Source organism: Carassius carassius, chromosome 22 (assembly GCF_963082965.1).
Source record: "Carassius carassius chromosome 22, fCarCar2.1, whole genome shotgun sequence".
Lineage (NCBI taxonomy): Eukaryota > Metazoa > Chordata > Actinopteri > Cypriniformes > Cyprinidae > Carassius > Carassius carassius.
This window is the reverse complement of record NC_081776.1, coordinates 20,366,227-20,438,315: the sequence shown is the minus strand read 5'-3', so window position 1 is coordinate 20,438,315 and position 72,089 is coordinate 20,366,227. Positions and strand designations below refer to the sequence as shown.

General features: G+C 39.2%; 1 protein-coding gene across 1 annotated transcript; it reads right to left on the bottom strand.

Annotated features, from left to right (window-relative positions):
* Nucleotides 1-35,894: 35,894 nt before the first annotated feature.
* Nucleotides 35,895-54,210, bottom strand: LOC132098590 (potassium voltage-gated channel subfamily A member 1-like). The gene is made up of 3 exons (XM_059504651.1): nucleotides 54,202-54,210; nucleotides 50,530-53,208; nucleotides 35,895-36,049 (listed from the first exon to the last, which is right to left on the bottom strand). Exons 1-2 carry the CDS (start codon nucleotides 54,208-54,210, stop codon nucleotides 51,439-51,441), a joined length of 1,779 nt encoding a protein of 592 aa, XP_059360634.1. The 3' UTR covers nucleotides 35,895-36,049; nucleotides 50,530-51,438.
* Nucleotides 54,211-72,089: the final 17,879 nt, after the last annotated feature.

Below are 72,089 nucleotides of genomic sequence, written 5' to 3'. Positions count from 1 at the left end.
TGGGACTGTGCCATCGATCTGCTGCCAGGTGAACCAGTGCCTAAAGGAAGGATATACCCCCTATCCATTCCGGAAGAGAAGGCCATGGAGGAATACATCAAGGAGGCGCTGACCCAGGGTTATATTCATCCATCTACCTCCCCTGCTGCTTCGAGTTTCTTCTTTGTGGAGAAGAAGGAAGGAGGTTTAAGACCATGTATTGATTATCGGGCTCTCAACAACATCACTGTCAAGTTCAGGTACCCACTTCCCCTCATCCCAGCTGCCTTGGAACATCTCCGTGGTGCCAATGTATTCACCAAGTTGGACCTCCGCAGCGCCTTTAACCTCATCCGGATACGAGAGGGGGACGAGTGGAAAACTGTCTTCATAACCCCTATTGGCCACTATGAATACTGCGTGATGCCGTATGGACTTGTTAACGCCCCCTCCGTCTTCCAGGACTTTATCCACAAGGTGCTCCGGGAGTTCCTCCACAAGTTCATCCTCGTCTACATAGATGATATCCTCATATACTCCTGGAGCCTGGCAGAACATCAATGCCACATTGCGGAGGTCCTGCAATGCCTGAGGGCATTTCAACTCTACCTCAAGGCAGAGAAGTGCTCTTTCCATCAGCCCTCAGTGCAGTTCCTTGGATACAACATTAGCAGCAGTGGCATCCGGATGGACGAGGGGAAAGGTAAATGCCGTCAGAGATTGGCCCACTCCTACCACCATCAAAGAGTAACAACGGTTCCTTGGCTTTGCCAACTTCTATAGACGGTTTATCCAAAACTTCAGTACCATCACCAGCCCTCTCACCAGTCTCCTCCGTAACAAACCCAAATCTCTCTCCTGGACTCCTGCTGCCACAGAGGCCTTCCACACCCTCAAAGAGGCCTTTACGACCGCCCCACTCCTGGTCCATCCCGACCCCGACCGACCCTTCGTCGTGGAAGTCGACGCCTCAACTACCGGAGTGGGAGCGGTCCTATCTCAGCAGCAGGGGAATCCCAGTCGCCTCCACCCATGTGCCTTCTTCTCCCGGAAACTCAACCCGGCGGAGGTCAACTATGATATCGGCAACTGGGAGCTGTTGGCCATCAAGGAGCTGTTACAGGCCTTGGAAGAATGGAGGCATTGGTTGGAGGGAGCCAAACACCCCTTTCTGATTCTCACGGATCACAAAAACCTGGAGTATCTTTGAGTGGCCAAAAGATTAAACCAAGACAAGCCCGATGGGCATTATTCTTCACCCGCTTCCACTTTACCATCTCATATCGCCCAGGGGTGAAAAACATAAAGGCTGACGCCCTGTCCAGGAGTCACGCCCCCGAAGAGAATCTCGAAGAACCCGAAACCATTCTCCCAGAAAAGGTCATCGTCTCTCCTATTACCTGGTCTGCTGAGACCCCTTCCTCCTACCAATCCTACTACGAACAACCCGCCGTGTTGCCCACCGGGACATCAGTATATTCCCAGAACACGGCGCACTCCGCTCACACATCTCTTGGCACTGGTCAACCAGGGGGTCAATGAAACCCTCTCGTTGCTTAAGGAACACTTCTGGTGGCCCAACATGGCATCGGATGTCAGGAGGTATGTGAACGGATGCACAAGCTGGCCAAATCCAAGAGCCCTCGCCATCTCCCATCAGGCAAGCTCCATCCTCTGCCCGTTCCCAATCGCCCGTGGTCACACCTAGGGGTGGATTTCATTACCGATCTTCCTCCTTCAGATAATAATACCTGCATTCTTGTCATAGTGGATAGATTTTCTAAATCATGTCGTCTGTTCCACCTGAAGGGTCTGCCCACGTTGTTATTTAACTATGTCTTCAGGTACTTCGGCATCCCAGAGGATATCGTCTCGGACCGAGGTCCCCAGTTCATCTCCCGGTTATGGAAGGCTTTCCACTCACTCCTAGGTGTGGCCATCAGCCTGTCCTCCGGATACCATCCCCAGTCGAACGGGCAGACAGAGAGGAAGGTCCAGGAGATTGGACGCTTCCTCCGTACCTTCTGTCACGGCCACCAGAACTCCTGGAACCAGTTCCTTGGGTGGGCCGAGTATGCACAAAATTCCCTTCGACAACCTACCACCGGACTCACTCCATTCCAGTGCGTACTCGGCTACAAACCTCCTCTATACCCCTGGTCAGGTGAACCCTAGAATGTCCCCGCCTTTGACTACTGGTTCCCGGAGAGCGAGAGGGTCTGGGATGCGGCACACCACCAACTCCAGCGGGCCTTACGCAGACACAGAATGACAGCTGACCTTCGCTGATCTGAGGCCCCAACGTACCAACCCGATCAGAAGGTCTGGCTGTCCACCCGGGACATCCGCCTGCGCCTGCCCTGCCGCAAGCTAAGTCCCAGATTCACTGGCCCATTCACCATCCTCCAGAAGATCAATCCGGTCACTTACAAACTCCAATTACCCCCTGAGTACTGGATTCACCCCACTTTCCATGTGTCTCTCCTAAAACCTCACCATCCTTCTGTGTCTCCTTCCACAGGACCTGGCAAAACCAAAGCCCCCCCTCCACTCCTCCTAGACGACGGCGCGGCCTATGAAGTTAGTGACATCCTGGACTCCCGGCGGCGTGGTGGACAACTTGAATCTCTAGTGGACTGGGAAGTATATGGTCCAGAGGAATGTTCATGGGTCCCACGCAACGACATCCTGGATCCTAACTTACTCAACACCTACCACTCCAATCATCCTGACCGAACAGCTCCCAGGGGAAGAGAACGTCCACCACGTCGTCGGGGTCCTCGGCCCTCAGGAGCGGGTCGTGGGGAGGGGGGTACTGTTACAAACACGCCAGGTTCCACCTCCACTCATTCACAATGCACGCCCTCACCTGAGTACTGAGCACATCCACCTGACCCTCATCATTACCCAATCACATCTGCACCATAAATACTACAAACACGCACTTAATCAGCGTCCGGTCTCGTTCGCGACAAGGTCTTACCTGTATGCTAACTCCAAGGACTAACTCTTCCTTTACTTACCTCTCTCCAGCAATTCTCCGAAGATCAAGATCCCCAGTGTGCATGTGTGTGGTTCACCTCCCTCCTCTGACGTCTTCACCCAGCTATCACAGATCCATTCATCACTCTACCCAACACTACCTGCTCCTCTGCTTGTGTCTAAAATAAACCTATCTTTCTGTTACTCCTCAGCCTCCCGAGTATTCCGTAACACATACAAACCTGATTCCAAAAAAGTTGGGACACTGCAAAAATTGCAGTGCTTCTTTTTTGACCTATTCAGTTTTAGCCTGCAGTGGCGAATGGCACGGTGGATTGTGTTCACCGAAAATGTTTTCTGGAAGTATTCCTGAGCCCATGTTGTGATTTCCATTACAGTAGCATTCCCGTATGTGATGCAGTGCCGTCTAAGTGCCCGAAGATCACAGGCATCCAGTATAGTTTTCCAGCCTTGACCGTTACACACAGAGATTGTTCCAGTTTCTTTGAATCTTTGGATCAGAGGTGGGTAGAGTACCCAAAAACTGTACTCAAGTAAAAGTAAAAGTACTTCTAGAAATATTTACTCAAGTAAAAGTAAAAGTACTAGTCTTGAATAGTTACTTGAGTAAGAGTAAAAGAGTATCGGATAAAAAATCTACTCAAGTAGTTAGTTACTAGTTACTTTGGGTCATATATACTGTACTGAGCCTATTTTTATTTAGATATATAGATAAAATGTATGTAATGTATGTGTGCGTGTATAAATGTATATATTTCATCAGCCTTTACTCCAATTTATGTAATTTATTATAAAACCCTGTCTGTTTACTTAAGTAACAGATATAGGTGTCATGCCATAACATATTTTTAATACGACTGACTTTATATTAAATGTGAATTTAACATTGAAAGTTAATGTGATATAAATATTGCTACTAATCTTTCATTGTTCAGAAAGAGAGCAAATAACATTTACATTATTAAAGATAATTTTCACTGACAGTCTAGATTTCAATCACTCTCAGAAACTCCCATTAAAATCACTGAAACTGTTAACACTGTGAAATCAATATCTTAATTAAAGATTCGTACACACATCTGCACTTTGTTGTTCCTGCGAGAGAATTCGCCAGAAAGAGGTCTCCAGTCAGTGAGCGAGTGAAGGAAGCACCGGCATTTTAGCGATGACTCATCGGAACACCTCTGATTGGCCAATGCTTTAATAAGCTCAAAAGAATCATGTGTGATTGGTTATAATGCGCAGCGCTGTATAAACGCATCTATCTCTGGCTAAGCGCCAGCAAGCAATCACAGATCTGAATTTAGCAGCTGATAATATGACTCGCTGAACGTACTTGCACAGGTGTGATTGTATTAAAATTAATAAAATCTTAATCGGCTATTTTTTGTCTTTTGGAAGCTGCATTCAACTTGACTCCCCTCTGTTATAAGCCACACACGTACAACAAACTAATGTCACAGTGGTATCGTGTACTGTAATCGAATGTAGCCCAAGTTATTACCTGTTAAACAGTAGACAGCACACGCGGTGTTCATCTAATAAGGATCTCCATCGCTAGCAAATAATAGCCTTTGCAGATTTCAATTCAGTGCAGTTCCAGCCACGTTTTCAACGCTCTTTCTGTTCTTAAACGTTACAACTCCGAGTGAACCACTTCAGATGCTCAGCGCGTCGGGCAGGGAACTGAACGACTCATTCAAACTGATTCATGAACCAATTCACTCGTTTGCCAATTGGTTTGATCAAGCCTTTGAACAGAATTGACTCAAAAGAATGAATCATTCGCGAATGGGCATCGCTCATTGCCCAGAGAAAAGTAGACGGCGCGTTTGGAATAAACTGAAGCATTATAACATTTATTGCATTAAGATAAAGTAACGAGAGGAGCGTAACACACAGTAACGAAGTAAAAGTACAGATTTTTCCCCAAAAATTTACTCAAGTAAGAGTATAAAGTACCCATCTTTAAATATACTCCGAAAAGTATTCGTTACCCCAAAAAATTACTCAAGTAAATGTAACGAAGTAAATGTAACTCGTTACTACCCACCTCTGCTTTGGATATTATGCACTGTAGATGATGATAACTTCAAACTCTGCAATTTTTCTTTGAGAAACTCCTTTCTGATATTGCTCTATTATTTTTCGCCACAGCATTGGGGAAATTGGTGATGACTTCTGAGAGACACTGCCCCTCTGAGAGGCTCTTTTTATACCCAATCATGTTGGCAATTGACCTAATAAGTTGCAAATTGGTCCTCCAGTGGTTCCTTATATGTACATTTAACTTTTCCGGCCTGTTATTGCTACCTGTCCCAACTTTTTTGGAATGTGTAGCTCTCATGAAATCCAAAATGAGCCAATATTTGGCATGACATTTCAAAATGTCCCACTTTGAACATTTGATATGTTATCTATATTCTATTGTGAATAAAATACAAGCTTATGAGATTTGTAAATTATTCCACTCCATTTTTACTCACAATTTGTACAGGGTCCCAACCTTTTTGGAATCGAGTTTGTGTGTGTGTGTGTGTGTGTGTGTGTGTGTGTGTGTGTGTGTGTGTGTGTGTATACTGTATATACTGTGTATATATATATATATATATACATATACATTTTTGGACTGAGTTTTTGTTGTAGTTACACAGTTTTGACCAGATCATTATCATCTTGGTTCAATTGATTTAAATCTTCAAAAAGTTTTTTCTTCCATAGCTTTTGCATAAGTTAAGTCTGTTTAGCTTCAGTCACGCTACACGACTGAGTGCATGACAGCTTACAGTTTATTCTGCATTTGTTGCTCTTAGGAGTGAATAAATTACTGCTATAAATGCTGATTATTTTTCTCTAGGTGGACTTAAAGGTTAGGGATTCTGTAAAAAAAAACCTTCCTCAGCATTGCGTGGCCACAACATAGAGTTACTTTCGTCTCAAAAAAATGATCTTGTGGCCACAACATATTATCATGTTCCCAAGAGTAAATGTCGTGGCCAAGACAAAACTAATGAATCAAAAATGTTCCATATTTTACGACCTTTCAAATAAACCAGGTTTGTGATTAGACATTTTTTTAATCAGTATGTTAAGAGCATTTCATAATTAACAATGCTATAACTGGGAAAATTATTTGTAGATGGCAAGGAAAGACAAAAAAAATTAAATAAATAAATAAAAAATAATAATAAATAGCATTTTTTAAATAATGATGTACATTGTTTGTTGGGTTTTAGTAGATACTTATTTTAAGCAAAATATGGTCCAGACTTCAAGGGGAAACACTGACTGAACCCCACCATACAGTATTTTTTGTCACATGGCCTACTGCAGTTCATATGAATCAAATAATAATAGCTTAATAAAACATCTGAGCTTACCTTTTAATATTCATATCAAATTGGGCTAAACTGATGATTTTTTAAAATATATTTATAAAATAGAAATATTTATAAAATTGGAACTTTTTACAGAAACAATATACAATACCGTTAAAAAGTTTAGGATCAGTAAATGTTTTTCTTTTGTTTTTCTAATTAAAATACTTAAAAATGAATACTTTTATTCAGCATGCATGTGTTATCCAGTAATGACTGTGTCGAAGCAGATTTTAATTAATAATAGGCATGCTATGCAACTAGTTAATAGTGAGAATTGGTCTCAAAAGTGTCTTTTTTGCTTTTCTTTTTTACTTTTAATTCATCAAAGAATCCTGATTAAAAAGCATCACAGGTTCCACAAAATATTAAGCATCACAAATGTTTCCAACATTGATAAAAAAAATCAGCATATTAGAATGATTCCTGAAGGACTGTGTGATAAATAATATATTAAAGCAGAAAACCATCATTTTAAATGTTAAATTATATTAAATCTGTGTATTGGATCAAATAAATGCAGCCTTGATAAACATGGACTTAAAAAATAAAATAAAACGTTCTAAATCTCACTGATTCCAAACTTTTAAATGGCAGTGTATGTTACTGACAAACAAAATAACAATACAAAATAGGCCTACACACTCACCTGAAAGCAAAAATAGCATATGAAAGTGTCTGTCCATGGGTGATGAATCTAAAATGTGCATGGAACTTGAAAAAGTAGAAACACCTTTTTTTCTGATCACAAGCAAACTTTCTCTTCTATACTACAAGAAAAAAAACTCTTCTGAATCAATTAAAGAACAGATCCCAACAATTATCTGCTACAGCTGACTGAATGGATATCAAACAGTCACCTTCTTTATGCACTTCTTTCAACTATGTTCACTTTTCACTCACTAAATGTTGACTTTTATTTCTTATACTAATTTTTACATATTACCTTTCATGCAAAGCCTCTCATATGCAAATTGCTTTGAGACTGAAATTAATACTGATTTTCCATTCGGCCTTTGCATGCAATACAATGCTCTTCATTCAAATAGCTGTACACAGGATGGAAATACTCAATGCTCATAAAGGATGTGTATATCTCCAGGATGTCTGTTAATAAGTGCATATTATTAATATTATTATTTTTTTTTTTTTTTTTTGAGTAAACTTAACAAACGGGGACTAAAGTCCACCCAACTTAAAATAATAACTTAATATCACAAGTTGTCACAACATAAATAGTCATGTTAACCTAAAAAATATCAGAACAAAATATTTTTTGTTTACTGAACACAAAGGCCTATTATCTATAAGCATACACAATTTTAAAGTGAAATGACATTCAGCCAAGTATGGTGACCCATACTCAAAATTCATGCTCTGCATTTAACCCATCCAAAGTGCGCACACACAGAGCAGTGAACACACACACAGAGTGAACACACACCCAGTGTTCATCATTTATGCTGCGGCGCCCGGGGAGCAGTTGGGGGTCCAGAGCCTTGCTCAAGGGCACCTAAGTTGTGGTATTGCCAGCCCGATGTTCGAACCCACAACCCTAGGGTTAGGAATCAAACTCTCTAACCACTAGGCCACGACTTTATATTATTCAAATAGTCTAAATAAATAAAAGACCATACCACGGGTCAAATACCTTTTTTTATTATTGAATTTTGTGTCCAAAGCACAAGCACATACCAAGTCTTGTATATTAACTTCTTTACTCAATGCATTTTACACTGAACTCAATACGTGGCACATAATGCTTGTTAAATAAATCCAGTGTTAATTATACCTTCATACGTTAGCAGTCTTGTGGCATGAAGTCACATGTATTTAACATTTTTGTTTGTTTTTAAAGGAACTTTTACGTGAAAATTACTATATTGCGTATTTTAACATCAATCTAATCCACTGGGCAAAGTTACGTCCAGTGGACGTCTTTTTATGTCTTTGCAGACGTTGAAAAGACATCCACTGAGGAGACAGAATGTTTTTATGACGTCTTTTTTTAAAATGTTTTTTATGTCTTCTGTACGTCCAATATAGACGTTCACAGATCCTCCTTACAAGGTTTTGTGACTTTATTTCTGTCAGACATCTAGAGAAGCTCTTATTGAGAATTAACAGAGGTTTAAATGTTGATTCTTGATTCAGTGTTTGGTTTAGTTGGGATCTTGGTCCAGTTACTTCTTGTGTTGGCTTGTATTTAAACAAGCTTATATTTTAATAAGGACTAAAAACAATGGCAAAATTACAGTACAATGGCATGACTTAAGAAAAAATTTATATTTCTCTGAATATTTTACTTTCTTGAGTTTAGTACATGTTTTCGTGTGTGTGTGTGTGTGTGTGTGTGTGCTTGTTTGTATTTGTTAAAAATGTGAGGGTAAACTGCTTTCACAGTAAAATTGTCCGATCAGGATTTTCCTACACTGTGTGACATTACAAGGATAGTTAAAGCTGAAATCAGATGCATTGTGTGATGTCGGGTTCATTATACTCTAACATCCATTTAAGATATCATGTTTGTGTTTATTACTGCAAATATCAGAGGTCACAATTAGGGGCGGTTTCCCGGAGAGGGTTTAAATTAAGCCAGGACTAGGCTTAATCTTTGTCCAGAAAACCGCCCCTTAATGTGTACTACAATTCCCCAAAGATGTATTGCTCCTTGATAACCACATAGAGACAGGTTGTGTTTTGTTGTGTTTGTTATTTATTTAAAATCTGTGTTGTTTGTCAACATTGTGAATTGACATGCTACTAAATTTTTGTATTCTATCTGTTATCTTTTCTTTTTTATACAATTAACAAAAGCAAAAAAAGACCTAACACTAGCTTGCTCTATTCTTTTTCTATTCTACCTTTTTTCTTTATGTTTTAGTATTTAAAAGCCTTTGCTATGTGTTAAGCTAACTGAGAATTGTTATAGCACTTGTATATCATTGCTCTTTTGTTGATTGTCCTAATTTGTAAGTCGCTTTGGATAAAAGCATCTGCTAAATGACTAAATGTAAATGTACTCACCATATCATGTGAGTCCTCCAAGGAAGGGTCTCCCTCCTTGGATCTCTCAGGAGGGGGCTCAAGATAACAGCTTAACTTTTGGTGATATGGACATGAAGAGATGTCTTTTCATGTTGGTCAATATGTCATGATCTATGGTGTTGAATGCAGCACTAAGATCAAGTAAAACTAGCAATGGGATTTCCCTCATACTTGTTTGCTGGTTGGACTGATTACTGTGATTTTTGACTTCTTGGCCTGTGACCATGACTCTGATTTCTGCCACACATTTTGGATTGTTAAACCGTTTGCTCATTAAAATTCTGCAAATGGATTCTAACACAGCCTCTGCCTCACCCTCATTACAGTGCAGTGATAAGTTTATTTAGCTTCCTGTCCTATAGTTGTAAAGCAATGCAGTTTATCTGTGGGTGTGAAACTGAAGTGTTAGACACTGTAGAATCCACATTCGCTATTGTATTTCTGATGTTATCTATTTTATCAGTGAAGAAATTCATAAAGTCATTACTATTAAATGTTGGCGGAATATTTGAATCAGGTGGCGTCTGGTAATTTGTTAATTTAGCCACTATGCTAAATAAAAAAAAATAAAAAAAATGTTTTGGTTATTTTCTATGAGTTTGTGTATATGCTCTGCCCTAGCAGTTTTTAGAGCCTGTCTATAGCTGGACATACTGTTTTTCCACGCAATTCTAAAAACTTCCAAGTTGGTTTTTCTCCATTTACGCTCAAGTCTTCTAGTTTCTTTTTTGAGAGAAAAGGAATTACTGTTATACCATGGCACAGTATGTTTTTATCTAACCTTTTTTTTTTTTTTTTTTTTGATGGGGCAATAGCTTCTAATGTATTAGAGAAAATAGTGCCCATTTTTCAGTCATTTTGTCTAGTTCATGTTTATTTTTGGGTACAAATAGCAGTTGAGATAAATCAGGCAGGTTATTTGTGAATCTGTCTTTGGTGGCTGGAACAATAGTTCTGCCCAGACGGTAACGCTGAGACTTACAGTTAATATCAGTGATATGCAGCATGCACGATACAAGGAAATGGTCAGTAACATCAATACTTTGAGGTATGATATCTATATCAGTAAGATCGATTCCATGCGATGTGTATGATTGAAACGATGAGTGGGCCTGTTGACATTTTGCCTGACTCCAAAATAGTTTATTAGTTTATATCATGATGTTACGGAAGGAAGGGCGAGGAAGTAATTGCAAGTGAATAATAATTTAATAAGAAGATGGACAAATGAACAGTAGTAAACCAGCAGGGCAACGGGATGGAGAGAGATGAAGTCACAGGTGGCCAGGACATTGCGGTGAGATGAGCCGCCCCTAATTGTGACCTCTGATATTTGCAGTAATAAACACAAACATGATATCTTAAATGGATGTTAGAGTATAATGAACCCGCCATCACACATTGCATCTGATTTCAGCTTTAACTATCCTTGTAATGTCACACAGTGTAGGAAAATCCTGATCGGACAATTTTACTGTAAAAGCAGTTTACCCTCACATTTTTAACAAATACAAACAAGCACACACCCCCACACACACATATATACACACACACACACACACACACACACAAGAAAACGTACTAAACTCAAGAAAGTAAAATTTTCTGAGATATATAACATTTTTCTTAAGTCATGCCATTGTACTGTAATTTTGCCATTGTTTTTAGTCATTATTAAAATATAGAGTGGCACATTTGCAATATTGTACTAAACTGTAATGTTAGTCAGACTTAAAAAAAAGTAACCTAAACGTAATGAATAATCTTTACCACAAACACTGTTATTTAGTTCTGGGCATCAAAAATGCAAATCTAAGTGCTAAAAAAAAAAAAATTACACAATAATAATAATAATAATATTATTAATAATAATATGCACTTATTAACAGACATCCTGGAGATATACGCATCCTTAATGAGTCTTTTCATCCTGTGTACAGCTATTTGAATGAAGAGCATTGTATTGCATGCAAAGGCCGAATGGAAATCAGTATTAATTTCAGTTTCAAAGCAATTTGCATATGAGAGGCTTTGCATGAAAGATAATATGTAAAAATTAGTATAAGAAATAAAAGTCAACATTTAGTGAGTGAAAAGTGAACATAGTTGAAAGATGTGCATAAAAAAGGTGACTGTTTGATATCCATTCAATAGGGCTGTTCGATTCCACAATTTTTGGAATCGATTCCGATTCCAATTCCAATTCCAATTCCTGTTCCTGGAATCTATTGGAATCGATTCCAAGAATCGATTCCTCAGTGTTGTTTTCGATTCTTTTCCAATTCCAAAGTTTTTTTGTTGTTGTTTTTTTAGATTAAAAGGATCCTAATCTCACCATGATGACTGTAGGATAGGTCGTATAATGTATCCTTCCTATAATATGAAGCTGAAAAAAATAAAATGTTTATCGCATTAATTAAATAAGACATGAAGTGTCTAAAATAAATGTACACAGTTCAGTTGAATGATGAAGTTTACTTTGTATACTTTGCACAATATTAACAAACCGTACACTGAAACAAAATAACCAGACCATTAATGACTGATGGAGCTCATGGTTTATCTGTCAATCAGATGCGCTCTCATCCACTGATCTATGCTCGTGACGTGTTAGTCATAATTATCATTGGCTGATAGAAATGTTTTAAAATATATATATATTTTAGATGGTAATAAGATCAAGACTCTGTGACGTCATGATCTATTCTGTCATGCTGCGCTCAAAATTGTGGACAAGCCAGTTCCACCATAAAATAATCTCTGAATAGTTTTTTTTTTTTATATTTATATATAAAATTGAAAATAATCTTTTATCTCACAACTGTTGTAATTATGGCTTAGGTGAATTGTGCTTCTAAAACGACAGGCTATATCCTAAAATTCAAATGGTCAGTACCGGCTCGTTTTCTTTCTGTTTATTTTCGTGAATTTAAATGTGTGCAGCCTTTGTCGGATGTAGCCTTCCGTTTGAGAGACTCCCATAGACAAGCTTTGTTGAACTGAAAAAGACTCTAAATGAGGAGTCAATTCCCCTTGATGGAATCGACTCTTGATTCCCAATGCCTCGGAATCAATTCTTTTTGGAATCGATTCCCAGCCCTACCATTCAGTCAGCTGTAGTAGCTAATTGTTGGGATCTGTTCTTTAATTGATTCAGAACAGTATTTTTCTTCTTGTATTATTCTTGTATCATCAAGGAATTCCAGGAGGCATTCCTAGGGCGGAGGGAACTGTCACGGTTGGTAGAACCGTTGTCTCTGTTGATCACTATGTGGGTGGAGTTATGTGTCTCTCTCGTCTGCACTGATTGTTTAATTTGAGCTTCATCAGCTATAGCTGCTCCCCACTTTATTGCCCTGCCCTTCGTCTTGTGTTTGTCAGATCGTTGTTTGAAGCTCCCTGTGTACATGCCTGTTTTCTCACCACGCTGGATCACTTCACCACTGGAACCCCATCCACTTACCTCTCCACTGGATTGCCCATCTCAGTTCCTGCGTCATGCTCTCCTGCTGTCTCATCTCACCGCAACTTCCTGGCCACCTGTGACTTCATCTCTCTCCATGCCGCTGTCATGCTGTTTTACTACTGTTCATTTGTATATCTTCTTATTCAATTATTATTCACTTGCAATTGCTTGTGACGCAATTGCAGGTAATGAGTGGCAGCTGTAACTGATGACGCTCACATGAAACAATCAGTGCAGAAGAGAGATACACATAACTCCACCTACATAGTGATCAACCGAGACAACAGTTCTACCAACCGTGACAGTTCCCTCCCCCCTAGGAATGCCTCCTGGCATTCCCTGATGATCCTACCTGTCGATTGTAATCATCAATAAGGGAGTGATCCAGTATGTCCCTGGCAGGAACCCAACTCCTCTCCTCCGGACCATAACCTTCCCAGTCCACCAAGTACTGGAATCCTCGTCCCCTCCATCTCAATTCCAGAATACGATTTACAGAATAAGTTGGTGCCCCACCTACGAGTCATGGCGGGGAAGGAACCGGGGTAGGCGGATTAACGCAGTAGTAAAACACAGGTTTGATTTTGGATACATGAAAGGTGGGATGAATCCTCCCGTACGCCAAAGGAAGTTTGAGGCGGACTGTCACCGGACTAATGATTTTGGTGACAGTGAACAGGCCAATCAATTTAGGAGCTAACTTGTTGGAAACGGAACGGAGCGGAATGTTGTTGGTAGAAAGCAGACCTGTTGGCTCCAGGATGAAGGATTCTTGGAGACCAAACATCGCAACGTTCTCTCCAAATCTTGGTTGGCATGCTCGGACTGACCCTTGCTCTGAGGATGATAACCCGAAGACAGTTTTTGGAATTGCGTGTAAAAACAGTATGTCCAGCTATAGACAGGCTCTAAAAACTGCCAGGGCAGAGCACATCCACAAACTCATTGAAAATAACCAAAACAATCCAAGGTTTTTATTTAGCACAGTGGCTAAATTAACAAATAACCAGACACCACCTGATTCAAATATTCCATCAACATTTAATGATAATGACTTTATGAATTTTTTCACTGATAAAATAGATAACATTAGAAATCATATACAATCGCGAATGTAGATTCTACAGTCTCTAATACTTTAGTTTCATCCATCGCACCCAAAGATAAACTTAAGTGCTTTACAACTATAGGACAGGAAGAGCTAAATAAGCTTATGACAGCATCTAAACCAACACCATGTTTATTAGATCCTGTACCCACTAAATTACTGAAAGAGTTGTTACCTGTTGCCGAACAACCGCTTCTCAATATTATTAACTCATCGTTATCTTTAGGTCACGTCCCAAAACCATTCAAGCTGGCAGTTATTAAGCCTCTTATTAAGAAACCAAAACTAGATCCTAGTGAACTGGCAAATTAAAGTCCTATTTCAAATCTTCCATTTATGTCTAAAATTTTAGAAAAAGTTGTGTCTGCTCAATTGAGCTCCTTCCTGCAAAAAAAATGATCTGTATGAAGAATTTCAGTCAGGTTTCAGGCCCCACTATAGCACTGCACTTGTTAAAATTACAAATGACCTGGTTCTTTCGTCAGATCAAGGCTGCATCTCATTGCTAGATTTACTTGATCTTAGTGCTGCGTTCGACACCATAGATCATGACATACTCATAGATCGATTACAAAACTATACAGGTATTCAAGGGCAGGCTCTAAGATGGTTTAGATCCTACCTGATTGATCGCTACCATTTTGTTTATTTAACTGGAGAGTCATCTTATTCATCACCAGTAAAATATGGAGTGCCACAAGGATCCGTCCTAGGTCCCCTTCTATTTTAAATATACATGTTGCCCCTTGGTAATATCATTAGAAAATGTGGGATTAGTTTCCACTGTTATGCTGATGATACTCAGCTATATATCTCAACGAGACCAGATGAAACTTCTAAATTATCTAAGCTAACAGAGTGTGTTAACAATGTAAAAGATAGGATGACCAATAATTTTCTCCTATTAAATTCGGATAAGACAGAAATATTAATTATTGGACAAAAAAACTTGTCTTTTGAAAACCATATTTCCCATGTTACAAAAACTGCATTCTTCCATCTTACCAAGCTCCAAAACATGTAACCTGTTTCTGATGCAGAAAAGCTAGTTTATGCAATCATGACCTCTAGACTGGACTATTGTAATCACTTCTAGGTGGTTGTCCTGCATCTTCAATAAACAAGCAACAGGTAGTCCAACAGCTAGTTCAGCAGCTAGAGTTCTTACCAGGTCAAGAAAATATGATCATATTACCCCAATTTTACAGTCTCTGCATTGGCTACCTATTAAGTTCTGTATCAGTTACAAATTATCATAACTTACCTATAATAATAATTGGTTTAGCTCCTGCGTACCTAACTAGCCTTATACCACGCTACAACCCATCACCTTCCCTAAGGTCACAAAACGCTAGACTTTTGGTAGTTCCTAGGATAGCAAAGTCCACTAAAGGAGGTAGAGCTTTTTCGCCTTTGGCTCCCAAACTCTGGAATAGCCTTCCTGATAATGTTTAAGGTTCAGACACACTCTCTCTGTTTAAATCTAAATTAAAAACACATCTCTTTCAACAGGCATTCGAATAATGGATCTCTTAAATTGTGACTGCAGTTTCATCTGATCAAATGCGCATTCTTATTCTTTAGCTTGGGTTAAACTAATTAATTTAACTTTGTTGGAACAGCAGCTATGGTAATGACGTCTCTATTTGTTTCTCTGTTTAACTAGGATTTACACAAGCTCCAGTCTGGATCCAGAACAACTGAGAAGAGATGATGCTGACCCCTCAGAGGACCCAGATGATGCTAACCCTGAAACAACAAACAGAATGTCACGGAACAGAGAAAGAGAGAGAACCCAGGAGGCGAATGGCAGGTTAATCCTCTTTTAATAGAAATAAGGCAAAGCCGCAATGGCCGAAAAACAAAGGCAGAGTACAGGGATAATTCCTGGTCGAAACAAAGAAGCCTAAGTGGCTGGTCCGAGAAGCCTCTGATCAGCGAGACGGGGTACAGGTGAGGCAGCGGACTCTTCGTTACTACTCATGGCAGTAAACTCGGCGGAGAACAAGACAGGTAACAAAAAGTCCACACAGACTCTCCATACGACTTGACAATACTAGACAGGACAGGACTAATGGTCTGTAGGAAAAGCACAAAAACGTCAGAAACATCTGAAGTGGTTAGTAATAATCCAACAGGGAATGGAAAGAGACAGAGCTAGAAATAGAGAGCCTAATGATAGTAGATAGAGAGCAGGTGAGAGGGAGAGAATGAGGAACAGCTGAAGATGATGCGAGTAGAGATGAGTGAGCGCAAAGGAAAAGAAAGAACCAGCAGATGGAGACAGAGATAGAAAAGAGAAAGAACTGGGATCATGACAGTACCCCCTCCTCAACGTGCGCCCCCTGGCGCACCCAAGGAGGAGGACTGGCGGGAGCGGTAAAAGTCGTCAATGAGCGAGCGGTCCAGGATGTCCCGGGCGGGGATCCAGCTCCTCTCCTCCGGGCCATACCCCTCCCAGTCAACGAAAAACTGCCGACTACGCCCTCGGGGACGAACATCAAGGAGTCTACGGACTCGATAGACAGGGGAACCCTCGATGCGGACGGGAGAGGAGACGGGACGGGGGGGAGGGTGGACTACAGGTTTAAGACAAGAAACATGAAACACAGGGTGGGCGACGGAGATTAGTTGGCAACCTAAGTCTTACCGAAACAGGACTGAGGACCCTAACGACGCGGTATGGTCCAATAAATTTGGGGGCCAATTTACGAGATGAGAACTGGAGTGGCAGATTCTGAGTCGATAACCACACCCTTTGACCACGAACATAACGAGGGCTCTTGACGCGGCACTTGTCAGCAGTGTGGCGAGTGATGGCGCGAGCCTTACACAGGGCGGATCTAACTAGAGATCGATATGGGTTTTTCTATAACCGATCCCGATGCCGATGTTTAGAGGTCAGGGTCAGCCGATGGCCGATATGTGCTGCCGATTTTTAGGGCCGATATCTTGAAGTTTTCCCCTTCATTTGCATGCTAAAATGAAACACTAATAATAAGTGGATGCACAACATTTCTAAACGTATCATCATTTATTGAGCACTGACTTAAACCATCTCTCGAATCTTAATTTTGTGCACTGCACAGTATTAAAATAAAAAATGTATCCAAAGTTAACCAAACAAAATCAATAAACTGACCAAGTATTAAATATATAAAACAGGTAATATATATATATATATATATAAATATATATATATATATAAGTCAATCATTTGCATTAAAGTTTTAGAGCATTTATCAAGTAGAATTTTTCAAGTTTGTTGGAAAATAAATGTAAACTTAAATATACATTTAAATAAATACAATTTTAGAAATAAAAATCAATTAAACTGAAAAATATAAAAAAATAAATATATAAAAAATAAATAACAGTAGTGCTGCAAACACACTAGCAACCAGCAACATTTGTGTTTGGTATAAATGACACAGAACATCTAAAGTGCATTCTAATTTCAAACTTACATCGCAGTCTGTTCATTATTAAAATAAAGTACAGTCAACCAAACATTTAAAAGGTTACACTGGTCAGTTTAAATAGACCGTAGTATACCGGTCCACTCTTCTGTTATGCCAAGGAGGTTTTTGCTCATGTGTAGAGGATGATCTTTCCGTCTAGTTTACATTAAATAAATAAAAAATATTATAGTTTAACATTCAGATACATTGCGAATATGGAAACATTTGGATATGTGCAGAACTAGAGACGTTAGCAATAACCTCCAAATACATCTAGTCAAACCCGCGCTCGCTCGTCCTCGAATTTATCGGATCATTTTTCGGATCAGCAAAAAAAAAAAAGGCCAAGACAAATAAACATACGTTTTGTCTTTTTTTATTAACATTAAATTATTAAATTAAAATATATGAAATCAACTTAAAGTGCACATAATATCTTCTTTTTAACATAATAGCCCGACTTCTCATTTTCCAGTGTGCAGTGATGAAGTGAGCAGTTATCGTCACATAGCTCTCCGTCCCCCTGGACGTCCACCCGTCTGTCGTGAGTGTAACAGAGCACATTGTTTAATGCGAACAAGATGATAGGCATTGCGGAGGTCTAGTTTTGTGAAGAACTGCGCCCCCTGCAGGATCTCAAAGGCAGATGACATAAGTGGCAAGGGATAATGGTTCTTAACAGTTATGTCATTTAAACCTCTGTAATCAATGCAGGGGCGTAAAGAGCCGTCCTTCTTCACAAAAAAGAACCCCGCACCAGCAGGAGAGGAAGAGGAGACAATGGTACCTGCGTCCAATGATTCGGAGAGATACTTCTCTAGCGCCACGCGCTCGGGGACTGAGAGGGAGTAAAGTCTACCCCGGGGAGGGGTAGTGCCAGGGAGAAGCTCGATGCTGCAATCATAGGGTCGGTGCGGAGGAAGAGAAGCGGCCTGGGAACGACTGAAAACCGCTCAAAAATCGTAGTACTCCTCCGGAACTCCTGACAAATCACTTAACATGACAAGAAAGATTACATGAACGAATGGAGCCCATAGGCCAGTTAATTTGGGGATTATGCTCAACGAGCCAAGGATGGCCCAAAACAATGGGAGTATTAGGGGAGTGAAACACCAAAAAAGAAATAGTCTCACGGTGCCGGAAACGGTGAGGCTCAAGGGGGCAGTAGAACGGCGAACCCTGGCGAGAACCCGACCATCCAAGGCAAAGACAGTGGAGGGATCTTGAAGATCGACGAGAGGAATACGGTGCTCAAGAGCCCATGCTTCGTCCACGAAATTCCCCTCAGAACCGGAGTCTAAAAGGGCTTGACAGGAGGTGGAGGAGTTGGACCAGCGCAGGTGTACAGGAAAGGTGGTGCGTGGGCGTGACGGAGGGTCCAGAGAGGATGCGCTCACCATTAACCCTCTCTCTACTGGTGAGCTTTGGCTTTTAACTGACAGCTGGTGACAAAGTGCTTGTCAGAGCCACAGCAAAGGCAGAGCCAATTGATGATGCGGTGCTGGCGCTCGGCAGCCGAGATGCGGATCCCGCCAAGCTGCATGGGTTCTGGGACTGCCATCGAAGCGAAGGGAGAACTGGTCCCAGGAGGTAGAAGGAGTGTGGGCTCCGTGTTGCGAGTGCATCCTCGCAGATCGAAACGCTTCTCAATGCGCGGCGCCAAATCGATGAGGGGATCGAGGCGTGAAGGAGTCTCGTGGGCCAGAACCTCATCCTTGATCTCAGCATCCAGCCCCTCGATGAAACGCGCCACGAGCGCAGGCTCATTCCATCCACAGGTGGTGGAGAGAGTATGGAACTCCACGGAGAAATCCGCGATCGAACGCCTTCCCTGGTGGAGGGTGGACAGCACACGTGAGGCTTCGGGACCATGAACAGATCGGTCAAAAACCCGTAACATCTCCTCCCTAAAACGGGTGTACTGGCTAACACAGTCTCCATTGGCATTCCACATGGCCGTTCCCCACTCACGAGCCCTTCCCTTGAGCAGAGAGATGATGTAGGCGATACAAGTGTGATCCTGGGCATAGGTGATAGGCTGAAGCGAGAAAACAACCTCACACGGTGTTAGAAAAGACATACACTCTGTCTGCTCACCCGCATAGCAGGGGGGATTGTTCACACGGGGCTCAGCGGCGTCCGCCGCCTTGCAGGCAGAGTCCATGCGGAGAAGATGGAACTGTCTGGTAAGGTCGACCATCTGGGCGGCTAGGGTATCGACGGCTTGACGAGCAGCGGAAAGTTCCTCCTCGTGCTTGCCCAGCATGACTCCCTGGATCTCCACCACGGCCTTGACTGGATGCTCATTCGCCGGATTCATGTTGGTGGGTTATTCTGTCACGGAACAGAGAGAGAGAGAACCCAGGAGGCGAATGGCAGGTTAATCCTCTTTTAATAGAAATAAGGCAAAGCCGCAACGGCCGAAAAACAAAGGCAGAGTACAGGGATAATTCCTGGTCGAAACAATGAAGCCTAAGTGGTTGGTCTGAGAAGCCTCTGATCAGCGAGACGGGGTACAAGTGAGGTGGCGGACCCTTCGTTACTCCTCACGGCAGTAAACTGGGCGGAGAACAAGACAGGTAACAAACAGTCCACACAGACTCTCCAAACGACTTGACAATACTAGACAGGACAGGACTAATGGTCTGTAGGAAAAGCACAAAAACGTCAGAAACATCTGAAGTGGTTAGTAATAATCCAACAGGGAATGGAAAGAGACAGAGCTAGAAATAGAGAGCTTAATGATAGGAGATAGAGAGCAGGTGAGCGGGGGAGAGAATGAGGAACAGCTGAAGATGATGAGAGTAGAGATGAGTGAGCGCAAAAGAAAAGAAAACCAACAGATGGAGACAGAGATAGAAAAGAGAAAGAACTGGGATCATGACACAGAACTAATAAATATTGCTACAAGTGTGACTGCATCATATAATAATTGCTGTTAATAATGTTTATCGTCTGGCTGACCACGTCTTGTATAAATTTTTCTGAAAAAAAAGGTCACCACTTATTAGCTACTACTAAATATTGTAAAAACTTAAATTTCTGTAAAGTTGCTTTGTAATGATTTGTATCGTAAAAATCGTTATACAAATAAACTTGAATTGAATTAAACTTGAATTGGGGGCTAGACAGGTAGTGCTAGCATAACCGCTGATTATTGTTTGAGCTTTATTTAAGTTGTACGTAGTTATATGACTGTCAGGGTGGGGGGTATTTAAAAGAATGATAAGAATGGGCAACCTAGTAAATAGTATTAGTCATAACCTCTGGCTGCTGTTTAGACTGGCGAGTTTGTGATCGTGGGGCACACGTAGAAGAGCAGCCGTCATGGGGCACCCTGAGCGACATAGATTCCTAATGGACGAGTAAAAATAAAGTAAAGAGTTAAATTAGAATAATCAAATGTAAGAAGAATAACAATAATAATTAGAGACAGGCAAACAACCAATTTGCCTTTCAACCTAAATTCGAGGTCATAATAAAATGGAGTCAGATCAAATATTAAAATGGAGTCAGATTAGAATTGGATTTGAGTTTAACCTAGAATGAATAACTCTACGTGCTGAAAGACCGAACACGCAGGAAACCTTCATCCAGCACCAGATACCTTCCTAGGGCCGAATGCCTGGACATTACACTGTCTTCGTTTTAAAGACATTTTACTGTTTAGTTTTGGAGAAAAATAAAAGCAAAATCACCAAAAAACAACGAAATTTGTCCTAGTAATTGCAGTGTCCTATTTTTCAACAATCATTAAAAAGTGACCCTTTATAGGTTAGCTCATTTTTCTAATATATATGTATTCCTGATCCTGACTATCTCTCTATTTACTGTCAATTTACTGTATTGTTTTGGGAAAACTAAAAGCAAAATCAACTCAAACTTTGTTTGTTGCACTGGGATTATGTCCGTATATTCAAACAATTATAAAATGTGTTTCTTTACAGGTTAGCTCATTCTTTCAATTCATATGTATTCAGTCTGACCCTGACTATCAATGTCTTAATTTTCAAAGCATTCAAAGCAAAATCACCCCAAACATCAAACACCATTGTTGCACTTGGATTATTTCTGCATATTTCAATGCTCATAAAACAACCCAATCTAATGAAAGTGCATATAAATAGTATGGATTTTTTTTTTTTGAGAAACTTATTCACCCAAAACATCAAAGTCCATATGCACTTGCACCATGCCTCATTTTCAAGCACTCATAAAAATATTTCCTTTATAGATTTGCTCATTCTGTCCATTGATATTTATTCAGAGTGACCCTGGCTTTTACTGTATTCATTTACAAGTCATTTTACTGTATAGTTTTGAAGAAAAATTAAGAGAAATTCCAAAAGTTCATTCAAGCACTTACACCATGCCTTATTTTCAAGCGCTATAGATATTATACATACAATGACGTCTTGCATTTTACGTTTTACTGTCATTTATTGTAGTGAATACCTTCTTACTCAGCTCGGTTTGAAGTCAGAATCAGAAAGAGCTTTATTGCCAAGTATGCTTGCGCATACAATGAATTTGTTTCAGTGACATAAGCTTACAAGAGAACAAAATAAGAAGCATATAAATAGATTGTATAAACAGTTGTGCTATAGATGATGGAATAAAATTAAGTAAGATGCATGGATGTTCTAGGATGGAGGGGTAACAAATAAATATAAGGATATCACACATTTTTATTGCATAAGTGGGGAACATTTAACTGTTCATGAGGTAGATGGCCTGAGGGAAGAAACTGTTCTTGTGCCTTGCTGTTCTGGTATTTGTGGCTCTGAGGCGCTGGCCAGATGGCAAAAGTTCAAAGATGGTGTAACTTGGCTGAAAGGGATCCAGAGTGATTTTCTGAGCCCTTTTCTTCACTCTGTAAGTATACAGTTTTTGAAGGGTGGGCAGGGGAGCACCAATAATTGTTTTAGCAGTCTCTGTAGTCTTCTAATGTCCAATTTTGTAGCTGAACCAAACCAGACTGTACATAGGACAAACTCAATGATAATATATATAAAGAAAATATTAATTAATTGTTAATAGATCAATTCACAAGCTCAAAATATAACTTGTTTTTTCCATCCCACTATATTCATTGCTAAATAGAGAGGCTAAAAGGAGAAGCTAAATGACTAGTCAAATTTACGTACTAGAAAATAGGAAAAACAGCAGGGAAATGGAAAGGCAAATGGGAAACATAATACCCCTTACGCCTGATTAGACCTGCATCCCAATTTATGTTTGTGAATCCATTTATTTTTTTTCTCTTTTTAAATTGCATTTTTTACATTTTGAAATTTACAATTTTACTTATGAACCCATTCATGTATTTTTATGTCGATGATTTACTAATTGAGTGTTTTATGTTGTTGTTGTAAATTCATTTCTAATATTAACTATTTATTGATGTATTAATATTTCATTTTATTCATTAATTGTTTTCATGATTAGTCTTTTTTATTGACCAAAAAGTTCAAACGGAACATAACTTTTTCTTTTGTCTTTTATATAATAAATTATATTTTAAAATTTATTAATGTCTATTTTTGTATTGTACAATTAGTTCTTAATTAATGGAATGCTATTTAACTATTTCAATGAGACTTGTTCTCTTCTCATTGAGACACAAATTGAATGGTCGAATGGGTGAAACTATAAGATCATTTTTTTGAAACTTGAAAAAAAATAATAAGTTGCTTAAACAAATTTTTCTGTTTGTTTGTTTTTGTCAGTGAAAATCAGTGTGTTACTGGAGTAATTATGCTTTGAAAGTCAGCTTTGATTGTTCCTAATAAACTGTTTAACTGCACTCACAAGTGAATATTAAACTATTTTGTTGGATAATTATATTCTAAATAAACTACAAACATATAAATATAACACTTATTTTGTCATCACATTCTTTCTTGTGACTCTTCTCTCTCAGTCATACACCTTACTGAAAGGCTCATTATGCAGCTCATTATGCAGGTCTTTGTCTTCTCAGGTGTAAATCACAACATAATGCAAGATAGTTCACACCGAAAATTTTAATCAATATATTGTTTTCTGTAATTGAGTAAACAAGATAATTTTCACATAATTTAGAAAGAAAAATTCTAGGCAACAAGATTCAGTTCTCAAAAGTCCCGGGAACTATTGTTCTGTATGTGTTTTATTGCCTTATTCAAGTGATTTAAAAAATTTTAGTTTTTCACTAACCATGCATACACATTGTTTTCTCAAAAACACAATCATGTACATACATGCTCCTCACATATTATTACAGTTTGTGCTGATTACAATATTATTAGACTTTATCCATTTAGATGTTTGTATAAGCAACTGAAAAAAGCACAAATGTCAAGGCATGACAAAACTTCTCCAGCCCCCCCCCCCCCCCCCTCTCTCTCTCTCTCTATATATATATATATATATATATATATATATATGTATATATATATATACAGTACAGACCAAAAGTTTGGACACACCTTCTCATTCAAAGAGTTTTCTTTATTTTCATGACTATGAAAATTGTAGATTCACACTGAAGGCATGAGAACTATGAATTAACACATGTGGAATTATATATGGAATTATATACATAACAAAAAAGTGTGAAACAACTGAAAATATGTCATATTGTAGGTTCTTCAAAGTAGCCACCTTTTGCTTTGATTACTGCTTTGCACACTCTTGGCATTCTCTTGATGAGCTTCAAGAGGTAGTCACCTGAAATGGTCTTCCAACAGTCTTGAAGGAGTTCCCCGAGAGATGCTTAGCACTTGTTGGCCCTTTTGCCTTCAGTCTGTGGTCCAGCTCACCCCTAAACCATCTCGATTGGGTTCAGGTCCGGTTACTGTGGAGGCGGGGGCCTCATTTATAAACGTTGCGTACGCAGAAAAGAAGGCGTACGCCACTCTCTACGCAATAATTGATATTTATAAAAAGCAAACTTGACGGGAAAATGTGCGGTCCTTCACGCAAGCTCTGACCCAGGCGTACGCACAAAAACGGGTGAAATGAGAAATGGCGACACCGTCGGAAGATGGAAGAAACACGTGAAAGTGAAAGTGACAATACTGCCTCTCATAAATAACATGGAGATCTCACAAAGCAAGTCTTACAATTAACAGCCTACACCAACACCCGTTTGATCGATCAGCAGTGAAACAAACAAAAAAAATCATACGAAAATTACAACAGAAATTCAAATGAACACATATTTGCAAAAAGAAGAGTGAAATATGTTCTGCAATAATATTGGCATGTTGTGCAATTCGTCCTCATAAATAATATAGTTAACAGAACGAAATAATGTACAAAACTGATATTCTCGTCAATGTGTCCGTCTGGCGGAGCAGATATAGATGCAATTAGATAGACAGATAGATAATTAAGGAGATAGATAGATAGATAGATAGATAGATAGATAGATAGATAGATAGATAGATAGATAGATGTATTAATTGTCCACTGGGGAAAGTTGTTTTCAGAGTAAAACATTTCTTCATAAGCTACAGAATTATGGTATTCATGCATATGCCTTTAGTTTGTTTTATTTTTGATAAAACAATGTATGGCGTATGTCTCAACCATTCAGAAAGCAACAAGAAATTACATTTGCGCTGAACAATTTCCCATTTCCACGTCGATTATTACCGACATCTGTAGCTTGTTAGATGCAAGAGGGGTCAGCTCCGGTGTCCCCTTTCCCCCACCCGTGGCAGACACACTCTGGCGATGGAGCACTAGACGTTTTTTTGCCTCGACTTTGATGTCCGACCGTTTCTTTTTTATTTCGGCCACGGTCCGAGGTTGTGAGGCTACAGCATTTACAGCGTCTGCCACCGTTTGCCACTCACGTGCCTTTTTGGCATTAGTAATGCCCACACTGTGCCCTCCAAACAACATTTTTCTCCTCTTTTCCACCTCGCCAACGATAACTTCTACTTCACATTGAGTGAAGTTATGTTTTTTTGATTTCCTCTCTGTGTTTGCCATGATTTCGCAATCAATGAATATTAACTTGTGGGCGTTTCACGGACTATTTATGGGCAACTATGGGCGTGTCATGAAGCCGCAAAAGCTGCGCTACATTTAGAATTGATTGTGATTTATTAAGGGAAAAATGCGTAGGATGTGCGTGTGCACGGTTTTATAAATCCGAATATTTCTGTGCGTACGCACGTCCTATGTTTCAGCCGTACGCCACTTCTGACGCAAATCCTACGCAAAGTTTTATAAATGAGGCCCCAGGTCATCTGGCGCAGCACCCCATCACTCTCCTTCTTGGTCAAATAGCCCTTGATGCCTTCAGTGTGACTCTACAATTTTCATAGTCATGAAAATAAAGAAAACTCTTTGAATGAGAAGGTGTGTCCAAACTTTTGGTCTGTGCGATTCAACCGAACTAAATGAGGCGGGTGTGAAAGCACCCTAAGGGTCACTCTGATTATATATGAATTAAAATAATGAGCTAACCTATAAAGAAACACTTTTTGTGAGTGTTGAAAATGGGATACAGTGCAAGTGCTTGTTGCCTATTTGAAAGTCTAAATACCAACAAATATGAACCACAGCAGAATATTTATGTAGTTAAAACGTTGTTATTTTTGGAAATGATTACATACATCTTTTTTCAATACATTTTTACTTTTGTACTTTACAATGCTCTGGGGTCTCATTTATAAAACTATGCGTAGGATCTTTACTAAAAGTTTACGTGCGCCCAAAAGCCAAAAATGGCGTACGCCAAAAAATATTCCGATTTATAAAACCGTGCGTACGCACACCTGTAAGCAATGTTCCCTTTATAAATCACAGATCACCCGCAGATGTGCGTACATGAACCAGCCTCATATCCCGCCCTGTACACGCCCATTTTTAACCATAAATAGTCAATGCAAATCACCTCATGATTGCTGATCAGCATGTAAATGAGAGTGGAATCCCATATATACCTGGAAAACTGGCATGCGACCCGCCAATTAATTAATCCAAGAAAGTGAAAACGTGCATTTCTGTTAGCCTAATTTTAATAATGGCGACAGGTGAGAAAAGAGGAAAAAAACGTAATTTCTCAGATACTGAGATTGAAACACTTGTAGGGGAGGTGGAGGCTCGGAAAACTGTGTTATTTGGTGGCCACAGCAGTGGGGTCACTAATAAAAAGAAGCAGTGCGAGTGGCAAAGTATTGCTTCTGCCGTCAATTGTGTCAGTGGGACAGAACGGACAGTTGCAGAATTAAAGAAAAAATGGTCCGACCTGAAGGTATACCAATTTTTTTTTTACCAACATATTACATTTGTGTTTTATTAGGCTATATACCTATATAAATAGCAATATTGATTTTCAAAAAGTTTTATTTACATGTGCTTACAGTATGCAAAATATGTGAAATAAAGATTCTCATTCATTCAAGGTGGAGGCAAAGAGAAAACTGTCCTCCCACCGCCAGAGCGTGGCTGCAACTGGTGGGGGCCCATGTACAGCTGATCTCACATCAGTGGACAGCAAAATCGCGGCTATAATTGGGGAGGTCAGCGTGTGTGGTATTCGGTCGGAAAAGGAGGGAGACTCTGACGTGACTGAAACCACAGAGGAGCAAGGTTAAACCGATTTTTAATCATTAACGCTGTACATTTGAGTGTGTGGGGTGATAAATGGATAAATGTTGCCAATTGTTTGTCCTCCAGTCCTTCCGGAGTCTGAAGCTGTAAATGAACAGGAGGTTCAGGGTGAGGGGTTCTCAGATGCAGATGCACAGCGTCCGGCTCAAAGCAGTGCCCCTTCTGCGTCTGGCACGTCCAAAAGTGGTCGGGTACTCACTGACGCAGTCCTGCAGTTACAGCGAGAGACAATAAACGCTGTCAACAGGGTTGCAGATGAGCTACGGCAGATGAGAGAAGTGATGCAAGAAATTGCACAATCATTAAAAGATGCAGTTAAAACATGAACCTTGAGTTTTGTCTTTCTTTACAAACGCCGCATGACATCCTCACGGATTCTTGCACCTCGTTGATATCCCTCTTGTCGGCCAGGGGGCTGTGGCTCGGGGTCGTAATGCTGGGGTAGAGGGAGATCAGGAGGGAGAGGAATACCGTTTCTCAGTGCTATATTGTGCAAAACACCACACGCCCTGACAATCTTGCACACTTTTGCTGGATGGTATAAAAGTCTGCCACCCGAGGCATCCAGAGCACGCCATCTGCATTTCAGGATGCCGATGGCACGCTCCACAACTGCGCGGGCACGAGAGTGGACCTCGTTATAATGAGTTTCCTCTGCGCTCTGCGGGTTTAAAAATGGGGTGAGGAGCCAGCGTCTCAGGGGGTAGCCACTGTCGCCTGCAGGTTATAATTATATTAAAAACAATTGTTACAGTTTCTACTTTTTAATATTGTTAAACTCACCAAGAAGCCAGCCATCACGTACTGCGCCTGCATTTAGTCTGTTCCCTACACTGCTATGTGTCAAGATAAAGGAATCATGTGTTGAACCAGGCCAGCGTGCCACAATGTTTGTGAGGGTCATGTTGGAGTCACATATGATTTGCACATTAATAGAATGCACATGCTTTCTATTAACATAAGCAAATTCATTTTCAGATGGTGCCCTTATAGCAACATGAGTGCAGTCAATTGCGCCGATTACATTTGGGAAACCAGACATTGCTGCAAATTGCGTTTTAATTTCGGCCTGTTCTCGCACAGTGTAGGGGAACCTGATGTATCGACTAACCATATTAAGTATACCATTTAAAACGACAGATATTATGGCACTCAGGGACGGCTGTGATATACCAGACCTATAGGGTGAGATGATAGATTCCAATAGAATTATTTCATATACAAAAAGGTCTTAGAGACAAATTTGAGGATTACTTATAGTTTTTTTATATTATTAATTTACCTGTCTGCCAATTCCCGCTGGAAACAGCCGGTTGCCAAGAACCCCAGAGTGGTGAGGACTTGTATTTGGACTGGGATGGCATGGTTCCGGCGTGTTGCCCTCTCTAATACTGGACCCAATTCAGCACATAGATCCAAGAGCACAGCTCTAGGGAATCTAAATCGGCTTATTAGCCAGTCATCATCATGGGCCAGGAAATCATCATGGTCCCTGAAAACTCGTTCTCTCCTTATTCTGCCATTAGCGTAATCCTCCAACAGTGCCAGGAGTGCCATCATGAAGCATTACATACCCGGGTCACCGGAGAATTTATATGTTTCTAGCAAATAGACTGATCGTTAACACCTTGACAAAATCATTTAATTAATTTGTGGGCGAAAATTTAAGACGAAAATGTTATAGTGAACACATGCTTCTTGACGGTTTTGTAATGAACACCGTAATAGTTAGGACCGATGATGAGTAGCGATTGTGCTTCATGACTGTATTTGCAGACTTTGACATTTTATGATATAGGCTATGTACATTAAGGAAAATATTTCCTTTTTACACTGTGTTCTGCAGTTAATAAAAGGGTAATAAAAGGTCTAATAAAAGGTCTAATAAAAGGGTATTTCATGCTATTCTGTAGGCTATCACATGTATCGCGCCATGTCCTCCTGTGCTCCCGTTGTGGACAATGTGACTGTAAGGCAGCGCTGATTATTATTTTATTTTACTTTTAATACATTTTGAATTACGTTTGGATTTTACTAGATGTATATAGCCTAAAACAATCGGCACAAATAACACTGTTGGATTTAATCTTCATGATAATGTGGATATAACGTATGAAATGGAGTGAAAATTAAATGTCATTCATTCTTATAATCGTTCTTCTCACATTTATTTTCTACAATCTAACTTCAGTTCACGACCTCACCATCGGTGTCGCCAATTCCCTTTGTCTCCAGAATGTGCGTACGCACGGTTCAAAGTTTGCTTAAAGGTGCGCACATTCTCCCGTCAAGTTTGTTTTTTATAGATCACAACCTTTGCGTGGGAACTGGCGTACGTACGTTTCCAGCCCCGTTTTGTGCGTACGCACGCTTTATAAATGAGGCCCCTGGAGCTATTGGAAATGTTTGGATCACATGAATTGTTTATTTATTTATTTATTTTTTTGGTGCAGCCTCTACTGGAATCATGATCCATGAGTAAATGGATCTGTTATGATAGTAATAATTAACAATGTCACTGTAGCTTAATAAATAAATAAATAAATAAAAATAATTAGTTTGTTTTATTTCAAAGTATCAGTCTTGTCGGGGCTCAAATTAGCCTATATGCATTTGCTATAGCATTACACTACAATAAAAATAAAATACCCATTATTATTATTATTATTATTATGGCTATTTTGTCATAACTCTGAAGTAGGCTACTGTTGATAACCATGGTAGATTGAATGACAGCAGTTGTTTTATTGGAGACAAAATGTAATTTTAGCTTCACAATAGAATACAAAAACAACTAGAACAAAAGTTGCCAGGCAACAGTGATGTGCATTTTCAACTGCGGGAAAGTTATATGGTTAAATAAAAGTCCTGGGGTCTCATTTATAAAACTCTCCGTAGATTTCATCCTAAAATTTTATGTAGGCACAAAAGCTAGATTTTGCGTACCCCCAAAAGTTTTTAGATTTATAAAACCATGCGTACGCCAGAACCTGCGCAAAAATCTCTTTATAAATCCCAGCCATAGGGAAGATTGTGCGTACGTGCTTTTCCACCTCATCTCCTCCCCGAAATCACCATATATGGAGCTTACAACGCCTTGTTTTACTATGCATAACCTCATCTGCATATCATTTACATGCGAATTCCCATGCACGTGACACCATGTTTAACACAGAGACAGTACGGAAATAGTATCCCTGCTATGTTTTAGAATAAATACATGAAAATATCCATAAAAACTAAATGGTTTCAAATAGTTCTCAGATATTTTACATAATCTCATTCTTTTACACTAGCCAAATAGGATATTGATTATTTCAAATTAAATGTATGCAGTTTTGCTGATAAGCTGATAAACATATTTTAGCTATTTTAGGCCTAGTCCACACGGACACGGGTATTTTTATAACCGGAGTTTTTCCTCCTGCGTTTAAAAAAAAAAATCCCGTCCACATGAAAACGCCAAAACATGCTATCAAGCGCTGTCAAGAGCATGCCACACCAGCAGGCGGCGATATAACCCAAATTGTAAAGTCACCTTGGCCAATCAGAAGCAGTCAGCAGCGCACAATCTGACGTCAAACACAGCGGATAACGACGCACACTCTGACGTCGCAAGGCAAAAACCCCGGTTATACTGTCCACACGACAACACTGCAACCGGCGTTTCTGAAAATGCTCACCCTGGCCATAGTTTTCAAAAATGTTAGGTTTCGGTGCCTTGAAACTGCGTTTTCGTGTGGACGAAAGGCCGAACCGCATTAAAAAAGTCACGGTTATAAAAATACCTGTGTCCGTGTGGCCAGGGCCTTAGTGGAAACAAATAAAGAAGTCGTTGGGGAAGTCGTGGCCTGGTGGTTAGAGAATCGGACTCCCAATCGAAGGGTTGTGGGTTCGAGTCCCGGGCCGGCAGGAATTGTGGGTGGGGGGAGTGCATGTACAGTTCTCTCACCACCCTCAATACCGCGACTGAGGTGCCCTTGAGCAAGGCACCGAACCCCCAACTGCTCCCCGGGCGCCGCAGCATAAAAAATGGCTGCCCACTGCTCCGGGTGTGTGTTCACAGTGTGTGTGTGTGTTCACTGCTCTGTGTGTGTGCACTTCGGATGGGTTAAATGCAGAGCACAAATTCTGAGTATGGGTCACCATACTTGGCCGAATGTCACTTCACTTTCTTCTTTTTTTTTAAACGCATATTTATTGCAGTGTATTGTCTGATTCGGCGCGTCACTGACAAAGTATTATAAAAAGGACATATTCAAATCTTACCATTTTCTCCTAGTTATGTCCTTCAAATATAGTGGATTTTTTCATGATGTTGTAGAGATGACTTTACATGACATTAACACCTCCGTGCAGCTGCGGTTGTACAGTAAACCAGCAGTGTCCGCCATAATATCGCAGTAATCAATATCAAATCAATATATTGTTCTCGCTAAAATATTTCTCATAACGTGGTCTGTAGTTTAGTTTAAAGATTAATTACTGTGCACCTATAGCACTCCTCGCTTTAATAAAAATAACATGTCACAGGTAAATTGTTTATTGTTAATGAAATTATGCTTGTAGAATTATGTAATTTCAGTGTTAATCTCTTTTAATGCAAGTGGAATATTTAATGTAAATGTCTATATCGACATAAAAACAGAGTTTAAAGTCATTGTTTGCTTCATTAATTTTCTCACTCCACGAAAAAGAGTTTGTACGCATGGTTTATAATGTCCCTAGGCTACGGAGCGCCTATATACAGTATATAAATGACCTGACTGACTCAATTTACTCAGAATATACAGATTGCCACCACACGGTGGCACCGAATGAATATCTATAAATCAGTCATGTCACATAATAATAACAACAGCAGCAGCAGCAACAGACACTTACATTTCACATTATTTAGTATAAATAAAAAATACATACATTTTTAAGCAAATTAATAATTTAATCAAACATATACTGTGGCTGAGTTGTAAAGCAAAATTAATAAAACTTCACAAACTACAAAAAAAGGAAAACAATTAATAGCAATACATAAATCCTTATAAAATTAAACGGTGTCTGAAAGGATCTGCTTGATGTATGTTATGAAGTTCTGATTTCTTTTGTATTTCTTTTTTTGCTATCCATTCAATTAAAGACCTTTGTGTGACTTTAGCAAAACCTTTTCTTCAAGCTCTGTTCAGTGACAGGAAGAAATGTCTGACATTTTTGACAATGTTATTTTGGACTGTAACAAATATAACATTTTAAACCATAGCTCAATTAGATCTTGCCTTCTCTTAACAGAACAGAATAAGCAATCCTTAATCTAGAAGTGCGAGTAAAGTAACAGATAAATCACATGACTGTATGATTTTGCAAAACACATCTGTTCTGTCCTGAATCTATTGAATCATACCCATACATGTATTGAGAAGCATTTTTTATCCAATAAATATTCACCTCAAGTTGTTCAAGGTTGTTTAATATTTGAAAAAAAATGTACATATGTATCATAACATGGACATAAGAAAACGAGGAGAAAAAAAGCATCCTAGATAAACTTCTGTTAGAGTCACAACAGATGACATACTGTACTATATGTGTCGCCACATCCAGGCCAGCCGGTACAAAGACATCAGCTTAAAGGGACACAAGTATTCTCTACTGCAAGTAATCAAGCATTCAGAAATAATCCATAATGTGTTGTATTTCAAAGCCTCAGTACATTTATCTTACAGTGACATCAATGCGGATATGAAGCAAATGGGTGCTTTTTATTCCATTTGTCACATATCAAAATATATATATATCATTTTAAGACTTTGATGAATTTGATGTTTGCAGATGTAAGTGTGGTATTCTCATCATTATTGGCAGTGATAGACACATACAGTATTTTATCATAAATCTACAATATAGGTCACACTTTCATACTTTTGAGACTGTTATACAAAGGTCTTACCTGTGGGAATACAAAATGCACTTTATATCATGTCAGAAGCAGCATTTAAGTCATTGATAATATATGTGTATAAAATTTTTTACAGTTGACAGTAAGTGTCTAATATTCAGTGTTGGGAAGGTTACTTTGGAAATGTAATAGGTTACAGATTACAAGTTACCCTGTTTAAAATGTAATAGTAGTGTAACTTTTTCAATTACTTTATTAAAGTAATGTAACTAATTACTTTTGATTACTTTTTGATTACTTTTCTAAATTTGTGAAAATTAAAGAATAATAAATAAAAGTATATACATCAACTTAAATACAGTTATCTAATAAGAGTGTGACGTATTCTGTGTAATAAACTCCTGAAACATTGGTGTTTTTTTAAACTGCTGTCTCTGTATATGATGATAGTTTTCTCAAAATAAGTAAAATGCACATGAAGTGACACAGAGCAGTTCTAGAAATTATGTTTATGTGCTCGTGTACTCCTATATTGAGACGGCAGAGGTTGAAAACACTGCGAGCTTCAGTAGGCCTATGTGTAGTAAATGAAACCATGTCTTTGCCATTAATTTACAGGAGGGGCGGACTGGGGAAAAAATTCAGACTGGAAAATTCAAACTCATACAAACAAATTCATGGACAAAACTATTTTTTGTATGGACCTGACATAAAAAAGGTTTAAATCTTTAATTTGGGGACATGCAAAATAATTAAAAGTTCTCTCCTGAACTGCACCTTCACTTCCATTTTTCTCTTCAGTCTCTTTATTTTGCCCTGTTATCCATCTCTCTCATGACTTTAATACTCAAGATTGAACAAAACTGCACTTTACAATACAATACTCTACAATACTACAATATCTTCATAGAAAAATCCTAATACTGTACACGAGTCATGTTTTTCCCTTACAAAAAATTACCATGCTTTTATTAGCCTATATAAAAGTAAAATAACCTTGTTTTTTTTTTTGTTTTTTGCAAATGGATTTGTATTTATTTTTAAATAAATACATTTGTAAAATAATTTTACATTTTTGGTTATCACAGTTTAAACAATAGTAACCATTTTCTTTGGATTTATAGTTAAATATTAAAATGTTAATTTTCGTAAGGGTTGTGTTGTTGTCTGTCGTAGCTCCCCCTAAACCTATTAAAAAAAAGCGGATTTTTTTTTCAGCTAAATTACTACTGTAACATTACAACAGATAATAATGATGTCCTTTATATAGTATTTTGAGTGATGACTGATGAGCAACGTGCTGCTGCTTGACTAAATAAATAAAAAAACAACGACAAAAAAGCATCTTTACAGATGAAACTGACCTGAAACCCTGAACAGTAGTTCTGCTTCTCTGCTCCAGCTGTGCGCTTCCACAGTCCACTCTCTCTCTCGCATTGATTACTCTGAGTCTGATCCAAACCGTTTGGCGGAGGCGCGGAGAGCGCGCGAGTCACGACTAACAATTCATGACTTATTAGAGATTTAATTATCAAATGGCGGATTCGCAAATGATCGCTTTAGTACATTCGACAGGCAATTATACAATAATAATATTAAATAGTGCGGCAAAATCGGCTGCCAGGCCACCGGGAATTGTCCCGGTTCTCCCGGTGTCCAGTCCGCGCCTGATTTCCACAGACACGCAGAATGTGCAAGTCATATATTGCATTTTTGGGGCTTTATATTCACAGACACTAGTCGATGTCATGTTTTGATTCAAGTGTACTGACCTACTTTTGATTTAGTCATCCAAAATGTGGCATATTCCGTCCGCGTTAGGCATTCCGTTTTTATGACTGGATTCTACGAACCAGACTGTATTTCCGCATCCCGGAAATTATTAGGGCGTATGTCTCAGAATAGTCAGTGCAATTTGGGAAAGAAATCAGTTAAATCTGTATGTGGATGTGTGTAAATATTCAAATGTAATCCTCTTTGTAATCGTAAAAAATTTCATAAGTAACTGTAATTTAATTACTCATTTTTTTTTAGTAACTGTAACTAATTACAGTTACAATAATTTTGTAATTAAATTACGTAACGCCGTTACATGTAACTAGTTACTCCCCAACACTGCTAATATTTGACATGAGCAGCACAGTTGACAAACTTGAACATTATTTAATTTGTTGCGTAAATTAGTTTTTTAGTTCAGCAACACTGTTACTCAGTATATTACTCTTAGGCATAGAACACTATATATTTAGTCATTAACACAATGTACTTGTATTCCTTTTTCTTTCTTTCTTTCTTTCTTTCTTTTTTTTTGCTGTAACTTCACCATTAGGCCTTTCATGATTTCGTGATTAGGTTAATAATTTGAAACATGGCGATACTTATATATAAATAAATAGTGATTTATAAATAAATACTGGATACAAATATCAAAACATGTTCTTCTCCTTTGGGGAAAAACGCGATGTTTTGAAGATAATAATCCAAAATAAAATTAATCAATTATATTATACACTTTTTTTAGATTTAGATAAATATTTATTTCTTATGTTATTATTTTTATTATTAAATTAGATAAACCCTCAAATACAGCAAACAAAAATGATTGGGTATATGTAAGGGTGACAATGATTTTCAGCAAACACCATCACTGTTGATGATGAGAAGTACTATGGCTTTTCCCATCTAAAAAGACGAACAATATTATCGCTCAGTGTTCATAGGTGTCTCTTCTGTTGGAGAATGATATTGTTTTAGAAAAATATACATCAGGAAAAAGCTTTACAAAAATAAACCACCTGAACACAGTCATCCAAAATCTACATGGACATGAACTTCACTCTAAAATAGACTAATATTGCACAGAGTGGGATTTCCTCATAGACAATTTGTGTTCTACACAGACTTGTTGAACTCAAAACCCACCTTTACACATCACCTGTTCAGTTCCTAAAGGTGTCTGTCAGATGTGCAGTATCAGTTTCATATTCTGGTCCCATACTAAATGATTGATTCACAGGGTTTGATCAAAGGCACAGGTTTCTGCAGAGGTTTCCAGAAGGTCTGAAGAATCTGTCGTCATGATTAGGTCTCCTCTTCTGGGATCTGTGACAGAGAAATATTTAAAAAGAAAAACACAGTTATTATTATTGATGTTTAAAGTACTCTTTGAAACATATTTCAGTAATACATTTTTGGATAGTTTTTTTTTTGTTTGTTTTTTTCTGCTGGATGTATAATTCAGTGTCTTCAAAATCTTCTACAGACAGCTCTAAGCTGAAGGCGAGTACATGACCTACAGTACAGAGGGAATTGATTTGGAATGGAGGATTTTAGCTGATGTTCACCGGTCTTTGTGTGTCTGTGAAAGAAACAAGCATTTGTGAACAGTGACCTTTCCATCAGATGGGACTTGTTTCAATTTAAAATTTAACACCACAGCCGAAAAAAAGGAAGAAAAAAAAAGAAAACAAGTCTTAGCATCTCATGCAATTTTTAGTTTAGAACATGACATATTAATGTATTGATATTATTTCTAAGACTTGACAATACAGCACCCGCTCTGACCTCTGACCCCACTCTCTTACCAGCTAGCTGATTTTCTGTCAGTGCAGTTTTGTGACAGACAAGTGCTATTAAAGCCCTCATGTCACCCAGTCAGGGGTGTGTTGAGAAGCCACCCGAGCAGCGCACGCTGAGGCTGACCCGTATAAACCATTAGAGAATGGAATCTTCCTCAAAGTTAATCTGATGGGCTGGTCGGGTGGGCAGCGGTGCCAGATGGTGGCTGTAGTTATGAATGAGGCCTTGGTCGTAAGCATTAAGTTGGATCAGTGTAATCCTGCACAGCATATGCAGAAGGCCTGCAGGCCTGATCCACTGAGGAAGCACTTGCACACCCCAGTCACTCATTGATACACTTCTGATCTTCTTCCCCTGCATGCAGCTACATGCCTCATGTTCTTTTTTATGGCCAGTCCTTTTCCTCATTTATTACCTTATCTGAAATACTTTCATGGGTTTTTGATTGCACATGGGTTTATGGTTTGAAGAAACCCCTAGGACCTAAATATTAGATTTTTACTGCTTATCCTGCTTATCTAGGCATAGATCATACTTGGTTAAAGATATTGTAACTTGAGATTGATATTTAAGGTTACTTTTTCCTTATTCATGATTCATTTTCTGTGTGTTTGGGATTTGACTGATTAACTTTTGACTAAACAATGCCGATGAGAAAGTGGTAACTTTAAAACATTTCCTTTTGACATTTGATGGTTAAGGGGTGAGGACAGACCTTTGTACTCAGCTTCTGAAAATGCTTATTATTGCATTCATTGAGCAATGTTTATTGACTGATCAAAAGGTTCAACAAATATTTCTCCCAGAATTTTTGCAAAGCAACATGGGGTGTAGGAAAAAGTCGAATATAGTACCTCTTGACATTGGCGACCAATTTGTTCTAAAAGATTTAGCACCTTTCAAGAATGAAAGAGGAAAAGAAAAACCTAAGGACTTATTTTGTACATTTCGGTTATTAATAATCCTTTCGTTCGATTATAATCACATTGTGTTTTATGCACTTTGTGAGTGTTATAGACCAATCTCGAATCTCCCTTTTCTGTCCAAGATACTAGAAAAGGTGGTATCCACACAATTATATTCCTTCTTAGAGAAAAATGGTATATGTGAGGATTTCCAGTCAGGATTTAGACCGTATCATAGTACTGAGACTGCTCTCCTTAGAGTTACAAATGATCTGCTCTTATCATCTGATCGTGGGTGTATCTCTCTATTAGTTTTATTAGATCTTAGTGCTGCGTCTGACACAATTGACCACAACATTCTTTTGCATAGACTTGAATACTTTGTTGGCATCAGTGGAAGTGCATTAGCATGGTTTAAATCGTACTTATATGACCGCCATCAGTTTGTAGCAGTGAATGAAGATGTATCCTATCGATCACAAGTGCAGTATGGAGTACCTCAAGGCTCAGTACTAGGGCCGCTACTCTTCACGCTTTATATGTTACCCTTGGGAGATATCATCAGGAAACATGGTGTTAGCTTTCACTGTTATGCTGATGATACTCAGCTCTATATTTCTTCGCAGCCCGGTGAAACACACCAATTTGAAAAACTAATGGATTGCATAGTCGATATAAAAAACTGGATGACGAGTAATTTCTTACTGCTAAATTCTGAAAAAACAGAGGTGTTAATTATAGGACCTAAAAACTCCGCTTGTAATACTGCTTGTAATAACCTAGAACACTGTCTAAGACTTGATGGTTGCTCTGTCAATTCTTCGTCATCAGTTAGAAACCTAGGAGTGCTATTTGATCGCAATCTTTCCTTAGAAAGCCACGTTTCTAGCATTTGTAAAACTGCATTTTTCCATCTCAAAAATATATCTAAATTACGACCTATGCTCTCAATGTCAAATGCAGAAATGTTAATCCATGCATTTATGACCTCAAGGTTAGATTATTGTAATGCTTTATTGGGTGGTTGTTCTGCACGCTTAGTAAACAAACTACAGCTAGTCCAAAATGCAGCAGCAAGAGTTCTTACTAGAACCAGGAAGTATGACCATATTAGCCCGGTCCTGTCAACACTGCACTGGCTCCCTATCAAACATCGTATAGATTTTAAAATATTGCTTATTACTTATAAAGCCCTGAATGGTTTAGCACCTCAGTATCCCTTTTCTGTCCAAGATACTAGAAAAGGTGGTATCCTCACAATTATATTCCTTCTTAGAGAAAAATGGTATAAGTGAGGATTTCCAGTCAGGATTTAGACCGTATCATAGTACTGAGACTGCTCTCCTTAGAGTTACAAATGATCTGCTCTTATCATCTGATCGTGGGTGTATCTCTCTATTAGTTTTATTAGATCTTAGTGCTGCGTCTGACACAATTGACCACAACATTCTTTTGCATAGACTTGAATACTTTGTTGGCATCAGTGGAAGTGCATTAGCATGGTTTAAATCGTACTTATATGACCGCCATCAGTTTGTAGCAGTGAATGAAGATGTATCCTATCGATCACAAGTGCAGTATGGAGTACCTCAAGGCTCAGTACTAGGGCCGCTACTCTTCACGCTTTATATGTTACCCTTGGGAGATATCATCAGGAAACATGGTGTTAGCTTTCACTGTTATGCTGATGATACTCAGCTCTATATTTCTTCGCAGCCCGGTGAAACACACCAATTTGAAAAACTAATGGATTGCATAGTCGATATAAAAAACTGGATGACGAGTAATTTCTTACTGCTAAATTCTGAAAAAACAGAGGTGTTAATTATAGGACCTAAAAACTCCGCTTGTAATACTGCTTGTAATAACCTAGAACACTGTCTAAGACTTGATGGTTGCTCTGTCAATTCTTCGTCATCAGTTAGAAACCTAGGAGTGCTATTTGATCGCAATCTTTCCTTAGAAAGCCACGTTTCTAGCATTTGTAAAACTGCATTTTTCCATCTCAAAAATATATCTAAATTACGACCTATGCTCTCAATGTCAAATGCAGAAATGTTAATCCATGCATTTATGACCTCAAGGTTAGATTATTGTAATGCTTTATTGGGTGGTTGTTCTGCACGCTTAGTAAACAAACTACAGCTAGTCCAAAATGCAGCAGCAAGAGTTCTTACTAGAACCAGGAAGTATGACCATATTAGCCCGGTCCTGTCAACACTGCACTGGCTCCCTATCAAACATCGTATAGATTTTAAAATATTGCTTATTAGTTATAAAGCCCTGAATGGTTTATCACCTCAGTATTTGAATGAGCTCCTTTTACATTATAATCCTCTACGTCTGCTACGTTCTCAAAACTCAGGCAATTTGATAATACCTAGAATATCAAAATCAACTGCAGGCGGCAGATCCTTTTCCTATTTGGCGCCCAAACTCTGGAATAACCTACCTAACATTGTTCGGGAGGCAGACACACTCTTGCATTTTAAATCTAGATTAAAGACCCATCTCTTTAACCTGGCATACACATAACATACTAATATGCTTTTATTATCCAAATCCGTTAAAGGATTTTTAGGCTGCATTAATTAGGTAAACCGGAACCGGAAACACTTCCCATAACACCCTATGTACTTGCTACATCATTAGAAGAATGGCATCTACGCTAATATTTGTCTGTTTCTCTCTTATTCCGAGGTCACCGTGGCCACCAGATCCAGTCTGTGTCCAGATCAGAGGGTCACTGCAGTCAGCAGGATCCAGTACGTATCCAGACCAGATGCTGGATCAGCACCTAGAAAGGACCTCTACATCCCTGAAAGACAGTGGAGGCCGGACAACTAGAGCCCCAGATACAGATCCCCTGTAAAGACCTTGTCTCAAAGGAGCACCAGGACAAGACCACTGGAAACAGATGATTCTTCTGCACAATCTGACTTTGCTGCAGCCTGGAATTGAACTACTGGTTTCGTCTGGTCAGAGGAGAACTGGCCCCCCAACTGAGCCTGGTTTCTCCCAAGGTTTTTTTCTCCATTCTGTCACCGATGGAGTTTCGGTTCCTTGCCGCTGTCGCCTCTGGCTTGCTTATTTGGGGTCACTTCATCTACAGTGATATCGTTGACTTGATTGCAAATAAATGCACAGACACTATTTAACTGAACAGAGATGACATCACTTAATTCAATGATGAACTGCCTTTAACTATCATTTTTGCATTATTGACACTTTTCCTAATGAATGTTGTTCAGTTGCTTTGACGCAATGTATTTTGTTTAAAGCGCTATATAAATAAAGGTGACTTTGACTTTATCCTGTTTTCCATCAAATCCTTTATTACAAATATTATTCTACATGAACGCAACACAGTCTACATTTGCTACTTGACTGGCAAGAGTTTCAGGCCATAGACACCGACAAAATAATATGGTCAGCTTTGAATCCATATTAGTGCCTCTTTAAAGTTAATTGTAAGCAATCTCAGGTTTTAGTATTAAAGGGACAAAAAGACCCACATCACTCAGGTAAAAATATACAGTCTCTCTCTCTCTCTCTCTCTCTCTCTCTCTCTCTCTCTCTCTCTCTCTCTCTCTCTCTCTCTCTCTCTCTCTCCCTCCCATGAGACTCCTGTGGTCAAATTCTGCTTCACTGAGTATTCTAGTTAGCTTACACTGCTTCAGTGGATACATGCACATAAACACACTGACAGCATCCACTGAGATCCACTTTTCATCAATAGGGTAAAAAAGACCAAAATCAAACTCCAAAAATTAAGTAATTTTTGGTTAAAACAAACACTAAGCTAAAATGCATTTGGCCCAAGATGCTAGGATAAGCTCCAGCAACCCTTTAAAAGTACATAGGACAAGCAGTTTAGAAAATGGATGAATGGATGGGTCAAATAGCTATTTCTATTCATATAATAAAAGAGGAATTGAATTGAATTGATTCTGAATTGATTTCTAGCACAAACTTTATTGGGTCTTGAATAATTTGCCACCCGGATGCTGTTTAATACTTTCATCTATCTATTTGGCAGTTTTATGCAAGAGTGAACATGTAAAGTTATTTGGATATGACACTTTTAGAGTCCCTTTGAAGGAAATTGATTACTTAAAGTCACGGTGTTTACATTCCAGAGCTTGGACGGTTTGTAAAAGGTACTGTCTAGTCAGTCCTTGCTGATAATTTAGGGGCCAACAGTTTAGAAAGCATAGGAAGCTTCTCTGGTGAATATTTTGCAGGTTTTGCATTGGGAAGAGCTTGGAGATCCAGGCTGAATCTGTTCAGACTGGGGATTTTGCCCTTAGAACAAAGGAAACTCATGACGCACGTGTTGCATCTGCAATGGAAAGCTCTGCTACATTTTGTGAAGTAAGAAAAAGTTGTGTTTTAACAGAGAATTTATCTTCATGTTACTGGAGGCTGCCCACCTGATATTGAACTTGCACTCTGCTTGAAAGAATTGGTTTCCAAGAAGTATCTATCTCTTGATACTCTAAACACCTTGATCTTGAACTTTCCTTTAAAGTGGGGTGATAAAACCAATAGACCTCACATTATTCCATGCACATATGCCTCCAAGAAGATCGCTGGAGGTAAGAATGAGAATGGATTTTACAGAGATTGCTTCCATTCATCTTTGGAGACTTGATACCAGAAGCTGAGCCAGCCCGGCTTGTACTTCTTGATTTGAAAGAAACATGTGAACTAGCTCTCACCCCTATTCATAAGGAAGAGACAATAGCCCTTAGAAACATAGATTATTTAAGAAATGTGCTTGCCACACAAATTGTCATGAAACACGATACGGAATTTTCTTAAACTAGACGTAATGCAATTAATTAATTATTAGCTTTTTTATTATCACAATAAATTGACAACCTTTTAGCAGCTATACTGTAAAGCACTGCATCTTAAAATAATTAAACAAATACATAAATAAATATTCATATTGATAATAATTAGGTGACAAAAATGTGAACGTAGCCAACCAATGTATTTACAATCTGTAGTAGTAGTTGGCTAGTCAGAGTTAAATAGAGTATATAATATATATAATAATGTATATAACACACATTAGTTCATCTTCCTATTTTACTAACAAATATTATTAATATCCGTTTGATATGTGAACCCATTGTACTGTACATTGCCTACTGAACTTTGTACTATATTCACTAGGTGGCACTATACAACTCTTCAAATCTTGTTTCCCAATAGTTTCCACATCTCTATCTGCTTCAACTGCAAACGCCAGTATAAGTTTGCCAGCTGAAGTATGCTGTCCATGTGAGTGGGCAATTAATAGTGTCCTCCCATTTGTATTTTTTGATGTCTTCGTTATAGAGGTAGGGAAAAAAGCTTCATTTGAGAAGACTGTTAGGTAAAAAAAATAAAAAACACACACTTGATATGAATATGACTCAGAGTTCTCTGGCTCTGTTCTCCAAGCCTGTCAACCACTGCCTCCTACATGCGCCTATGAAAGGCAGACGAGCTGTTTAATCTATATTAAGATTGAAATGGCAGCATCCACATCGACTTATTTTCCCTGGACTCTGCAGCATTAATGTAACCTCCATTTAATGATGCAAAGCAGATTAAAGACAGCTTTATGGGAAATCTCCATTGGAATGGTCGAAATTCACCTCTTTGGGATGCACGACTGAGGCAGTGGTTATTGATGTGACTTTAGGAAAAACATTTATTCATTTTTAGCTGATGCTTTTATCCAAAGCGACTTGCAATTGCTATATATATATATATATATATATATATATATATATGTGTGTGTGTCAGAGGTCACACACCTCTGGAGCAACTAGGGGTTAAGTGTCTTGCTCAGGGACACATTGGTGTCTCATAGTGGATTCGAACCCAGGTCTCTCACACCAAAGGCATGTGTCTTATCCACCGCGCCAACACCACCCCCTTTTTTTAATGGGGACATAGACATTATTTTGTTTCAAACTGTTCTGTTGCATTGACTGTTGTATTGCTTTTGTACTGAGCTATTTATAAATACTATAACCTAACCTCTTAACCATCACACACAAACAAGTATATATATATATATATGTGTGTGTGTGTGTGTGTCTTTATTTCATGTGTGCTGTGTACTGCACATGGATGATGATGTGCATTATTGTGGATAATCTCTGCCTGAAGGGGTAACATGACACGTGTGTTCTCTGCCCAGGGAGAACAACACTTTGTCAGGACAAGGGTGGCCAAATTTTGGAGGTTAGGTTTGTGACTTTGAGGCATGTGATATAAATAATCTTTGTTTGTGTGTTTTAAGATGTTGTATGTGTTTGGTACATGCAGTCAGAAGAGCTTGTTTAAGTGTTTTGTGTGATTGCTGTGCTGTACAGTATATGTGGGTGGATTTAAGTGGAGTGGGCATGTGTCATATCACAGCATGACATTATTCACACTGGACTCTTACTCAACCACAATGTTTTTGAGTCAAAAAGCACAAAGTGATCTAAAATAACTTATTTTCCTTATTATTCCATTATCAGGGATTTTGGGGTACACCTCCTGAAACTTAGCCTGCAAGGCACATTTCAATCTAAAATCAAATGAAAAAAAAAATAAAATACTGTGAATAAAATGTAAGCAAAAGATGGATTGTTAATATTTTTTGATATATATCATTATCCATCCATCCATTTTACAAAACCTATATACTCTACATATTCACAAAATTGGTTCCCTTTCAGTCGGTCACTCTGGACGTCATATCGGTGACCGACGAATTGGGATATCACATCGATAGACCAATCTACTTCGAGTGTAAACTAAACGAGCCAATGCACACTGGCATGCAATTATATAGCAGTATGCCTTATCTTGGACCGTCTCAAAGGGTTGCTTACGAGGAAAGCACGTATTGGTCCAAACAGACAACAAGAGAAGACAATGCTGAATAAAGTCGTAGTTTTTGCTATTTTTAGACCATATAAATTGAATATAAATTGAAACATTTACAAATACATTTTCAAAATCAAAAGTTGTCTCTTCTTATCTAATGGACCTGAGCTAAAATGAACTAACAATAAACCACTGCAATGCTAATGAAGATGAATAAACTCTGCAACTCTGCAACAAATATATGGCCCATTGTTATGTTAGTTAATGCATTTCCAATAAAACAAGTAACCTAAATATAGCTGAAAAAGTAACCTCTTGAGTATTACACTGACCTTAATAGGAATTTGTTCTCCTTATCCCCCTCACTGCCTCTGGGAATCATTACACCGTCGTTTAACCTGATAGAGAAACAACACTCGCTTCACTAGTCTTTCTGCTTTTATATGCTGCTTCCACTTATATAACCAGTACACCATGTATATGATATAAAAATAAAAGTGGGTTATAGGCATTCTGAATTATAATATTTGATGTTGAACAGCGTCATTTTAGTAATCTAGATTAAAAGTAATCTAGATCAGCCTATCAGATTCCTTGATCAAACACACTCATTTGTTTCTGTAAGCAGCTGAGGTCAGTTTCCCTGAATAATTCAAGTGTGTCTGCGGCTCATGAGGAACTTGTGTTGTAATGTCAAGGATGGATTATGACCCTGCAAGGCCCAGACGCCTGGATGACAAAAAAGTTTGCATGCACCTTAGAACTAAAGGATATATGATACATGAGCTTGTTTTATACGGATGCACCGTGCATGTGTTTTGAAACATGTGACTCTTTTCTTGCCTTCAAAGACTGACTACATGACCACACAGCATCTGATGAAAGAACATTTCGTTGTTTGAATGTACTGAACAAATACACCCATTTAATTGAACCATTCGCCACACCCAGCTCGAGTGGCACAGACACTTTAGACATTTAATTCATGAACAAACTGAATGAACCTGGACATGGCCTTCGTAAATAAGAAGAGAAAGGGAAGAATCAGGAATGTGAATAAGAATCGGGAATGTTTAAAGATGGCTGATCACCATATACAAGTATAGTGAAATTATTGAAATTAAGTTAAACTACTATTGTTGTCTTTTTATTATAGCCTAATGAAAATCATGTCCAGCAGGAAAAAATGAATCTCTTGAGACTTGTAGACACAAATTTGAATAAAGAATATCTGCTTGTTTGACAACACCAAATAACACAAAAAAACACGGAGCACTTACTGAATGCACAGAATCAGACAGTGTTTCGGGTATCCTACATAGCTTTTGTGGTGTGAGGGGAGATTTACACCACTGAGACTGGAGTGATTCAGACACAATCACACACAAACGTTCCCATAGGGTCATAATCAAATTGGGCTGCATGCAGTCAGGGTTGGACAGACTAGTCAACTTTATGAATGCTCTGCCATGCTTGATGTCTTGATTTAAGCTCATCGTCGACTATAGAGGACACAACAGGATGAGAAATCTTTGAAGTCGCCGGAAATGTATTGTCAGCACTATTCTGTGATTTCTCAATAAGAGAAACTGGCTTGTATAAAAATCCTCGCATGCAGATGTCCGCGGACTCTAGTGATGATGAAAATTAAATCACACGTACAGTGCACGGCTAAACATGAACAGCGGAAGGATAATTTGAGTTTAATTCACTTTGGAGAAACGTGTCTGCTAAATTAATATACTATCTGCCATCACAGAGGTCACTGCCCTGACCTTTGACCTTATCAATCTCTTTCGGATGACCGTGTGAAGAGGGACAGAAAATCTATACAAATAAAGAGATTACATTGTTTTGTTGAAAATCATTTTTGTTCTCAATAACTATAGTGTCTAGATCTAAACGCAAAGTGTAAAGTGTGCGGCGCAGGTTCACTCAGGACGTGTCCAAATCCACTTTTTATACTTTAACGACGGAAAAACGGTTGGCGCACCCCGGCACATGGTCTAAATGGGTTGTCCCTGTTCTCTTAATGAGTAATGGGTGTTTTTTGGGCGTAACATGCAATAAACCAATCAGAGTCTCATCTTCCATTGCCTTTAAGAGCCAGTTGCGCTCGTGCCATGACGGATTTGCTATTTACACAGTGGAATTTGGCAAGTGTAAAGACAGAACGCGTCTCAGAGATTAAACGAAGCTGTTATATATATATTTAGCCTACAAAAAAAAAACTTATGCATTGCAATCCTTAAATTTTTAATATTTGGCATGTTTGTGTGCTGTTGTGCATCCCTGTGTTTAATAAGCAGTGTGTACACTCTTTAAATAACAAAGAAAAAACATTGCGCCAGACTTTAGACCAGGATGCGCTGCGCCTTGCGTCACATTGCGCCGGGTGTATTATAGGGCCCATAGAGTTTAACCCCTTCCTTGCTTTCCACTTTTTACTGCATTGTTCATTTTTACATATTTAAATATAATAAAATGAGGATACAGTAGGCAATATTTTCTCCATCTTAAAACAAAATGAAAACAAGAAGGAAAATGTTAAAGATTATATGTTTTTCAAGTGATATATTTTAATTCCCTTTCACTCAGCTCATGAGGTTAAATCCATTCCCTTCTATATCACTTTTCCTTGCCTTTTAAGACACTCTTTTTTTCTCGTCTAATTGAAAGGCCATTTACTCTCTATGTGCAGTGGTCAGAGAGGAAGGGCTGCTTATATAAGAGACCCAGAATGGTTCTGTTGCTTCAAGCCTTTTTTATATTAAAAAGACAAGATAACACAGTCACGTCGGGATAAGCAATTCATCTCTAACACAAACCCAACAACAAAACACAACCAATGGCTTTAATTCTACACTAAATGCAATCACATGTTAACATATTAAATAAAAATAAAACAATTTGTTAATTAAAATGAGTGCAAATAATTGCAATATAATTTCCTTCTGTTGTCAATTAAAATATTATGCTTGCAACAAGTAAAGGTAACCATTTCAAGTAAAAGTGTCTTATTTTTCAGGAGAAGAGGTTATTGCATATGGGTCTTTAACTCACAACAACAGAAGATATCTTTTAATTTCTATGCTATTTCTAATCCTCATGAAAACTGAAATATGAATAATCTTAATTTTATTTGTGTCTCCATCTGAGCCATGCTTGACATCGCCATGTTTTAAATAATGTATGTAGAAAGGTTTTGGTTTTCCTTTTTTTATTTGATTTTATTTAAATTTCACAAGTCAAACAGGTAAGTGATTTACCAATAACTCTATAACAACTTTTAACAGTCCTAACAGTTTTTGTAGGCACATTTCTGCCAGATTGAACCTGTTTTATTCTGCCAGCTTCATTGCATGTGACACTTCCTGTGAAAATACTGACATGACAGGGAGATGAGAATCACACTGCTTGACAGTTCTGTCAGATAAAAGAGTTATTTCTGCATTTCTTAAAATGCAGTCGAATTGTTCGTTTGGGAGTCAAACACTTGCTAACCTCTGGAAGATTAAAAGGTTGTCCTGGGTTCAATACAAGTTAAGCTGTATTAACAACATTTGTGGCATAATTTCAGATTGTTCCTCAGTAATAAATAAAACTAAAATGATCACTTCACCCAAAAAATGGTCATTATTCACTTGCCCAAATCTGTTTGACTTTATGCGTCTGTGGAAAACAAAAGCAGATGCTTAGCAGAGATATAAAAGCAGTCTGTATGACTTGTGCACTTCATTACGAGTCTTCAGTCATATAATAGATGTGAGGAACGTACTGAAATTTAAGACAAAATTTTACTTATTCACTGAAAATCTCATATGACTTGACAGTCATAGTCACCATTCACTTTCATTAAATGAAAAAACATATATCCTTTTGTGTTTCACACAAATGAAATGAAGGTGAGTAAATGTATTTATCTAAATTCCATTATTTATGTTATTTTATAATAATATCTATTTTCAGTTAAATCAACATTATTCCATTATTGCAGTCCATTAAGCAGCAGTTGTAAATTATCCTTTCATTAAATTAATTGTATACTTTTACAAGCCGTGCTAGAATTTATGGAGCTGTCTGTGGTGCTGAAATCACACATTATCCGCATATCTACAAACTGAACAGTCTATGATAAAAAAACAAAATACTAATTCATCAACACAGATATGCTGGGCTGTGAACTGAGACAAAATTAGCCAAGATGATATTTCTGCTGATATCACAGCAGAAAACTGAGCCAGGATGACAATTCTCAATCCTCAAAGCATTAAAATATTGAGACATTGCCTTCAGATGAAAACAAGTGAGTCAATTAAATGGCTTAAAACATTCAAGCTAAACAACCTAGAACACTGTAGAACAGGGAGCGCAACAACAACAACAACAATTTGATTCTAATCATATAAATATGTATATGTGTGTGATATGCAACTCCAGGTGCAACTCCTGAACTGCAAAAAGCCAAAAAGACAAGCGTATTCTTTTTCACTTCTTCACATTTGATACCATTGTCTTTACAATTCACATCTAAGTACACAAGTGTATCCAAACTAATCTTTAGCTGAATTATTACAATTCACGTTTTATTCTATGATATAACATAGTTCAGGAATACCCCCTTGTGTTTTTTCGTTAAGCTTTTTCTTGTCTTGAAAAGGCTAACAAGTGGTTCGATGGGACTACAGGTCACATTTGTCCCCATCTGCAGCCTAACCATCATGCTAATCATTTTATATTTGATTGAAGAAGAGGGTCTGAGGAATGCCGAAGATGTGACGAGCTTAGATTGTCCCCTTCAACCAAATATAACATGACTAGCTAGCAGCACACATCAAAAACAGACAGTTGTGACATGTTTGCCATCGAGGCACTTTCAGGAGCTTAAAGATGATTGCCTTTCATCAGCCTACCATGTCATCTCTTCTAACACTCATCTCCATCATGACACTGTCAGACAAGCAAACTGAAAACTCACAAGCGTATGAAACTGAATGTGGTTTGTTTTCTAAAATCCCTAGCATGTAGAATTGAAGTCTGTAGACCAATATTTGTTTTAATTCCTCATGATTTCTGGAATATTCAGGCAATCGCCTGATGAAGTGGTTCATCTGCATCTAACTTGTGTGATGGTCTGTTATCTGCTGAGAGTTGGCTGAGTAACGGTGCTAGTAAGTTGATAGAGGGACCTGATGACCTTGAAGCTACTGTAGACATATAGACTAAAAGCTAAAGGGTCTAAATGGGGTCTCTACTGCAACAGCTTTCACATTTTACTGTGTAATTAATGAAAACACTCTTGTATAAAGAGCTCAGTTCAGTGAGAGGGTTTGTAACCTCACAGTTGAACACCTTCTTCCAGTCACATCTCTAACAACATGCCATTTTAATGTGTGTACAATGTTTTATTGCTATAAAGGTTATTCGTGTCAGTCCCGACCTTCATTACCCACTGTCCAGTTGCAGCTGTCTTATGTATCCAAGCAACAAAAACAAGTATGCAGTACACACTCACACACTTTCTCGAAGGTTATGTGATATAACCTATAACGGGCATATCTAATCCTCTGTGAAACAGGATATGTCACTCCTCATAGCACAGCCTTGTCTGCGATCGCCCCTGCCACAAAACACACGTGCTCATTTTCTGGTTCCTGGCACCTAATACCAACTCATTCTCTTTCTAGAACTTGCACAGAGGTTCCTACAGCATTAATAATGGACATGATCTCACAAATTCAATGGCTGTCATTTTCTCCATGATACCTCATTTGACAGCTGAACGTGAATAAATATCAATACACACTAATTCTATGAATTTTAGATTGTGCAATGCATATCCAAGATAGACAGGGAGAGCATGCACTTGAATACCTAATCACTTAAAAAGTGGTAAAAGTGGTAACCGGCAAAGGTTAACTTGAGATCAGTTTCTTTCTGACTTGAATAATTCAGTAATTAGTTCATTTAAATGTTATGATATGATGCACTTTTTTTGGGTTAACAGTTTTCACATGGTTCATACATATCTTGATTTTGATTTTTGTGTCTATTAGGGTTAAATGAATGACAGTGAACATATGTGTATAAATGTATAACATAAAATAACTGTGGTTACAACTGAGTATAACAAACAAAATGTCAAACTCATAAATTAAAAGGAAATACAATTTAACAAACAAATTAAACGAACAGTGAATAATTAAAAAGGAGACTAACCTTGCATGAAAAATGACCACTGATCCTCTTTTTTCCTCTGGTTTCAGTAGATCATCATTTGTTGAGGTTTCCTTCTCCTATAAACTGTCATTTCTGCTTGAATCCATTCTCAATCCATTTAAAGTCGACAAGGCTTTATCGTTGTGAACTCAGAAGCAAAGCAACTTAAAGTTGTCCTCTTCCTTGAAGTGCTCCATAGATTTCATACGCCATTGAGTTTTCAATTTCAAAAGTGAAAAAATATTGCTCTAAATAAATGATAAAATACTGATAGCCACAAACGACACATAAACAGTATTTTAGACTAACTATGAAAGTGATATTGATCGAGACCCTAGAGACCAAACAACTATTTTACAAAAATATGTACATGTGTTTTTTTAATTAGTATGTTTTAATAGAAGAAAACCTATTTTGGCTTTTCATTTGAATCACTGGGCAACTATGAACAGCATAAGAGGTCGTGAAAGAGTTAAGGCCTGCTATCATAAAATTGTACATAATTAATATTAAAAAAATAATAATTATAATAATCATCATTATGTTGTGTGTTTCTGAATAAGAAATTATAAAAGTAATGCCTAAAAGTCGCTGGTGCCCAGGAGTTCAACAGATTAAAATGTGCTTTAAAAAAAACACTGCAACTTTCCAGGATTTTAACAGTCCAGAATCTGCGTGCATTAACTTAGCATGGTGGATATGGATAGACTAGATGTATCCGTTTCTTAACGTCAGTCTTCTCAAACATGTTTCCTTCCTCATTGTGTTCTCCATCTCATGAAGTTCATTGCACGGGCTGGAAGGGCCACCACTGCGCTCTTCTCTGAGACGCGTACTCCTGCTCAGTCTCCCTGAGATAGAAATAGCTGAAGTTGGAAACAATGACGGGAGCCGGTTGAGACGGACACACTAGAGGTCGGTTTCTCTAGTGTCCAAGCAAAACGTATAAAGGGAGCGTTTGATGTCTAGTCTGCTGTTAGCTTTCATGTTGCTCTTCTCGACTGGAATGTTTGTTTCTTCATTGCGATCTCCGTCTTTCGAGTTAGAGGTCGATGATTTCCTCAACCCGTGGAGTTCATCGCTTGGGTTTGAAGGGCCGGCATTGTTAGGCTCCTCTCTGAGAGACGCCTGGTCTTGGTCAGTTTCTCTATGGTAGAAATAGTTGAAGTTAGACACAATGACAGGCACCGGTAATGCAATGGTCAACACCCCTGCGATGGCACACAGCGAGCCCACGATTTTGCCCCCCACAGTCACCGGTCTCATGTCACCATATCCGACTGTTGTCATGGTCACCACAGCCCACCAGAAGGCATCTGGGATGCTGGAGAAGTGAGACTCGGGTTCGTCTGCCTCAGCGAAGAAGACCGCACTGGAGAATAATATGACACCAATGAAAAGAAAGAAGATCAAGAGGCCCAGCTCTCGCATGCTGGCTTTTAGAGTCTGGCCCAAGATCTGAAGCCCCTTGGAGTGTCTAGAGAGCTTAAATATACGAAACACCCGAACCAAACGAATGACCCTCAGAATGGCCAGAGACATGGCCTGCTGGCCGTTATTGTGCTCCTGGCCCTGCTGCTCCGCCAGCTCTGTGCCCAAGGTGATGAAGTAAGGCATGATAGACATGATGTCAATGATGTTCATGATGGTTTTGGAGAATTCAGACTTACTAGGACATGCAAAGAAGCGCACGAAGAGCTCAAAGGTGAACCAAATCACACAGGTGGTTTCAATGATGAAGAACGGGTCGCTGAAGGTGAGCGATGGACGCTCTTGAGTACCATTGACAGCGCGACTAGTCACTGGAAGCTCGCGCTCGTCGCGAAACTCGGGTAAAGTTTCCAGACAGAAAGTTATGATGGAGATGGTGATGACGAGGACGGAGACAATAGCTATGCCTCGTGCAGGACTAGAGCTCTCAGGGTACTCAAAGATGAGCCATACCTGTTTCTGAAACTCGTTCTGTGGCAACGGCTTCTCTTCTTCTTTGATAAAGCCCTCATCCTCGCGGAAACGGTCCATTGCTTCTTCTCCCAGCTGATAAAAGCGGATCTCGTCGGCAAACACGTCGATGGACACGTTAACGGGTCGTCGGATTTTCCCGCCAGACTGATAGAAATATAGAATTCCGTCAAAACTCGGTCTGTTGCGGTCAAAGAAATACTCGTTCCTGAGGGGGTCGAAATACTTTATTCTCTTGTCCGGGTCTCCCAGTAAAGTGTCGGGAAACTGGTTCAGAGTGCCCAGCTGCGTCTCGAACCTCAGGCCGGCGATATTAATAAGAACCCGTTCGTTGCTCTCATGGTCCATATCCATGTCCAGAATGTCCTCATCAAACAGATGGGGACTGTAATAATCCACCGTGTTCTCCGTGGAGCCCATCATCGTGCTGTTCATGTCGTTCATTTTCCACGAGCTCTGCTGTGGACTTCTCGAGTAGAGTTCTTTGTTGTGGACCAGGCGCGGATGATCCAGGGAGTTTTGGTTTTGGTAAGGTTCTCCATCACTGCCTCCGTCACCCCGCTTGTCAAAGCTCACCAAAGCTATCTCCATTCCCAAGCCATTAACACTGAATGAACAAAAGATTGAAAACAAAAAGCCCCTCGTACATCCACACTCGTTGTCTTTGCCGCTAGATGTTCTGCTGCGGTCAAAGATGTGTGCTATAATCCAAAGATCCTCCCGTCACTCTGGGAAATACTCGTGTGCGCTGAGCCTAAGTACTGTAGTGATTCCCGGGCGACTCGGTTCAGTTGAAACGATTCTTTTGAATCAACCGAATCGCTAAGCGTTTGTCACTCGGCTGGAAGGACTTTCTTTGGTGGATGGGATGGAAACTAAACAGTAGTGATGCAAAGCGCCTCGTCTAGAACACCTCGAGCGGTCACACAAATAAACTGAATCATTAAAGCGAACCACTTCACTGAAATGAATTGTGTGTGGAAAGACCATCCATCTGTTCAACCAGGTTGTTTATTTTAGTTATTCATTCATTCATATATATATATATATATTTATGGTTTTAATATAGTTTCTGTTCAAATTTTCTCTTTTCGTGTAATTTACTACTGGCATCTGTGCTAAATTACCATACATTCACACATGAGTTGGCAACATTTTGCCTCGGTCTAAGTTGCATCACCACAATAATTCTTGTTCTTAATTAACTGAGCACAGAATAATAACGGGTAATTCATGTAGGTGCATCAGTTAAAAAAACATGTTTATTTTACTAAGTTTTCTCACAAGGAGCAGAGACTTTCTTCATCAAGTAATGTGGAATTACACACATTTAAATAATAATTATATACATATAAAAAAAAATAGTTTAAATGTACTACAAGCTATTTTATTTTCAAAATCTGGGAGATTTCCTCCCACTGATGAAACTATGGACACAACAGCTCTGACAGACTTACTGCTCAAGAGACTTGATGACTCGGGTCATAAAACATGCGTGTTAGACCTAAAAGTGTTGAAATTCTGCCTCAAACATCTTAACTTCTTTGAAAAATTAAGCAGTCATTACCCATGCAGTTAAATTTGAAACATAATTAATTTGGTAACAATTAAACATGAAAAAGTTACACCATCTAGACTTTTTAATTAAAAAACTAAAGAGGTTTATTCAAGTCACCGAGTTACCTGAAGCCCCAATTTACTTGAATTCACCCTATCCATGAAAGTAAAAAAAAAAAACGTTTTACAAATTCTTTGCACATGTCTTGACTTGTCTTCATGGGTTTATAAAGCTTTATATATATATACTTTTACTGTAGCATCCTGGCTATAAACTACCTGTGTCCTTCTCTATATTGCAGTTGGATTATTTGATCATTTTAGGTAGATTTAGGAGATGCCACTTTAAAACTAGAAAATCCATAGTACACATTCCCTCAGTCACGCTGAGCAAGACTGAAACATCTGTCTGTGCGGAAATAAAACACAAAGACTGCTGCTGAAATGATAAATGCTTAAAAAAAAGAATGAGCAAATTACGTGTAAGATATAAGGAGAGAGATTAAGTGTTGAATGAGTCAAGCGGGTGACAGGTGACGGAGAACAGATCCCGGTGGAGTATTAACACTGAATTACCTGCTGCTGCTTCTCTCATTGTGCTGCCTGATCTCCTACAGCTTCTGGCAGTTGCTGCATTCTGCAATAAAATATGACTCAGTTGACCTCAATCTTTATTCACGCTCTCTGCAGCTATATAAAACCGTTTAAAAATAAAACTGAAGGTACCCTATTCAGCGTGTGTAATTTGTTTCTCTCATTACTTGTTAAAACATACATACATACAACGAACATAAGTGTCGTGACCCCTAAATCAAGGTCAAACATTCACTTAAAGTTAGACATAATATCAAACACATCTCATTATGTATGTAAGAGTACATACAAAAGCCATAAAACACTTAATGTGGTGTTATATTGTGAATAAAATCACTGCGTTCTGTGTTTAGATGTGATTATGTTCATTATAACACAACTTCTCACACATTATTACATCATAGTATATTCGATTTTTCGTTTTATTTTTCTACAATTGATTTCTGAGGCAGCACTGCCAGTCTGCCCCCATATATATTTACACAGCAAGGAGCTGTAGTCTTTTGTTGCTTTAGCTTTCCTTTAGGCCTTCTGAATGAGCGGTAAGTCAACAGAGGTTTAAAGAAGCTCTTTTTCTTGTTTCAGCGGGAGCTGAGAGTGCAGCAGATGCCGAGGGCTGAAGTCTGAATGCATGGCATTTGTGAGAGACTCTAATCTGCACATGTGACACAGCTCTTCCCGTCTTTGCATTAACTGTCATGAGAGTGCGCCCGGAGCAATAATGCCAGTCTTCGGTGAAATGCAAATGCAAAAGGACATGAGCTCTGGACATGATTGACAGATGACTACTGCTTGAATGATAGCTGCTTCCTATTTATGTACGTCCTATTTAAAAGCTTCCAGTGCATTCGATGACATGATGGTTGTGTGTATGTTCAGCGCAATCTTGTGAGAATCTGCATGTTCTTGACTCATATTAAGGTTTTGTCCGCAGGCCTTTGCTAATATAAAAGCACACAACAGCAGCTAATGTGGCAGCATAGTTGGCCTCTAGCTGCGTTACAATTTCATGCACTAGATACATTTTCTTATCGCATGCATCTTATTCACCAACCCCAAACACCATAACTACACTAGTAAAATATTATTTTAAGTCATTTTAATGGAAAAGGTTGTAAAGATGCAACAGTAAAAAGGTGCTGACTGGTTAATGGGTTATCTTATACTTAATATATACTGTAAAATATATACCATGCTATCAAGACAGTGCATGCAATCAAAATTTAAAATGGTGTAAAAAAAAAATGAAAAAAAAATTAATGAGTAAAAATCATATTTTACTTATGAAAGCATGTTAACACCTCTCACAAAAAAAATTTAAAAAAGATTATGAGAACTTTAAAATAGCCTTCCCAATACAATACATTATTTATTTATATAGGAAATAATTTAAATAATATTAAAAATAAATGTATATTTATTTTGCATTATCGACCCACTGTTTTCCTAATGAATGTTGTTCAGTTTTTTCTTTAAAGTGCTATATAAATAAAGGCGACTTGACTTGACTTGATTATAAAGTGTGTTTAAAAACAACAAAAGATGCAGAAATAAGATATATTGTAATTTTGTTTTCAATAGGAAAACAATGCTCAAACCAGTGGTCAAGAATATTAAAAGCCTGAGAGAATATTCATGTTCAAAACAAACTTAATAAAACAAAATAGATAGAAGAAAAAACAGAACCTTTGATATATAATTTATTTATTTATATGCAGAGGTGGAAACAGGCTTTCGGTACACATCATAAACTATTTCACAAACTATTGAGACAAAATAATAATAAAACTGAAGTGTGCTTGCATATAATTTTTTATCTTAAATGACTTTTTTAAGAACAAACATTAACAATTTTGATTTATTTTAGATTATGTTTCATTAATTATTTGACGAGATATGCTTTCTCTGACATCTACATAAATTTTTTGTGTTATTTGCACAAAATTTCATAATTTCAGATTGCATTTATTGTTAAACAGAGAGAGTGTGTGTGTGTGTGTGTGTGTCTACAGCACAGGGCCAAATGCCACGTTGATGCAGTATGCAGCGTCTTGGTGCTTTCACAGAGCTCTTTGGAGATTTTGTTGCGAGGAACGAGGGAAACGGTAACCATAACAACAGGTAACCACTAACAACCAGCGTTCATCATGTCGAGCACCCTGGTGAGCACCTCTAATTGCATTGGAAGAATTCAGTTGTTCAGATCAGCAGGCTGGAGATGGTGATATCCACAATAACAGGAACAAAGCTCCCGTCCTATTCATGAGACATAAGCCCAAACATGTCTTATAATTTCTCTTTCCATTAGTTTGTTAAAAAAGAACAACTTGACTCTGATATGATCTGATATGCTGTCCAACCGTATCCACATACATTCCTTGACCACTATATAACCATATCATCACTATATCTATCTCAACTGCTTTGTTTCTTGTATTGTCATAAATTGTAAGCTGTATTATCACACAGGCATGAAGATATTAAGAAATTATAAACATTAACATCATGATTTTCTGTAAAGCTGATTTGAAACAACATTGTAAACTGTTTGACAAAAAAAATTGACTTGACTCCAGTGTTTTTAATACAATTTTCTTTTTTTGGTTTACTGTTTATTTGTACACTATTATGACATTATCCCTCAAATGCGCCAGTCTTTAGATCATACATTAAGTCAATATTTGATTTAGAATACATTTGTATCTTAAATCTTTTTGAATGACAAAGTTTAACTGTAAGCCACAATCCAGAGAGGAATAACCACTGTGATCGTTACAATACAGCTACATGCCATTTACCATTAGCGGTGCAGAATCTCCAGTTCTTATGATCAGGTTTGTCAGGTTTCATGTTTTCTGGTGGAGGACGGTATTATCCAAAAAAACTTGCATTGCAATCAAATTATGCATTGCTCAGAAATCTAAATCAATGACAATGGGGTTGCCAGCACCATATTGTGTTAGCTGAATATATGCAGTTTAGTTTTAATAAATGGATCGGTTTCTGAAAGTTCCATTGTGTTTTAAATAATACAATGAAGTATTTTATTTCAAAAGATCAACGGAAATGAGTTTCCTCATGGCATGAGTCCTTTAAAACACTATTATCTGAAGCCCTTTCAGTGCACTGAGTCAGGACAGAAGTTGGAAAGAGAAAAAGTCTTGAAGTACCTGCAGGGAACAGAAGAGCGGATGACTAACACTGACCATCATGCACTCAGAGCAAACAGAGAGAGCCCGTGGCATCTGTGTGCTGAGAGAGAGTGAGCCGGTGAGGGTTGCTTTGAATGCACTGCTATGAAGGTAAAGCGTCCTGACAGCAGACGTGATCTGATGTAAGGGCATACACCATCAGCATCATACCTAACACACACATAAGAAAATGTGTTCAAAATTCGTTTAGAACGATTTTAGTATCTCTCTTAACCTTAACCTTAAACTGGTTACATAGGTTTTGCCACACAATGTAAAATGTCAATCGACGAAATGTCTTTTAAATGAGCTTTTGATTAATTATTTTAAGCCTCTTTAGATGTTGTATTTTTATTTATTTTTTGAATTCTTGCTTTCTTTTCATATGTATTATTATATTAATAGAATGTTTATATAATATTTGTTGATTTATTTAATGGTTTCGTCCTGGTTTGCTCCGGTTCGATGCCGAGGGGTTTTATGGTACATCTCATGTGAGCATTACATGAGACATGACAAGCTCTTTTGAAGAGTCAGATGGAAGCTGCTGTCATCGCTGGGCGTCCTGCCTGTTCCTGCCACCCATGAATGGGTTAAACCCTTCTGTGCATCACAGACGGTTGAGTCATCCCTTCATCATGTCAGTGGAAGGGAAAGGTCTTTATCTTGCTCTAAACAAGACTGAAGTCTGTCTGCAGCACCTCTTGTAGCAGTAAATAGAGTGGCAATGTCTCTGCACGTGTCTACCTGCTGGAATGCCCTTTACATCCAACATGAATAAAAAATGAATCTAGATTTTTTGTTAATACACAGTATTTTGAACGATTCATTAGTGCAAGTTATAAAGTGACATGACATACAGCTAAGTATGGTGACCAATTCTCAGAACTCGTGCTCTGCATTTAACCCATCCAAAGTGGACACACACAGCAGTGAACACACACACACACACACACACACACACACACACACACACACACACACACACTGTGAACACACACCCGGAGCAGTGGGCAGCCATTTATGCTGCGGCACCCAGGGAGCAGTTGGGGGTTCAGTGCCTTGATCAATGGCACCTCAGTCGTGGTATTGCCGGCACAAGACTCGAACCCACAACCTTAGGAGTCAAACTCTCTAACCACTATGCCACAACTTCCCTAATTTATTTCGATCTTTTATCAAAATATATTAGTCCTTTGATATGACATTCCTTTTCTGATGTTGTCATTATTGACTGTGTGGGCGGGGGGTGTGTGAGCCAATAGAACTAAAGTATAACATTTGCAACCCAATCAAATCACAGATTGTGAAACAGCATTCAAATTACAATTAACTTTGGCAATGTCACATATTTTGGCGATGGGGGATTGATTTTAAAATACTGATATTTCCAATTGACTGTCATATATTTTATGGAAAGGGTGGACAATGACCTATTAATATAATCATGAACATAAATCAATTTAGTAAATCTGAAGTGAAAATTTCACGTTACTTAAAAAAAATTTCTTATTCATTATTATACATTTTTGTGGAGTTTGTTATTAAGTAAAAAAATGTAGCTTAAATGAAAAATTACATTAAATTAAAAATGAAATATGTTCAGTAATAAGTAATAAATTAAAGTCTGATAATTTGCAGTGCATTTAATGTTATTAGCATTCAAATACAATATTAAAAAGGTGCAATTACTTATTTTAACCTTAAAAAGGACCCTCTTTTTTTTCAAAACCATAATCAGCAGGAATCGGATCAAAAATAAAATTCATTTTTTTTTTTCATTATATTTCCGTGTAAAACAAAACAATGACAGCAGGTGGGACTCAATATCCATCAGGATCTGACTGTATTGTAAAAAGTGATGTGTTTATATATTATTATAGATACTACTATAGATGGAGAAAGTTATTTATTTGGTGAAAAGAAATATATGGAAACAAATGTCTCCTTTACTTTACTTGTATTGTGTCACGGCTTACGCTGCTGGAAGGAACACGGAGCCGAAGGATAAACGAAACAAGGCTTTATTATATCTAACATAGGCATTATCCAAACATGGATCACAGAGGAAGACACAGGTAAGTAGCAAGTAACTGGTAACTGGTGGCAAGTGGCAAGTGGCAAGTAACAAGTAACAAGTGGCAAGTGACTGGTAACAAGTAGACCCCACAAAACCGAACTGAAAGGACAAGGCTTTTATACAAGGGATAATGGGGAAACACAGGTGGATGGAATCACTAAATTAACCGGGAAATAGAACACATGGAGAAATGAATAGACACACCTGGGAACTAATCAAACCACACACGGAAGACAGAAACTGGAACACAGGGGCAAAAACACACAAAATGAGTCCAGGTATGTGACAGTACTCCCCCCTCCCGGTAGGTGCGTCCTCGCACCGTAGAAACAACAAAGGGAGGCGTGGGTGGGAACTTGGGAGGAGGTTCCGGTGGAGGACAGGCTCCCAGGAGGGGGCCAGCAGACAGGGACCACAGAGGAAGGAGCCAGGGAGGAGACGACAGAGGAGGAGCCAGGAGGAGACAGGAGGGATCTGAAGCAGGAGGCACCCAGCAGGGCCCAGGCCACAACCATAACAGCCCAAGGTGGGGCCCACGGTGGAAGGAGCCATGGAGGAGGAATGGTCGCCGACTCCAGGGACTCGACCCACGGCAACGGAGCCGAAGAGCCAGGGTGACGGGGAGGAGCCGGAGGTCCTAGGCGGAACAGATGGCTCTGGTGACTGACGCGGCGATGTGGATCCGGAAGGCCGCGGTGAGGCCAGAGTGACCAAGGACTGAGGTGTAGCCGAGGGGATGAAGGAGCCTGACGGAGCCGGAGGGACGGAGGGATGAGGCGAAGCCGGAGGAGTGGAGTCCCGAGGCATAGGATGGACGACGCCAGACCAAGGCGGAGCCGGAGGGACGAGGGAGCCAGGCAGAGCATGTGGACTGCCGGGCCACGGCGGAGAGGAAGGAGCTAGGAGCCATGGTGGAGCCGACGGGTCAACGGGCCGAGGCGGAGTCCAGGCCTCAGAGGCTGGAGACGGAGGTGAGGGAGACGCCGACCAAGGCGGCGCTGGAGGATGGCGGTCCCGCTGAGCTTGCACCACAATGATGGTAGGCTGAGGGCGAGCAGAGGGGCAGCCAGACGACAGCGGAGGAGGAGGCAGGAGTGGGTGGGAGGGTGGGAATTTCGGAGGAGCAGGCACTGGAGTGAGTTCTGGGGCTGGAGCCCTTCCTGGGCTTAACTGGAGTTCAGGAGCCCGTCCTGAGTTTAACTGGGGGTCAGCAGCCTGTCCTGGGCTTAACTGGGGATCAGGAGCCCGTCCTGGGCTTAACTGGGGATCAGGAGCCCGTCCTGGGCTTAACGGAGGATCAGGAGCCCGTCCTGGGCTTAACGGAGGGTCAGGAGCCCGTCCTGGGCTTAACGGAGGGTCAGGAGCCCGTCCTGGGCTTAACGGGGGATCAGGAGCCCGTCCTGGGCTTAACGTGGGATCAGGAGCCCGTCCTGGGCTTAACGGGGGATCAGGAGCCCGTCCTGGGCTTAACGGGGGATCAGGAGCCCGTCCTGGGCTTAACGGGGGACCAGGAGCCCGTCCTGGGCTTAACAGAGGATCAGGAGCCCGTCCTGGGCTTAATGGAGGATCCCGTCCTTAACGGGGAATCAGGCTTAACGGGGAATCAGGAGCCCGTCCTGGGCTTAACGGAGGATCAGGAGCCCGTCCTGGGCTTAACGGGGGAGCAGGAGCCCGTCCTGGGCTTAACGGGGGAGCAGGAGCCCGTCCTGGGCTTAACGGAGGATCAGGAGCCCTTCCTGGGCTTAACGGAGGATCAGGAGCCCGTCCTGGGCTTAGCGGGGGATCAGAAGCCCGTCCTGGGCTTAACGGAGGATCAGGCATCGGTGAATTGAAAACCCCCTCATTTTGACCCATTTGGCGCTCCACATTTTGCTCCCTCGTGGTGGGCGGTGTCGCCGGCTCTCGCACCTGGTCTCTCGTCATCTGTGGGCTCGGGCTTATGCCCCGTACCGTGGGGAGATTGTAGGCTGGGCTCTGGGTCCAGAGTGGACCTGGCGAGATCCTCCATTGGGCAGACCGTGAGAGGTGACCCATTTCTCACCAGATTCCACTCTACAAACGTGGCGAAGTCCTCCCGAGGACCATCTTCGTTCGACAACGCTCTGCACTTGGAGTTCAGGCTGGCGTGATAGAAGCAGCAGAGCGCGCTGTCCGGGTAGCTGGTGGCATTAGCTAGCAGTAAAAACCGTCTGGTATGGTCCTCGAGAGAAAGTTCCTCCTGCTTCAGCAGGAGAAGGAGGAATTCGGGGCGATAGAGGGGATCCATGACACTACGGAAAGAAAAAACTGTGGAAAAAACGGAAAACAAAACGGAGGGGAAAACACACAGTTTTATACTTTTTGGGTCGGGTCTTCTGTCACGGCCTACGCTGCTGGAAGGAACACGGAGCCGAAGGATAAACGAAACAAGGCTTTATTATATCTAACATAGGCATTATCCAAACATGGATCACAGAGGAAGACACAGGTAAGTAGCAAGTAACTGGTAACTGGTGGCAAGTGGCAAGTAACAAGTAACAAGTGGCAAGTGACTGGTAACAAGTAGACCCGACAAAACAGAACTGGAAGGACAAGGCTTTTATACAAGGGATAATGGGGAAACACAGGTTGATGGAATCACTAAATTAACCGGGAAATAGAACACATGGAGAAATGAATAGACACACCTGGGAACTAATCAAACCACACACGGAAGACAGAAACTGGAACACAGGGGCAAAAACACACAAAATGAGTCCAGGTATGTGACATATTGATTGGGAAATTATTGTAGAATTCCTGATCTTATTATGAATGATTTGTCCATGCATGTTCTAAAGAATAAAAATGTTCTTCAGAATCTTTTACTACATTTTCAGTTAAGGTTGTCCAGGCTATTGGATCAATTCCAGATAGATAAACTGTACTAAACACTGTACTTTTCCCCCCTCATTGATTTCCCTGTTCCTTTAGAAACGTGTCACATTACAGTAGTAAAATAGGTTGTGGATACATTTTAATGGTTATTACTTTAGAGACTATGCAGCCCCATTGAAGAGAAGAAGAGAAAAAGAAAGATAAACAGTGAATAAAAGAGAAAGCGAGAGGGTGGGGGGAGGGTTGTGTCAAGGGATTTTAATTGACAGCTGTACAAATCCCCTAGATAGACAGCTTTCCCCTCAGATTAGGAATTAAGAGGAGCGGCAGGAGGAAATCATAGCCAGAGCATTCCTGCACGCTGATGCCCTTTCCTGTCTTTCTCTTCCTGAACATGTGAAAGAGTGTGTGTTTTCTGCAGATAACACCGTCTGATCATCGCTTTCCAATCTACTGGGATTTGCAGAGCTGCCCTCATTGCACACACAGCTGACTAAATTATGACTGCGTTATGCTGGACGGATTCCCACATGAACGTTGGCAGATATTTAAAGCGACCTGCTGCAAACAATCCAAACCTACTTAAAACAAGAAAAGGTCTTGACAAGCAATACCACATGCAATATATTAAGCCTTCTTTTCAGAGAAAATATGTGCAACGAGGCATAGAAATCACATTATTAACCAGTACATTTAGTTTCAATGGTGTTTTAAAGATTTTTATTTGCAAAGATCATCATTGAAAATCTAAATGCTTTCTTTTTGCAATTGCAAAAACGCATCATGTGTGTGTGTCATAGTTAATATATTGTACCATTTGTGTGAGAGGATAAATATGGGCTGTATTTGGGGACAGATGTCAGACCCCTCTGAGACTGATGTGAATGTGTAAATGTGATGCGAGAGCCCTAAAGACGGCCCACAGAGAGTTCAGGACAGAGCTCAAGAGGATGCCCCACTCTAAGGACTGAGAATGATACAGCACATGTCCCGAAACAACCCCGTCAAATGAGCACCAATTTATTTAATACCAAGTAATAACCATTAAGGAATTACTGGAATGTCAGATGCAAAGACGTTTTCATGTTAAAAAACATAGCAGTATGGTTTATGCTAGCGTCAAACATCATTTCAATGTTGGGAACAGTTCACATGTGCAGCGTGGGAGAGGCATGAAACATCTAGCCCATCTTCTGACGCTCCATTTGGCCGTGCTCGTGTTCCATATCCAGAAATGTCACGCTCTGGAACGCTGTAAACAAACAGATGGAAAGACAGAGTGCACATCACAATATAACATGTATTTGTCGTTCATTCTGGTGGTGTTATTATGCAATGTTGTTGACAAAAGTCATAGATGTCCCAATATTTTATGGACTAAAAGTGCCTAAATTAGAGTTTTACTGGTTAGCATTAGCCACTAGTATATGCTGTAGCTACATTGTTATATAACATAACTACATCTTTCTGTCAGAAAAAAAAGCCTTTGCAGCCATTCAGAAGCAGCTGCGTTGTGCTAGAGTAAACTCTTGAACTAATGAAATACCCTTTTTCTTTCTCTGCTGTCTTCACAGTTCCACACTTACAGGGCTACAGAGCGATGTATGAAAATGTTTTTTGAGATGAATGGTGAACAATAAGAATCAAACACATTCAAAATAAGATAACAGGACTAGAAAATACACAAAAAATACTGAGGGACCCCTACTGACCAGTAGGGGAATATACTTGGTTACTGGAGGTCACTGAAATGTACTTGAATGAATTAAAATACAACGGGTCTGTAATACCATCAGCATCTTATATACAGTATATATCCATTTCTATTAATCATTCCTTGTTTACATATCCATAATGTGATATACAACCTTTTCACTGGTCTTGTTTATATATATATATATATATATATATATATATATATATATATATATATATATATATATATATATATATATGAATTCACACTTCATATTTAATGGAAGAACCCGGGCATTTTTTTATTTTTTATTTATCAACTTTGGTACTACATGGCATCATTTCACATGAAATACGGGGCATGTGAATTGGAAATTGAAATTGCTGATTTTGCATAATCAGACCAAGAACTCTTTGTCAAAAAAAGATCTACTGAAATGCATAATAATGATAAACACTAATGTACTCATATTGTGGGTGCTGCTGTCTGCACCAATGTAACCAGAGCCAATAATCAATTCAAAGTCAAACCCCGCCCTCTACTGGTGTCATGTGGTACTCAGATCATTTAGATTTAGATTGCCATCAGATTTGTTCATTATAATAAAAAAAAATAATAATAATAAATAAATGCTTTCTGATACATTTTTAGAGATTATTTTTAGGTTAGAAAGCGTAGAATCCTTTTAATTTCTGAAAATCTCAAATTTAAAGATTGCATTTGAAGTAAATCATTTCAGACAGATTTGGAAGTAACACTAAATTTCATATTGCATAAAATACTGAAATTAAAAATGTATTGAACCAAATAATGAAACTAATCAACAATATTGCTACATTGTTATTAATCAAAATAACATTTCCTAAAGCAAAATGTATGCTTACAAAATTGTTGTCTGTGGATTTATGTAAAGACAGTAACACCACAGATTATTAAATTAGCACCAATCTAGATATTATTTTTTTTTTAAATGGAGGCCATCACGATAGTTTCAGGGGACATCTTCAAAATATAAATAAGACTATATTTACCAAAATTTAGACACAAAAATCTACGTGTCATCTCTCTCTCTCTCTGTATATATATATATATATATATATATATATGTTAACATATTAATAAAACATATATAAAACATAAAATATTCATATAATTTGAAAATTAAATTTATATATTTTTTTAATTACACAGTATAGTTCAAATAGAATTCCCCCTTTTCATAAAGGAGCGGTATCCATTGTAGCACCACAGACACAAAGTTAAGGCACTCTTTATAATATGTATAATAAAATGTGTATAAAAAAAATTATACATGTAAAACTTTATGCTTAAAATAAAAACCATTTATTTATCAAAAAATAAATACATAAATAAATACAAAATTTTAATGTTATACTGTTGCAACTGCAGCCCAGGACACCTCTGAGATATGTGAAAAACATGCAGATTTTGTTACACGTGAACTCCTTCAAACATAGTGAAATATGTATTTTAAAACAAACTTTTAATATTGCACATTTTGCTTTCACTCTAAATAATTCAGATATCCAAATATCTGATAATGTGTTGGTATTTGAAGTTTATTTTAACTGGTGCTTACTAGTCAAAGAAGTGTTATTTGGGGGGCATATGTGCTTTGACTAAATCTTAAAGTGATTTACCATTAGGAAATATTCCTGAATTAGTGGAGGGATCACTTATTTCTGTTCAATCCATTTACCAAAGAGATCTGTAAATTTGGTTGCAAAGACTGGGATTTTGGGCAATGCCTTAAGAAAATCAGATGACAACGCATTTGACATTTTGTATCTGGTAAATTCTATGTCTGTTGCTATTATTTTCCACTTATGAAGTCTCTTATGTAAGCGTATATGTGAGTCACCCACATGAGCTATTCTGGTCAATTCTACATGTAGCATGTCTGCAATATGAGCCTGCCATTTTGATCAGACTAAACAAAATTCACACAAATATCTTCATGTTTCCACACCAGAGTAAAAGCAAATAATGTTTTTCTTGACTGTGGTGCTATTTTTACCTGTCATGTTGTTGTGCCTCTCCATTCTGTCTTTAAGTGGGATATACAAGCATGTCATTAATAAGGGGATGACAAAAGAAGTGTCATGCATTGCTAATCTCAGCAGATGCTCACATGACGGGTCTTTACACTCCCAATCACTCCCAAGGCAGGACCATGCGCTCTCAGTTCTTCTAGAGTAAACAAAGGCTATATCAGTCATGTACAGTTGCATTCATAAAGGGATAGTTCACCCAAAAAGGAATATTGTCATAATTTACTTTTTTTTTTTTTTTTGCAGAACTCAAAAGAATATACAGTATTTTGAAGATTCTTTTAGCTCTGTTTGTACATACGTTGAATGCAAATGGAAACCAAGGTCTGAAATTAATGAGGACACCAGAATGAACAAATTTTCATGCAAATTAAAGATACAGGAGCAGAAAACTCAGCCACTGTGTAAAGCAATTTAACGGCCATTTTTGCTGAATGAACCCAACATTGGACCTCACTAACTTTCATTTTGTGGACTTTTTCTAAATATATTTTGTGTTAGGGTTAGGGTTAGGCAAGTCAAACAGCTTTGGAACAACATTAGAGTGTCAAGACTTTTGTGAGATTTTTGTGATCAACTAAACCTTTAGATCTAACTAAGACCTGGTGACCACCAGTGCTTTACACTTTACAGTGCAAGAGGAAAAATGTCAAGGAACAGGGAAAGCACATGAGCTGAGAGGTGATGGCAGGAGAGAGAAGGGAACACTGTGACTCATAATGCATATGGTGGCCTGCGGTTGTCTCTGTCTCTGGAGAATTCTACTGTTAGCTGTGCTGAGATGCTAATATACAACAGAAAAGCTAATCTGCCTTTTACCTGAGCTCGCGCAAACTTGCTGCTGTTATGAGCCACTCTGATCATTATATTCAAAGTTTAAATGCATGTTTGCTGTTTGCTAAATCAGCTTTATCTCACTTATATTAGTACAAAAATTATGTTTTTAAAATGTCATACAGTATATTATTTACAATACTTGTTGGCTAGATATTTACTGCTACATGAACTGTTTTGTGTTTTAGAGTTTACACATTTCTATAAACCTTTATTGGAATGTTTAATGGGACAGCTTACTCCAAATCTAAACAATTCTGCATCCTGTTTACTACCACAACTGAGTGCTGGAATAGAAATTAAACAGCTAACTTTAATATTTCAGACTCTTCTTTTATACAAACACACACAGCATAAAATTTAAACATCCATTCCTGAAAACCTTGATCAGCTGATTCAGGTGTGTTTAAAGGTGCATGCCTAAAAAAAACAGTGTTGAAGTGTATGGGACCGGGCACCAAAACAAACTTGCAGCCAATCACCAGTAAGGGGCATGTTCACTCACGCTGCATAATGGGTTGCCTGTGTTTCTAGCATGTTTGTAAATATAAGGGGTGGAGCTATCAAGATAGGTGTGTGCTCCTTTTGGAAACGGGGCATTTATTTTGATGATTTTTAAATATCAGCAGCATTTCTAAGAAATCACTTACTGCATATTTATTTAAGGTTGAGTCCGCAATTTTTGTCCGAAATTTTAGCACATTAAAGACCTCACGTTGTGTCATACATGTTTATTATACACTGCCTCCAAAACTTCAGTTCGTCATTAAAAAATTCGGATCAGGTTCAATTTTTCCGCGTTTTCGCATCCGTAGCATGCATTTTGATAGGAAAGGATGGTGAATACGAAAAAGACCTTAACTCTGCAAAACAGTGACACTACAGGAACTAAATTTGAAATCTTCTTAAATTTTCTACAAAGTTTGCACGCCAAAAAGCCAACCTAAGCTACACTGTCAATAAAACAATAAAATTCAATAAAATGAAATGAAATGAAAAATAAAATAGAAAACACTGTCAATAACGTTAATAAAGCCTTAAAAATGGAAGAAAAAAATAACAAAATGTACTATAAAGACCGTTCATACATCCATACACCTGTTTCCTTACTGTAAATCGTCTCCTGAGCTGTCAACTTAGTGTTGAACTTGATAACCAAATTTTGTTAGTTTGAGCCACTTCTTTTAAATGAACATGACAAATCATTCACAAACTGATTGATGATCCAGTTTCAATGATCCAGTAATTCTCAAAATAACTGGAGATTATTGTTGAACATTGTCTAAAATTGTCTAAAATTTATGATTTCAAACAATAAACTGTATTTAGATGCTTTGAATGTGTGTGTGTGTGTGTGTACCTACTTGATCATATTTTGGGGACAAATTTGTACCAAAAAAGTGAGCATAACCTGATGAAATTGCCAAAAAACATCCAAACATTTTTTTTTCTTGTACTGTTTATGCACTGTATTGAATCACCCTAACATGGATTCTTCCTCTGTCAGTGTGAAGCATCTGTAGGCACTTGAGGGCAAACTCAAGTTTTAGCTCTCTCCATCTACACTCACTCTTTATGTAATGTGCTCTCAATATAGGTCAGGTCTGAGGCAGAGAAACGCAGAGCTGCTAGCTATTGCTATTAGCACTATTTATAATTGTCCAATGTTACCCTTGCAGTTTGAGTGTGTTGTTTAACTGTTTGCCTTTGTTCAAAACATGCAGCTTTTGCTCTTTTTCAGTATATAGTAGGCCAACATACTGTATATTGTGCACAGCTGTTCAGATTTTCAAAATGATTTCAAGGGGTCAAGGTTTAATTGGTTAACATGAGCCAATTAGATTCTGGTAGATTTCATAATTACATAACTGAGGTGGAAAAACTACTTTTGATTAGTATTTTGATTAATATACAGCATATACAGTATGCTGTAAATATTTGGTTGTATTAATGTTTTGCAAGTATAAAACTGCTTCAGAACCCTCTTAAAAATGCACAGTGTCTTCATTCTGTGGCTCCAGATTAACAGTAAAATGCCATTGCTATATGGCTGTATCGAGTGACGCCGATACAGGATGGCTGCCTCCGTGACGTGCTCTGCAGTTGTTTTTGTGTTTTTGTTAGTTTGTCCTGTCTTTAGTTATATTCCTGCAATCAGTTTCACCAGGGACGAATTGCTGGATATTCGGCAACACACATCTCCCGATATTTCACCGGTTTTCCACTATTCTGATGTTTTGCTAGACATTCTTGTCGGCGGAGCGGCTGCGCTGATCACACGCTTCAAGAGGACGCGCAGGCGGGGAAAGCGAGCGGGAGCGCTCGTGAGACTCAGAAAACGCGGATTTCGAACGCCGTTGCCTAGCATCCATCTGGCAAATCTCCGCTCTCTTCCCAACAAAACGGACGAACTGCTTCTGCTCTCTCGGACAAATAAAGATTTCTCTCACTCTGCTGCTCTGTGTTTCACGGAAACTTGGCTGAATGACACCATACCGGACAGCGCGCTCCATCTGCCGGACTTTCAGCTGTTTAGAGCGGATCGTGACGCAGAATCAACAGGGAAATCGCGCGGCGGCGGGACATGCTTTTACATCAATGAACGGTGGTGTACAGATGTAACTGTGTTAAAGAAGACGTGCTGCTCAAATCTCGAAACGCTCTTCATTAACTGCAAGCCGTTCTATTCGCCGCGGGAGTTTCATTCGTTCATTCTGGTTAGTGTTTACATCCCTCCTCAAGCGCACGTGAGCTCAGCTTTACAGAAACTCGCTGAGCAGATCACAGAGACAGAACAACAACACCCAGACTCTGTTTTAATCATTCTTGGGGACTTTAATAAAGCCAATCTCTCCCGTGAACTGCCAAAATACAGACAGCATGTTACTTGTCCCACAAGAGACAGTAATATATTGGATCACTGTTACACAACAATAAAGGATGCATATCACTCTGTTCCACGAGCAGCTTTGGGACGTTCTGATCACCTTCTGGTTCATCTTATACCGACCTACAGGCAGAAACTAAAATCAGCTAAACCTGTATTAAGGACTGTAAAAAGATGGACTAATGAAGCAGAGCAGGATTTACAATCTTGTTTTGACCTCACTGATTGGAGTGTTTTTGAAGCTGCTGCCACCGATCTGGACGAACTCACAGAGACCGTAACATCATATATCAGTTTCTGTGAGGATATGTGTATTCCTACCAAGACTCAACTAAATTACAACAATGACAAACCGTGGTTCACTGCAAAACTCAGACAGCTCCGTCAGGCCAAAGAAGATGCTTACGTGAAGGGGGACAATGTCTTGTATAAACAGGCTAAATACACACTGGAAAAGGAGATCAGAGTGGCAAAGAGGAATTATTCTAAAAAAATAAGGACTCAGTTCACTTTGAACGACTCCGCATCAGTGTGGAAAAGCCTAAAGAAGATCACCAATTACAAGACACCACCCCCCAGCACTGTGGAGAATCAACGACTGGCAGACGATCTGAACGAGTTTTACTGCAGGTTTGAAAGAACACCCATCACGTGCCCTGAACACCTCTCCACACAACCATTCACACCATTCACAACTCCTGCAACCAACCCTGAATGCCTCTCCAAACAACCGTTCACACCATTCACAGCTCCTGCAACCCATCCTGATCACCTCTCCAATCAACCGCTCTCACCATTCACAACTCCTGCAACCAACCCTGAATGCCTCTCCAAACAACTGTTCACACCACTCACAACTCCTGCAACCCACCCCGAACACCTCTCCAATCAAGCGCTCTCACCATTCACACCTCCTGCATCCCCCCTCTCCCCCACACCTGCAATACAGATCAGCGAGGATGCGGTGCGCCAGGTCTTCAGGAAGCAGAAAAGGAAAAAAGCACCAGGCCCAGATTGTGTTACACCAGCCTGTCTGAAATCCTGTGCTGACCAGCTGGCCCCCATCTTCACACAGATCTTCAACAGATCGCTGGAGCTGTGTGAAGTCCCTTCATGCTTCAAACGCTCCACCATCATCCCCATCCCAAAGAAATCCAAAATTACAGGACTAAATGACTACAGGCCTGTGGCTCTAACGCCTGTAGTCATGAAGTCATTTGAAAAACTGGTGCTGGCCCACCTGAAGGACATCACTGGACCCTTGCTGGATCCTCTTCAGTTTGCCTACAGAGCAAACAGGTCTGTGGACGATGAAGTAAACATCGGACTGCATTATGTTCTGCAACACCTAGACAGACCGGGGTCCTATGTGAGGATCCTGTTTGTGGACTTCAGCTCTGCCTTCAACACGATCATCCCAAACCTCCTCCTGCCCAAACTAACTCAGCTCTCCGTGCCCACCTCCGTCTGTCAGTGGATCAACAGCTTCCTGACAGACAGGCAGCAGCTAGTGAGACTAGGAAAATACACATCCAGCACCCGTACAATCAGCACCGGAGCTCCCCAGGGCTGTGTTCTCTCCCCACTGCTCTTCTCCCTGTACACTAATGACTGCACATCTAAGGACCCCTCTGTCAAGCTCCTGAAGTTTGCAGATGACACCACACTCATCGGCCTCATTCAGGACGGTGACGAGTCTGCTTACAGACAGGAGGTTAAAGAGCTGGCTGTCTGGTGCAGTCTCAACAACCTGGAGCTTAACACGCTCAAAACAGTGGAGATGATCGTGGACTTCAGGAGAAACCCCCCTGCACTCCCCCCACTCACCATC